This window comes from Excalfactoria chinensis, chromosome 5 (assembly GCF_039878825.1).
Source record: "Excalfactoria chinensis isolate bCotChi1 chromosome 5, bCotChi1.hap2, whole genome shotgun sequence".
NCBI lineage: Eukaryota > Metazoa > Chordata > Aves > Galliformes > Phasianidae > Excalfactoria > Excalfactoria chinensis.
In genome coordinates, this window is record NC_092829.1 from 30,795,304 (window position 1) to 30,848,087 (window position 52,784).

The 52,784-nt window shown below is 46.0% G+C and overlaps 1 protein-coding gene and 1 long non-coding RNA gene across 2 annotated transcripts; one reads left to right on the forward strand and one right to left on the reverse strand.

Moving 5' to 3' along the window:
* Nucleotides 1-13,603: 13,603 nt before the first annotated feature.
* On the forward strand, nucleotides 13,604-40,077 carry TTC9 (tetratricopeptide repeat domain 9). The gene is made up of 3 exons (XM_072339321.1): nucleotides 13,604-13,979; nucleotides 35,569-35,751; nucleotides 39,987-40,077. Exons 1-3 carry the CDS (start codon nucleotides 13,619-13,621, stop codon nucleotides 40,064-40,066), a joined length of 624 nt encoding a protein of 207 aa, XP_072195422.1. The 5' UTR covers nucleotides 13,604-13,618; the 3' UTR covers nucleotides 40,067-40,077.
* LOC140253620 (uncharacterized) lies at nucleotides 37,911-38,393 on the reverse strand. The gene is made up of 2 exons (XR_011903917.1): nucleotides 38,275-38,393; nucleotides 37,911-38,003 (listed from the first exon to the last, which is right to left on the reverse strand). It is a non-coding gene; the product is annotated as an uncharacterized lncRNA (long non-coding RNA).
* Nucleotides 40,078-52,784: the final 12,707 nt, after the last annotated feature.

Genomic DNA, 52,784 nt, shown 5'->3' on the forward strand with positions numbered 1-52,784 from the left:
CAAACACAAACCTGCTCTTATACCAAAGCTTCATCTGTATAACTGAAAATACCACAGCACCTCTCTGCTTCACACCCTGCATTAGTCTGTAGGGATGTAGCAGCTTAGAGAATAAACTGTGATAGCTGTGCGTCTAGCAAAGAATTGGTCATGTTTTTCTGTCAGTGCAATGGAAAGAGGTAGAGCAGGAATGTTTTACAGATTAACAAGCAACAGATCTTAAGTGGTCGTCTCCCCTGCCCCCCTTTCTCCAGTGTTTTAAATATCTCCTCTGCTGAAGAAGAAAAAGTCAAGATGGCAGAGCAGGAGACGCTCAAGTACAGCTGATCTACTGGAGTGAAGCCAAAGAAGCAAAGCTGGGCATGTGTTCTTGTAGTACTTAGCACAGTGGGGCACCACTGGGATGCTAAAGCTATCATGATCCAGTGATAAATAATGATAATAGGAACATCGGGAGATGAATACAGACCTGTTAAACGCCCTACAAATCTGTCCAAAATTAACATTTACCAGCAGAAATACAGCACATGACTGACCCTCATAGTTTGGTTCAGTGCCATGAAGTGTAGACTGTCATCTGAAGGAACAGAAGGTAGAGCAGGGCAATGAACACCTCCATCAATAGGGCTGTTTCTCCAGGACAGCTTTCCCCAGTGCAGAACAGACCTGCAGCAAAGTGTTTTGTTCACATATTGGACACTGCATCTAATAGCACAGTGAAGCCCATTCCTAACATAGTCAGCCTGGGCTCTGTACTGAAAAAGGACATCATGAGCCTTACCAATCTCTACTGCCTTCTTCACCCAGCCCCATAACATACTGTTAACTCTTGTTTGCTGTCCATCTCTTTATCAAATCTCTCAATCACGTTAAATGACTTTTCTCTTCCCAAGTTATAACAGGATTTAGATTTAAGGGAGGTTCAGCTAGATGAGTAGCTTTCTCTTTGTAAACCCTTATCAGGGGTGTGGTGAAAGAAACGTCCTTCAAACTCAAAGCTCTGTGTAGGCTGGAATATCCTTTCTATGCGCATTATCCAGCTATACAACTCAATATGGTCATTATTACCTAAAAGGAAAAGGTGAGTAGGGAGAAACATTGCATGGGTTATGACTTACTAGCATTTGTGAGGAAACCTGGTCTTCATTCTAGGCAGAGAAAACGTTTTTTTCTTTCTGTATCAGACAAGTATCAAGGATACAGAAGCTGCAGCCTGAATTGCTGTACTGCTCATGGGTTTCTACTTTCTGATCCACAGTGGCTTTTATGGCAGATCAAATGTCTCTTGTGTCTTTGAACATTTACAAAAGTGGACATGGAAAGCTGCAGTCATCACACACTTCTGTCTGTATGATTCTTATTTGTTAAAATTCATATGTCTGCCTATCCTCCATAGTCATTACTTATCAGATTTAACAGTATATTCTAAAATCTCTTTCCATCCGTCTACACAATATATTGAAGTTTGTCAACTCTTGCTCACACTCCAGAGATCTCAGGCCTCTCAAATTAGGACACATTGTCTTTTGCATTTGTGAATACTATTTTTCTGAAGCCCAACTACCTTCCGCCCCCAGTGGAGTGGAAGTGACTACAGAGGGCACTTGTTTTCTAAATACTAATTGTATCATCTCCCATACCAATCTTCAGTGCTTGCCTTTTGTCTCAGTGACACGCAGAGTCTAGTCCTTTCCAGGAGCTGCTTTCCTCATTTCTGTAACCCTGAAACCTCAGCTGGTTGGGCAGATAAGCCCTGGATTTATCAGCCCAAGGCTACATCAGAATATCACCTCCCAAATACAATTTAAAATTCATGTGTGATGCTACAAAGACATTGCAGCTTATTCAGTCAGTCTACACAAGTCAACTATTTCATAAAATACTTGTGATATAAAAGTGACCTGCTCTCTTTCAATCCGTAGAAAACTGTGTGTCATAATGAGATCCGATTTGTAACGTGAGCACAACACTAAGTGATTGTATCAATTTCTGTATCCTTAATGCGGCTCAAATATCTCATTTCGGCATCCATCATAACTTTAGAACCCTCTTAATGCATACGGTAAATAGTCAGAAGCAAGTTTGCCCATGCCTGTCATCTCTTCATCCCCTCACTCACTAGTAAAACGCTAAAAACACATTATATATTTATAAGGTAGCTTTATACATTGGTTTTGGACAGTATTCCCAGCGTCCCTATACCAGATTCATCTGAGAATCCTCATCCCAGTAGGTGGTGCTACGGGATATGTAAGAGGGGTTGGGTCTGTTGGGAAAACTGGGAGCTAGGGGAGAGAGGTGGGGAAATTAATTTGGTTAAGATCCATAGAGGTCTTGATAAGAGGCTGGGTTTCAACCTTGTGCCTCTGTCACCCGACCTAGATTGCATTGCCTTATATACATAGATATGTATATATACACACACGTATATGAGTTACCTCAGCAACAGCGCTTAAGCAGAAAGAAAAATAATCAAGAAACTAAACTAATTAAATGAGTTAGCAAGTAAACAACCAGAAGACAGTTGCACCACATCCCATGACTCCCAGCAGACTGGCTCAATTCCCACCACCCCCAAAGCCCCGCAGTACAAAATGAGTGATGCTGCTAATAAGGTCAAGCATAGCTTATTCTTCTAACTGCTCTACATTTTTCAGTACTGGTGTTTCTCTATTGTGATGGCAACACTTAAATAATTCTACAGCTTCCAAGAGAGAGACAACAGCCCACGAGAGATTTTTCTTGCCTGATTCTCTCATGCAAGCAGTCCTTGATTGAAAACCAGTGGATTATGAATGAAATCTGGACACTGAAGTTATTACTTATGCAGATCCTGCCCATCCCATGCACCTAAATAATACGTATTTCCATGTATTGCAGAAACTCCTGAAGTCACTAAAATGACTTTCCTCTTCATTTTACAGCTTTGGAACCGTGTAGCTGAAACACACACAAACAGCTGCAACTGTAGAAATCACAACCTTTCAGTAGGCACCACCAGACCGAGAATCAAAAATGAATGTCAGTTTCCAAGTCATACCTTTGCTAACAACATCTTGACTCATTGCCACAATGGCAAGTCCTAACAAGTATTTTATGGTATGAGCCTGTGTTTCTTCCCATCTGATTTCATTACTCTCCAAGGTATCAAAAGAGATTATTACAGGAGTCGACTTAAGAGCTACCAGGGCTCCTAGTATTGATCTTTTTTTCTTTCTTTTTTTCTTCCTGAGATCTTCTAGAATTTCCAGTGTCTGGATGCTGGAAAATAGTCTTGTTCTGCCCATCGTTAAACAAGGCTGACATAAATACCAGAGTGACTCCAGACTACTTAGATTGACCCTGATCCCAGTAGAATCAGGGGCTAGTGGACAGGAGATGCAGTCAGAGAAGCAAACAGAGGCACGATCAATACCAGTCAGCTTGGTTTGTTGCAAAATAAATCTCACCAGGCAAAACTGGCTGAGAAATGAGATCGGTCACATTTACCACATGTGTACGGCACGGCATTTGTGTTTGTCCTTTAAGAAATTCTAACTTGAAAAAAATCAGCATGCAAAAATCAGAACGGTCCAGGTCTGGTGAGACAAAAAAATTGTTTCATTTATCAAATGCAAAAAATGATAGTAGATGACAGAGTCTTCACACAGAGGGCGTTCTGATGTCCTTCCATAATCTGTTATTTAGACAGTGTCATTCACCTCCATGGGAATGTATTTCCCTGGAAAAACTCAAGATGCCCTGAAAATGTTATTAAACTTAAAAGGAAATATTTGAACAAGTCGGTTATGGTGAGTATAATACCTGATTTTGAAGCGAGGCTTATCAGGCAGAACTGGGGAGTAAAGAAATTACAGGTGACAACAGAGTTTAGTTCCAGTGTCCGCACTTAGGTATTTAAGAAAGAGTTCAGTAAAGAGCCATGGAACTGATGAGTAATTTAGGAAACCTCTGTTTTCAGCAAAGGATTAGAGTAACTTGGTCTATTCAGCTTAACCAAGAACAGACCACAGTAAATGGACAAACAGCTGTCAAGACAAAAGATTTCTTTTGGTTACAGTAGCCGCCTGTGCAATCTAGCAAGCAAAAATTACATCAAGATCTGATGATTAGAAACTGAAAGAAGACAGACTTGGTAAGACAAAATAATGACGGTAATCAGCCCCTGGAATAAACCATCAAAAACCTTGGAAGATTTTAAGTCAGGACCCAATGTCTTCATAAATAAATTTCAGAGCTTGAATAAAAATAAGAAACTGTAATCACAGACCACCAGTTAAGACTGCATTACCTGTTTTACAGAGGAGATTAGAACAGATGACTGCAATAGCTCATTCTTGCTTTCAAAACTGTGAATATGAAATGTGGTACAATAAGGAATATTACTGCTTGCAAACAGTTCTGGTTGTGTGCTGAAAAATGACAAATCCAAAACACTCGTTGCTTACTGTTGGCTTGTTGTTGTTTCTGTGACACCACTTGCCTTTTGATTTGACAAGTGCCCTACAAATCTGCATTATAAATATTAAGGAGGTTGTATGAGCAAGTTTATAACCTATATTTATGTTGATATTTTCATTTTGGAGGAAAAGTGTTGATTTTCTTTCTGTTCCGTCAATATATATTTGGCTAATATAAGTTATGGGAATAATGAGAAAAAGACAAGGTCACATTTTGATATCAGGCCCCTCCTTGGCTTACCTTCTGGTTTCAGATGAATTCCTCATACACTGCATCTGACCTCGGCACAACGAAAACCTAGAAAGCTGCAGACTTGGCAGATTTGCTGACAAGCTCCAAGAAAATCTGTCCCATATGCCCACATACTTCACTGTCATGTGCAGAGCCCTCTGAATTTACGCAAGAAGGGTTTTGCAAGTCCATCTTTGTGGAAGTTGCGTCTTCCTGACTTTAGCTAGAGCAGATGAAGCCACAGTAATGAACAATCAGGCTGCACACTACTCTATTCTCTGCATGGGTTCGGGACCAGATGTGGTGGAACTAAAGGACTGCTATTACTGAGCTTTTGTTATTCTGCTACTGCAGAACAAACGCAGTAGAAAAGATGAGGTATTCTGTACTTCCATTTGCATGTATTCACACTTTCCAAAAAGGCAATCAAAGTTCTTCCAGGCTATTTGTCTGAAATGCTGTTTGCGCCCATTTAGAAAAATGATTTTCTCCTTAACCACCTCTCTCTACTGTGTCCATCTTGGCACATTTGGCTACTCATTTGGGAATAGTATGTTCCTTTTTTTTTTTGGTAGTGATCTGTGCCTTTGGACTCTTGACTACAATCCACCTCTGGTACAGACTGAAAAACCATCAATCATTGTGTGTAATTTCACAGATTTACCTGAAGAACGCAGTGAGTCAGGTCTCTGAAATCCTGCTCCCTGCTCCTACCAGAGGGATTCCTATTCAAAGCTTGGTGCTTTTTATTTTCATTTTTTAAATTTATTTTTTTAATTCATTTAGGATTAAATCGGCATCTCCAGAGGACAGTTGTCTGGTTACCAAATGCTCCCAGACAGATCAAAGGGTTTTGCATGTTTTGCCTCTTTATGACTCAACAGGGATTTTTCCACTGTCACTCAGGTTTGCTTCCTCACACCGGTGCTGCTGTGGCCCTGCTTTAGCAGTGATGTTTTTCACACGGGTTCCAGCCATCAGCTCAGCTTCCCAGAAGTTTCACCAGCCCCATCTTCAACCATCCATTGCTTCCTCCCTGAAGTGCAAAAGTACTGTTTTACTGTAGCACTTTTACCTCCTCATCCAAGACACCTCTTTCCTTTAGCTTTTCCTTTTTCCACGCTATCTTTGTTCTTTCTTATTCTCACTGCCACTGATTTCAAAGTTCCTTCCGTGAGGTATCTGCTGCTCTTGACACCATTGATTTTCTGTTTTCAAAATCCTTGTAGAAATTATATTTGCTCCTTTCCCAGACTAGTATTTAACTGCTGTTTGTCTCCATACCATCCAGTGTTTTAAATAAACATTGGATTGGAAAAAAAATTACTTTCATCTTCCACTTCCAACATACATCAGGACTGTATCTCTGGTTTAAGTAGGAGTCACACATAGTACAATACTCACATATGACATTATGAAGCAGGAGACGTAGTTGATGTATGAAGACAGGAAGCTCGTAGCTGCAGTCCAAGACAAAGGAATTTCCAGCTTGAGATACTCACGGCAGCAACTTCCCATGTCCCTCTGACAGCATGTGCTGTACTATGCAGTGAGTTTCATACTCTGATTTTCCAATGCGAGTGTAGGGTAAGGAAAGAGGATCATGAATGTCGCTTAAAACTGTCCTCTTTTTCTTGAGAAATTTGGAAATGCTGCATAGAAGCTACCTTGCTTTACCTGGCTTATTCTGACCAATAGGCACAGGGCAGACAGGAACAAGGTCAAATCTCAAAACATGAGAGAGAATTCAAAAGCCAAGAGCGCAGCCAAAATCTCCTCAACAATAGAAAGGCGCCTTTTCCTGAGCTGCCAGGACATTGCTGCTCCAGGCTAAGGCATTATAGTGACAGCTGGGCTCAGACAAGCTGGCCCTTAAAGGCTGCTCTTCAGGCTCTCCGCAGGGTGATACAAACTAATATCAGCTGTGCTCAACAGCTTACAGGAAAATAAATACCTTTAAAATCAGTATTACAGTGTGTTGCAGGAATCACCATACAAATGCTAACTTTCAGCATTGAAATCCTCAGCAAGCTTCGATTAAGCAGTGATAGTGCTAATCTCTACATGTCTACACTCGGAACCTCATATTTGCAGCATCACATGGCTCTTCTGAATGAGTCTGAAAGCTTTGCATAGACCCAGGCTCACTAGAACTTCTCTCTGCAGGATGAAGCAATGATGTTTCTTCACTTAAGGCTCATTTAAGCTTCCACTGCACTGCACACAGCATTATACCGATACCAAACTGTACTGGCCACCTTCCATCAATGCAGCGTCCTGGGAGATGGATCTGGCCTGGAAAGCTGCTTGGGTTGCAACAAAAGAACAAAGCTGAGAACCCCACAATGTGAACTGCAGGCCTGGAGTAACACACAGATGGTAAGCCTGCAACCATGCTGTCTGGGGCTTTGCGCTCACCAGAGCTCACAAATTTATTTCTAGCAAATCTGGGATTGTGTGTCCTCAAGAAAACCCCACATGCTGCTGAAGGATGATGAATGTTGGGGATACAGCAAGAAGCATTCCTTTTTTTAGAGCCTGTCTCCCTGTTTCTGCTTCCTCGTGAGCAGATCAGCTTTCCACGTGCAAAACAGCCTTAAAGATCTCCAGTTTACACTGTAGCTTGCACTCGAGCACTTCTGTAGACATAGGAATCTCTGTGTTCAGCCATGGATCTGTCTCTGGGACAAAAGGATCCATCTGCTCAGCTGTACACTGCAGCACACTCAGCATGTTCGGATAGCAAGAACAGCAAACAGACTAAATACATCCAACTGGAGAAGTAAATGGGAATGCATTTGCACTGAAATTTGACCCAGAACCTGAAGCCGAAATTCCAAACTCAGTAGCAGCACAAGAGCATTAAAGATCAGGGGAGTGAAACACCTTCATCTCACCTCTTCCAAAGATAGTACAGCCGGCTGAATGGCAGGACCTCCTCCTGCACCAGAGGAGCGGCTAAGTGCTCACTTAGCAGAGAGCACCATTTACTGCATTGCTGACCGCACACCCTGAGTCAGCCTGTGTTTCCTCGGGGCCGCTCGCTTGGACACTACCACAGTTTGCAGAGGCATGTGAGAACAGGCAGGAGAAGCACACAGCCCTTCCTGCTGCCATCACTGCAGCCAGCTGTGTTCTGATGTCCTGTCCAGAGAACAGCACTCTGCTCACAGCCAGGCACAACAAAGTGGCCAATTACTGTACCTCCACCTTGACAGAGAGCAATTAAAACCAGATGCAACACTGAGAGCACTCACGGAAGCCCTGGTTTTTAAAGGTTTAGCCAAACCAGGAACTTTCCAGACACCTGTGCTTGTTGTGAGATCTTAACTCCTTCACATGTTGATGGGATGGGTCTCAGGGAGGCAGCTGCTCTCCCAGCAGGTCTGCTTGCTCTGTGAAATGAGCGCTCACAGCTTTCCTCCTGCAGTTCAGCTGTAAGGTGGGTAAGCTGTAAGCGATTAGAAGCATGAATGTCCCCATGTGATCCTACTCTTCATTTTTAATCTCATAAACAGTGATAGGGTTGATAAACAGTGATAGTGATGAGAGGGATGTTTCTTTAAGCTTAGGTGTAGTTGGATGCACACTTGCTCCTGCCTACCTGTTACTGTGGAAGAATGCAGCTGAATGAGAGTTACAGCCCAGTGGTTCTGGGGTTAGTTATGTTAGTAATTGGTGAGTTAGGAAAAATGCACACTTGTCCTGGAAAGTGGTCTGGAAGTGGGCTGCCTGATCCTGCAGGTGTAAGCAGGGTGTATAACCAGAGCTGCATGTCTCTTCTGAGCACCAGCCATTCAGGATACATGGAGTGTCAGTGAATTTTGGGATGCTTTTAAAGTTGTTAGTAATCCATGATCCAGTCATACTTGCAGGCAATTTGGCTTGATTCATACTCAGCTGACTTCCTCCTCACTCCTGTACAGATTTGAAGTCGAGTGTCCTGCGATACACCTCATCCAGTGCCATGGTCCTTACCAGCCTTGAGCTGCCTGCCTTTCACCTGGGCAGTCCCTTATGTCCCATTAATACTGCACAATGTGCAGTGCAGCAGTGGTCCAGGAATGAGAGTTGAGTGACTTCACCTTCAGAAAGTGCCTGAGCAGGTGCCCTGCCAGCAACAGCAGGAGTGCGATGCACAGAGATACAGCCCTTGATGCTGTGGTATAACATGGAGCAGTCCTGCTCATCTTCCCAGGGCAGCAACAGCTGGGCTAGCAGAGAGACGGGCTGCTTCCTTCCATAGGGTCTCAGGAAACCTTTGTTCTGAGCTCAGATCTAGGTCACTGCTAATTCAAAAACCCCTCACTGTGCTTTTCTGTATGGTGTAGATGTACCTTTGGAACTAGGACAGTCTTGGATGCTGGTAGATAAGGTAAAGGAAAAATGAGGGACGAAAGATACGGGAATGCCTGCTTTGTAATTCTCAGTACTTGCCTGCTAGGGAAGATGTATTTTTTTTTTCCCACAAATCTACTCCTTTTGCACACAAGAGAGGAACAAACCTCACTACCCTCCAGTTCGGTCTGAGCACAGTGCAGGAGCTCTCGCAGAGCTCCAGGGATGGCCCAACAGATTGTAACTGCAGCCTGCAGGTGACCTGTCACCATAGATGCTAAGAGATTAAAAGGGTTTCTCAAATTTCATGGCAACATTCTCTTCCCTTCTGGTGCAACCCAACAGTTCTACAAATCAGAGAACTCGTTCTTAATTAAAGTGCAAAAAAAAAAGCCACTTGAAATGATGACATGGGTTTGATCTGGCCCCCAGAGCCAAGGCTCTCAGGCAGCACTGTGCCATCATCTTCATGAAAACAGAGGAATCCGGTATGTTAAAAGCAGTCTGCAGCACCCATCCTCACTCTGAGCAGCCGTTCTGCTTTACCATCTACCTCTTAATGTTCTTCCTCAGCAAAGATTTCTGTGACAAAGATGCTGCTCATCCACACGCCTAACGAATGGCTTGTCACAAATACGCTCTTGTTTGCCTGCAAACATCTCTGTTGGCTGTTCTTCCTTGGTGCCAGGAACCTTCTCTCCAGCAGGCAGGAGGCAGGGACGGGTGTCCAGTCGCACACATGGCCCAGGCTGCATGGAAACATGCACGAGGGACACGACGAGCGAAGCACTTTGTGTCTGAGGAACACTTGTAAACAAAGGAGCTCCAGTGCTAAAAGAAATCAACTGCACCAAACGACACGGAGAGATCAAAGGAATATGCACTGAGGTGGCAACCCTTCCTTGCATATGATTTTATTTCCCTTATCTCTTCTTTAGATGTAACTACATGTGACAATCTCCCAAGCAAAGAATTTCAGAGGCTTCTCTGCCTTTGTTTTCCCAGGTCTTTCAGAAGCTCCATCTCTTCTTTTCCCCATAGGTAGACTAAACGCTGTGCTGCAGAGCTTTACATACGATTTGGAAATAAATAATGGATGATTGACTAAGCTGGTGACAGACTTTAGCAGCAGCAGCTGTGCGTGCTGGAGGCTGAGGGCAGCCTGGGTATTCTCTTTCCAGCTGAATGGCAGCAGGCAGGAGGAATCTCTTCCCCCATTCACAAGGACTCAGCACCATTTTCATCACGACCTGGTTTGGGTTCATCTGGGGAGTTGCAAGGCTTCTGGTTTGCCTCCCGAGCTGTCCATAAAGACTTGGTGGGACAACTCTCACACCACCACCAGTCCTATCAAAGTCAGTGCATGGACAAGGAGTGTTCCTGTTCGTTGCAGGGGGAGTTGGGCTAGATAGCCTTTAAGGGTCCCTTCCAACTCAAACGATTCTATGATTCTATTCTATGATTTTGTGAATTAGATGTGAGACCTCATAGCGGCCCTAAAAGTTGTAACTGGTAAAAATCTAACCAACACCAGAAATGATACAGCAAATATACACCCAGCTAGAACAGCGCAGCCATAAAGACAGGTGCTCTGCCTGCTTAGCTCATACTCTGTTCTTTACAGCACTGTCCGGAAATGTGAGGAATCTGCCCTATGTCTGTCTGTCAATTAATCACCCACTTGGGCAGAGACAAACCACTGCAGCCGGGAGAAGGTCGGAGGATCTCGTGGCTCTGTGCCCAGCATCTTTCTCTATATTTATGGTTTCACCCAGCAGCGCATCTCCCCACTGCAAATGGGACCACACCAAGACAATTCTTTTCAGGTAGGCTATGAGCAGGAAATTATGGTTTAGTGACTCACAGATCCTAAAATACCACTATGAGGCATGTGGCTGCTGCAGAATAATAACAATAATAAAGCAATGCGAGCGTACACATTCTGAATGCGTGAGGAAATCCTCCACGTGTGGAGGAGGAGAGACAGACACACCCAGGCAGCTGCCGGCTCTGCTGCACCTAGGGGCAAGCAGACAGACACACAGACAGACAGTCAGCACACCCCAACCAGCACAGAATGAGAGAGATAAGCACTGTGCTGCTGCGGACAAAACCTCACCAGCAGGCACAGGAGCTGACACTGACCAACGCCGTGACCTCATCCCATGGCACACAGCTGAATGGCACGAACCAGCCTTGCTTTATTTATCTGAATGCACGCCTCACTTCTCAGCACAGCACACCTATGTGGTACACAGACCTGCTCTTTCTGGTGCTGTCAGGTTTTCAGGGTGCCAATAGAGGTGCTGATCATCCCCAAGAGTGGCCAGCGTGGTGCCCCCAGACTGATGCTGCAATGTTTCTCAAGCATCTTACTGTAGCCAGCGCATTGCTCAGCTCCTCTCCAGGAGGACAGGGCCGATGGGCTACTCTGACCTTTGCCACCTGACCTACACAAACCTGACCACAGCTTTACATCATCTGCATGGGAGATCCAGTTGGACAACAAACAGCAAACAGTGGGACACTGCTGCTACCACCTACTTTGGGATTTATGCAGTTGTGACTTCCCTCTTCACAGTCGCTGCAATCTGGCAGGAAGAGAGGTTGGACATTTCTGGAAGAATGGCAGGATGGAAAACTCATCTGGGTGCTTAAGCAGCACTCAGGACTAAGCCTCAGCGCAGTACGCCCAGTACAGTCCATACTAATTAGAGCACTTGCTTTCACTATTATTCTGTGACCTCCTCCATCCCCACATGCACCCATAATGGCATAATGAGCGCTGCCAGAATTTGATGTAGGAGAAACTTCAGCTTTGCACAGCTTGCCTCAGTCACCCACTGAAGAGCTGTTAACAAAGGAGGAAATCTCAAAGATTTCCTTAAAGACTAAGGCACAGGAAGGAAGAGAAGGCAGGGTCCCCTATGTCTCAGAGCCCCGGGACCGTGCATGTTCATGGGCTCAAGCAAACCAACCCCAGGTCCCAGCCATGCAGCTGCACCCTGCTAAAAGCCCACTCCCTCCCCACTTGTGCACCGCTCAGTGCCTGCGACATTCCCTTCTTCCCCCTGGCAATGTCAGATCTCCAGTGCAGGTGACACACAGTGTCCTTGTGATTCTCCTGAGCGGGAATCAATATTGGTAAGATGAAACCCCTGGAGCTCTGTAAACTTACCTTGAGCAATGTGACGAGCAGGAGGACAAAGCGTTGCCCAGCAGGAACGTTCCTTCCTTCATTTTTAGGTCCCACACATCGATTCTATTCTGACTGTTACTGCCCTCCTTGCCTCGCTGGACTTCCCAACTTCCAGACCATGCACGCTTGGAGCACAAGTGTCTGTCTTATCTTGTGTTTGGCACAGGGTACCTGAGATCACTGAGCATCTGTTTGCAGGACACGAGGCTTTACGGAGACTGATCTGCTGGGTCACCTGGGAATCAGAGCACGTGAAATCAGCTAATCGCGGCTGAGTATCTTAGCTCTAATTATCAGCATAATGCTTTTACCACAGGTACGGTGCCACCCGCTTCTCTGTGATGCTCCCCAACATGTCCGCACTCAAAGCTGAAGCCATGGCCGTGGTGAGGCCCGGAGGCCTGGCAGCAGCCCCACAGCACCAGGCCCCAAGCACTGCCCGGCTCAGGAGGAGTCGCCCAGCCACTGGCTGCACACCCACCCCCAGCACGGAGCAGTTTCCTGTTATCTCACAGGGAGAACTGGGCCTCCATTTTGAAGCTTCCTTGCGGTTGCAGAGCTTGAGCACACCGCCCCACGCCTGCACCTCCTACATGGGAGGGTTACATGGGTGATGAAAACGCCTCTCTGTGTTTTCATCCATCTTCTGCTTTTACAGCATGAAGTGTGACCCACAAAGCACCCTGGAGCCACGGTGCACCCACAGGACATGGAGCCGTACAGCGCTCAGCCCACCTGAGCCGTGCGCGCCTGGTGCTGACGGCGATGGATGCTCTCGCTGTGTGTGGGGGGGGCACTCCCACAGATCCCCCAAACCCAGCAGTGTCCTCAATGGGCGTACACCCATCTGTCAAAAAAATGCAAAAACCCGACTCGGGAAAATTTAAGCCCCCCCGAGGGGCGGGTGCCGGGGACTGGGTGAGCCGCCGGGCCACGGCTTCTGTGCCCTCATGAAGAAGGCGCAGCCACCTGCTGCCCGACGCCACGCAGCGAAGTGAGGGCTCACGCCCCGAGGGCGGCGGGACGGGAACAGCGAGGGCGGTGGGGATGGGGATGGGGATGAGAAGGGGACGGGAGGGCGAGGCGGCCCCCGGGCTGCAGAGGGGCGCCGAGGCGAAAAGACCGGGGGCCGCGGTGAGGCCCCAAGCCGCGCGGGGCTCTCCGGGGGGCGGCGGTGCCCGCTGCGGGCGGCCGGAGGCGGGGACGGGCGGGGGCGGGCGCCCCGCGGGCGCGGGGAGGAGGAGGAGGAGCGGCGGCCGCCGGAGGATGGGAGCGAGCGGCGGAGCCGGGCAGCGGCGCGGGGGCACGGGCGGCGGCGCGGCGGCGGCGGCGGCGGGCGCCGCGGCATCGCCCGCGTAGGGCGGCGCGGGAGGCGGCGGCGCCGCGGCCATGGAGAGGGCGAGCCCGGCGGCGGGGAAGCTGAACGCCGGCGGCCGCGGGGCGGGCGATGGGCACGGCCCCGCGGGGGGCAGCCAGCCGCGGGCGGCGGCGGCGGCGGGCGGCGCGGAGCCGGGCGAGCTGATCGGGCGGGCGCTGGATTTCAAGAGCGAAGGGGCGCAGTGCTACAAGGACAAGAAATTCCGGGAGGCCATCGGCAAGTACCACCGCGCCCTGCTGGAGCTCAAGGCGCTGCTGCTGAGCCAGGAGCCGGGCGGGCAGCGCCCTGCCAACGCCGCCGCGGGCGGGCTGAGCGAGGAGCAGCGGCAGGCGGTGGAGGCCATCGAGGTCGACTGCTACAACAGCCTGGCAGGTCAGCTGGCAGCGGGGCGCCGGGACCCCCGGCCGCGCGTCCCTTCCCCCGCGTCGCTCCCCGGCCCCGCCGCGCTTTTAGAGCGAGTTCGGCACCCGGGCGCTGCTTGCGGCACCCCCCCTTCCTCTCCCGGCCCTCCCCGAGCTGCCGCAGGCCCCAGCGGTGGGAAAGCGGCGCCCGGAGCGCGGAACCGCGCCGCTGCCCCGCGGCCGCGGGCGTCCTCCGGTCCGGTCCCCTGCCGCAACGTAAAGCCGGTCTTGTAAGCGGCGGCACGGCGGGGAGCCTCCCTCACCGCGACCGAGGCGAAGCAGGGGAAGGGGTCGGGTGCTGCTGCGCTAGCTCCGAATAGCGCCGGGTATCAAAGGCGTTTTCTGGCCCCTTTGCTATAAAAGTTGAAGGCAAATATAGCGCTGGCTTTTCGCTAGGCGCCAGTCGCAGCTGCGGCCAGCAGACGTGGGCTCATCCCTCCCATCTGCTCGGGAGAGGTGCTGCGGGAAGATGGAGGGGAGGGCCGGGGATCGGCGCACTTTGAGGTCTCGTTCTGAAGTCCCCGCTGAGGAGCTGCACTCGAGCACGCGCTGCGGGATCAGGGGTCATTTCTGCTCCCAGGAAACACATGGATGTTTTCTGTCCAAGCCCAAAAGCATCCCTAAAACAAAAACTTGCGGCCACGTACGTAGAGGGTAGGGAAGGTTTGTAACCTCAACGAGGTGCACAAAATGACAAACCTGATAAAGCTGTGCTGTTCTCAGGAGGATGAAGGGTCACTCACAACCCTTTATATCCTTGGGGAGAAAATGGTGAAAATCAGGACACTGTTGTGTCAGCTGTCACCGCCGCCTGCCTCCTGGCTTTCTAGACACTTGGCCAGCTTTGGTTCCTGTTGTCCAGGGCTAAAAAAAAAGAGGCAGAATAAAGCAAACAGGGTTTGAAACATCGAGCCAGAACCTTCTCCTGCCTTATCCACGCCAATCTGTTACACTTGGTGTGCCTTTTGGGATGTAGTGGAAGGCACGGTTTAGCCCCCATTTATCACCTTCATAGATATTCCTCCTTCAAAAGCCTGTCAAAATCACGGGGAGGAAGAGGCAGGTGAGATTCCAGAGTGATAGCATAATTGCACAGCTGTCATTTTGCCTCTCGCAGAATTCCTGTCCACGGGTTTATTAAAACCCATTGTATGTGGCAGGGCTTGTTGAGATTAGTGGAGTTAGTTATACAGAGCCCGTCGTACTACAAGCAATTCCGCACAGAGCGTTTGTGGGTTTGCAGATGTGCTCCCAGGAACATCTCTGCCCGCTGTCAGTGCCGAGGCACAGCGGGGACACGGCAGAAGGGCTGGCTGGGCTTACCCACCGCCCTGGCACTTTGCTGCACTCCCAAGTTCTGCTCGCTGGAGATGTGCACAGTGCCTGCAGGGTCCTCCTGCACCGCGGTCGTTGTCCATTTATTTGCTGCTTCTGGTTTCTGCAGGGAATTTTTTTCGGTGCTGTTTGTATTTGATTCTGTCAGCGGTTAGCAGCCTGACGTGAGAAACCTGCTCCATCTTTAGCCTAGATTTGAACAGATTTTACCTAAATTTAACTGGTGTGAACACAAGAAGAGTTGACAACAGTTAACCCTGGAGGTGCAGGCAGTGCTTCCCCTGGAGTAATGTGGCATCAGGTCAGGGTGCCCTTTTGCTCACAGCATTATTTGTTTTCAGTAGATGGACGGCAAAGAGTGGAGAGCAGAGAGGGAATTTGTCCTGGAGACACTGAGCGGGTGTGTTGCACTGCCTGAAGGAAGTGCCCCTGTTGGAGGGGGCAGCGTGCAGCTGAACAAACTGCAGCGCTGCTCCTCCCGGCACAGCCCCTGAGCTCCCACTTAGCAGGAGGATCTGTGAATTAGTGTCTGAAGGGAAGGAGAGGGGTGGGAGGGAGCTCCTCCAGAACTGTCATAACAGTTAGTACACCTTCCTAATAGAAACCTCACGAGGTGCAGCAGCGGGGCTGTGTGCTGTAAGGGAGTGGTGCAGTAGGAGCCAGCAGATCCGCTGCACAGTGTGCTCTGGCACCAGTGTCTGATGTTGGAGTTATTGGATGCGGAGAAGAGAGGAGATGCAGGGCGCCCTGCTTCTGAGCACTGACTGGGTGCCTCGAGCCGTTTTAAATAAATAAATCTGCATTGCATAGTGCAGAGAGCATAACAGCCGTGCATGTTAATTCTAGAGAAGGCACTTTTTCACTTAGCTCTGATTTGTACCCGATAGCATTAGCAGCTGTCATCTGAGTGTCCTTATTATCGAGTTCCTTCAGCACCTCTGCTTGCTCTCCATGCTCAGCAGTTAGGAAGCCCACTTGGGTTTTGCACTGTTTTCACGCGGCCGGCACACATTCACCTGTCAGAGATGTTTTGCATGGTAAGTATAGATGTGCACACCTAATTGCTTACTTAGAGCCAGACAGAGGAGCACATCAGCTATGGTTATAATGCACTTAGCCAAATAAGGGGGTAAGAAATACACACCCAGAGGGGATTTGGGACAGTCGGATGGGTGAAGGCTGTGCCCACAAACAGTACGATTGGGGTTGGTTTGTATTTTAATCCGAGTGATTACGTAAGAGCACGTGGGCCAACGGTGAACTGTTGTCTGTGCATTTATTGCTTTGCAGAATGTGAAGTCACTGATTCACGTAGAGCACCTTCAACAGGCAGTTCTCATACTGCAGGGCAGGGCGGCTCATTCTCACCTTTAATCAGAACCCCGCAATATTTGGTGTCTTTTCTCAAGTTTCTGCTTCCAAAGCCATGTGGCACCCCCAAACCTAAGCTATTTAAGCCCATCGCACAGGATTCCAGAGCCTGCTGGTCTGTAAATTCCTGTGTTTTTTGTAAATTGCTGGCCTAGGATTTTCATGCTGGCCATCGGTAGTGCTGCTCGCATTTCCTTCACCAAGCTATGAGCTGGGCTGCAGGGCCAGCCTCAGGAGCTTCACCTGAAAGAGACTCACCCCTCATTTGCACAACCCAGCTGAGAGCCCTTCGTTTTGGCCTGCGTCTGTCTGGTAAACATTACTGGACATAAGGGCAGCAGCATGGTCAGGGCTCCCAGTAATCACTGCGGTAGGCAAAGAAAAATCCTACCAGCAGTGCACTGCCTCGCAGAATGAATGCAGGGCTGTGAGGCAAACAGTCATTTCTTTATGACTCAGTGACGGTCTCTGACCTTGAGGAAGTCACTTGACCTCCTTTTGCTTCTCTCAGCCCATTTGAAAAATAAAGAACAGGAGCCACAATCCAGTCCTGGTGGTGCATTCAACCGAGTTTTCCCAAGTCAGTGGTTTGTATTCTTTGAAAATAAAAATGAATGTAGGAACAATGCCTGCAGAAAAACAAGCTGGCCAAATACCACTCACGTCCCGGTCTCCTTTCCACTCATATAACATCTTGTGTGTAGTCGAAGCTAAAATGCCTTTTGAACCACAGGTAGGTAGGGAGCATCTACCTGCTACAAATGCAACCGCTATCCCCATCGAATGCAAAAAGAATTTATTCCAGCAATACTGCCCAAAGGTTTCAAAGGATCTGCCCAAAAGGATCTCTGCAGAGAGGTGTTAAGTCCCAGTCCTTCCAAAGCAGCAAAATGCACAGAGTAAGCATGGTTTTAAGCTTTATCGTGAGGGCGCATTGCAGTGTGATAAGCAAACCTGTGTTGGTTTTCCCAAGCATGCAGAAACACTGGAGCTAATCTTGGCAGGAAAAGCAGAACCAGAGACAGAATGGAGGACGAGGAGTGATGCTGGGAGATGTGAATGTTCCATTCTGCCTCTCTGCACTGACCAGTTGTATTAGCCTCACCAAACTTTCATTCTTTGAACTTCAGTGTATACATCTGCATTGATGACCTCTTGGGAGTGCTGGAATGCTTTGCGAATTACATGAATGTCAATTAAATGTAACGTGCTCATCTCCATTGAAGTACGCTTATTTTAGTAAAGGAGTCCTGCCAAGAGGGCACAGGTACCTGCAGACTGTTACAAAGCATAGCCATCCAAGCTGCATCTCAGCCTGGACAGCAAGTACAGCCTTGAGAGAGTAGTCCCTCTGAGACAAGGGGCCTTAATCCAAGTGAAAGTACTACTATGTATGAGAAAAGATGCTCTGCACTGACCACTCACTAAGTCTCCTCAAAAGGAACCTCTACTAAAAATCCACCCCAGTATGTAGCAACTAACAAGTACAGACTCTACCAGGGCACATTGCTGTGGGTGTTAAAGCAGCCTTGGATTGTTGCTTGATGTGAAGTCTTTTTTTTACATGCTGCATCAACAACAACAAAAAAGCTTGGTAAGGATGCCATGCAGTGGGAAAAAGAGAGAGCAGCAAATGTGGCTGCATTTTCACTGAGGTGGGAGTTTCCTGACACTTTTAGTTTAGATGCATCTGCCCAACCAGAGCGATGGGAACGGCTGCTGTACAGGCCTGGCGCAGTCCTTGTTCCACATAGGTGCAGTCAAAGCAGAGAATGAATACAAGTGACTGTGAGGCATTTTAGTGATACACCCAAACCCCAACCTGTATTTAAATAAGTGGGATTTTAAGCCATTGCCATGAATTATTCTATACAAATCCTGTGTATTTACCTATTCGCTTTTACTTTGGAGAACAAAATTCTCCCTGCTCAGGCACTGTGAGGGTGAGATGGGAAATGCTCTCAAATTTCAATATGTCTGACAGCACCTCTCTTGCTGAGGCAGGAGATGTGTTTTTCTCTCTATACATCACTCTTCTTTCCAAGCTTTTTCAAAACTTGAGGCTGTGGTGGTGGCAGGTGTTCTTGTAGCTGCTTCTACCAGTTGCCTTGTCCCTGCCGATCTCATCACAACGTGCTGCTAAGGTACAGAGCCCTTTGCCAGGCTGCCCTGAGGAGCTGCAGTTCTGGTGAGCTGAGCTGTGTCCAAGGCTAACTACAGCTCACCAAAGGAGGTAAAGCAGGAGGCATCAAAAAATGACAGAGCTTTTTCTGGAACACAGAGCAGTGGTTAATTTGTTTACCTAAAGACTGCAGATTGTTCTCCTTGAGGTGTGTGTTGGTATGCTTTCTGTGAGGTCTGTAGTAGCACCTCCTCCCAGCTTTACTCCATCCTCTTCTGAAGTGCTGTCCTGGAGTCCCACAGTGAGTCGCAGTGAGTCACAGCCTCTTCCTCCTCCCCACATTTCTGTCAGCGATGCTCTGGAGATGGTTCAGGTGGTTCAACAAAGCCACATGTGAAAACCAAAGCTGGTTCTCAACCTATTGCTAAATACATCCACGAGCTCCATGGTTACCTTCTTTTCTGGGAGCTGGGCCACCTTTCCATGGTTCAGCAGGTGGAGCATCCTTCTTTTCCTCCTGTTAGTTGAGCTCAGACCCAGAAACTTCAAACCCAACTCCAGACTTGCTTCTCCAGTCGTTCTTCTAGAAACGCCTATCAGTTCAGCAGCACGTCCCCATCAGTGTCCTGTGAGCAGAATGACCGATGCTCCAAGTAAGGAGGGCCATCAGGGGATCTCATATTAGGATTTTAAGATGAGCTCTAACGCACACCCAATAAAAGAGATTGCTTTAAGGAAAGAAATAGCAAAAGAAAATGGTAAAAATAAAATTGGAGGTCTAAGTGTTGCCAGGTCCCACTTTCTTCCTGACACTGTGCCATCATACAGAAAATAGCATGCAAAAGAAGAAACAAAACTTAAGAAAGAGGAACTACATGACAAGATTTGGGGAAAATTTACTGGATGTTTATTTTCTTCTGTGTTCTCTAACCTCACAGGTGAGAAAAGGTGATATAGAAAGAATATATCTGTATATTATAGAATATATAAAATGTATCTGTATATTAATCTTGATTTCAGCTTACCTGGATAACCTTACCAGTGACTAAAACTGAGGGTTAAAAAATGTTTTGAAGAAGAGTCAATATTAACTATCATTAACTAAGAAGTTGTTACTAACAGCCGCTCAGGAGTCTGTCTCCTTTTGTTCATTTCTGCACTGCATCTTGGATGGAAAACAGTAAACACAAGACATTGATAGATGAATGCAGGTAAATCTTGTGGTGGCTTGGAGCGTTTCTGTTCCTTTTTTCTTTAACAAGGACAGTAGAATCCGTGCAGTTTCTGGAAGCTTCGCTGGAATTGCTGGAGGTAGCTTCAGCTGGGACAGGCTCACATGAGGTGGGGAGGAGGTAGGAAGGCATGTGGCTGGCCCTGCTCCTGTACACCTGCCCAGACGGCTGTGCTGTGCTCAGCAGCTCAGGAAGGTGGGGTTGGAGCAGAGAGGTCCCACCTGAGCATAACCATTCTGAGATTAGGACCGTGCTGGAAATCACCCTGAGACAATTCATGGAGTGAATTAGGCACAGTCACGTTTTCTCTCTACAATAACCCATGGCAGAAGGGACAGCTGGGAGCAATGATTTTATCTGTCATAGCTTGACGTGCCAGAGCTCATCTGTTATTATCCATAGGCAACAGCTAATGTCATGGTCTGTACTTCAAAATCCACTCCATTCTCCTCACTCTGAAATTCTTGACACACCATCACCCCGAGGCTTATAGGCTGGATAGCACCATCTGCTTCTCCTTGGCTTTGTCCCATGTACCCAGTTTTCCCATCGTGTCTCTCAGCTCAGGAGTCGGGGCTGTTCATGCAATCAGTGCCCTTCCTACTTGTGTCCTTCTGCTCGCCCTCCTGGTTACAACTTTTTGACCCCACAGGCAAAGTTCTGTCCCTTTCCAGGACCTGTCCCCATTTTGCCAGTGAGGCTCCCTTGTCCTTTTTGTTCACAGGTTCTGCCCCACAGCGTCTTGATGCACTTGATTCCTCAAAGCTGATTTTACTTGTGGTATATTAGTTCAGACCAGACCTTTTCTCCTTTCCTGGCTCTCTTTAAAACCCATCTCTGCTGCAACACCTTCTCCAGTACATCCATTTTCAACAGGTAAAACCTCAGCCTTGCTAAAGCAAGTACTTTTTCTCACCACTGCTCTGCATTCTCTTTCTTACTTTTAACAGGAGCACTGTCTGTTGCGTTTCCTTGCTGCCAGTTTAGGGGGCTGTCATGAAGATTGTTCTGCATCAATGACAGCAGCACCTCCTTTCATATCGGAGTGGCAGCAGCAAAACTCTGCTAATCTAGCCGTCGATCTAGTTTCCTAGGAGCTGCTGGAAAGGAGCAGCTGGGTCAGCCAGCAAAGAGCCACCAAACTAGTTTTCATCAGATTTTGATTCTGAAGCTCCCGTGATGCCCTGATTACAATTGTGAATTTTCATGCCCCTGGTGTTAAGCTGGCCTGGCCACATCAGGGTCTAAATGGTTCATTTCCTACTTGAGGAAATTCAAGTGAGGTATCTACCTTGCCAAAAGCCTTGTTCTGTAAAGCAAGAAGGATGAAGGCCCTCTTGGTGGAACCTAATCATGCAGTGGTTGAGATTCGCTACCTGCCTCATGCATCTTTAAGGCTTATTTTGATGGGCACGGCCTGATTTCAGCTCATCTCAGCTCGATACATTTATCTTAGGTCCAGCTTGTAAGACTGTTTTCAACTCAGGGCAGCGGAACTGTTTGCTGCTACCTGAAGCAGATGGAGGGGAAAGCAGAAAATAAGTGCTAGTATATCCTTGTCCTGCACACTCCCCAGTCTGGTGTGTGGGAGAAGAAATTTACTCCTGAAAGCAAATTCAAGGCAGAGGAGGTGTCTGGACTTGAAAATTTATGTTAGACCCTTAACACTTCCTTTGGCTATTCCTGGGCTGGTGTGACTAACCAACTTCTACCTCCAGTGTGCTGTGCTATCCCTACAGTCACCATGTAACCCACTAATTCACCCTGACAGGAAAAGCATCTTCATGAAATACAGAACAATCTTTCAGCCAACTACAAAGAAGCTGTGAGAATTAGCATTCCTCTCCCCCACTCCTGCTTCCAGAGAGGGAGTGGACAGAAAGCCCAATGTTTCTTTCATTCTTTGAGTTAATAGGTGGGCTCCTTGCAATAGCTGTAGTCTCTCAAACATGAGCTACTCGGGGAGGCCATCAGTTAATATTGCAAAAGCAGAATTGTGAGGAAAGGAGTCTGTTATTGTAGGATAATTGCCATAAGTCAGCACTAGTTATACCTATTGCTCCGCCACAGCAACTTTTTTTGGTCACTTATTTCCAGATGAATAAATGAGATCCTCCATCCCATGCCTCTAGCGATGATTCTCTCATCAAACAGCACGGTGCAGAGTTAAGCCTCAACAACTTCTTCAGTCACCATATTTTTTTTAATGCTAGCATAATTCAAATCCCAGATTACTACCCTCTTAAATGATTTGCAGTGATTAATTGCTCAAGACGCAGTAGTGCATTCATGTTGCAAAGAAACCAGAGCAGCATAAGATCCTCACCTATACTGGAAGCACAAAGAAAATACACTCCTTTTCCTTTATGCGTTCCCTGTCTGTTGTGATGGGGGCTCAGACTGTGGCAGATCAGGAGCTTTGCTCACAGGGTGGAGGGTAAATTAAATTAATAGATGAATATAAAGTAAATTTTTAAACTCAGGGCTGATTAAATTGAAGCACGGTGCCAGAAGGTATCATGGAGTTAAAGAACCGAATAAGGTTGGAAAAGAAGGCTGAGACACAGAACTAATCAGAACATGTGATGCTGTATTAGATAGGCGAAAAACTGTAAAGCAAATATTACATTTTCATGCTTGATAACCACTGCTAACTGGTTTGGATTTATGAATAAACCTCTGAGATTTTAATTTCCCTTTCCATGTCTGTGTCACATAAATGACTCAGTTGTCCTGTGACCAGCAAGCACATTCACATCCTTTTCCTCTTGGGCTGTTTCCACCTCACAAGCTCACAAATTCAAGCAGAAATTCTTGCCTTAAGTCCAAAGAGCACGATTTTAAGTTTTGCATTACCAGTCTCCATCCCAAATAAATTTAACACCATCCACCGGGTCACGTAGGTCTTTTTATACAACATCCTCATCCTTTCTACTGTACTTTCTGACTTCACAGTGTGAGTAGAGCACTCCTACAAAAGCACTAAGGCTCAATAATGAAATGACTTCCTGAGACATTCCACTAGCAGTCTCTATTAGCAGACATATACGCATGTGAGCAGAACCCACTTCAACTTGGTCAGCCATCATATAGTTCTCAGTATATCCTCATATCCCCTAGTATAAGCAAAAGGGTTCATAGTCAAGACAGAGAACTGGCTTACTGGACTGGCCTTGTGCAGTGATTCCTGCATTGCTGGTGTCTGAAAAGAAGCCCCTTACTTGGGGTGAAAGCTCCACTCCATACAGTTCTGATCAGACACACTCTCTACCTACTCTGTTCTTCCACTGCCAGCCGTGCGCTGCTCAGACATGGATTACGAAGAACTTGGGAACAATCTGGGATCTTTACCTGAAGCACTTTGCTACAACTTATATTAAAGAGCAGGCATCTGATTAGAACACCAGCCAGTGCTCCTGCACAGTTCAGACCCTGGCTTTCTCAGGCAAATAATGCGCTGAATCATCACTCTAGTCTTTAGTTTATTTGTTTTCAGCCTGATTTCCAAAGGAAATGAGTTATAAGCAGGCATGTTTGCTGTGGTTGGCCTGTCAGGCCCCCTCAATAACTTTCCAACCTGTCGCCTATCCGGATTTGATGGAGTGGCAGTTATCTCAAATGCAGTACGTTTACATACAGTACAAACAGAGGGCAGGGAAGAGATGAGGGGATGCTAGAGGCCCAACCACACAGAGGTGAAGCTTCACCTCAGCTTGCAGTGGCAGGCAGAGCCCAGCCAGGTGGCACAGCCCGACAGAGCCAGCTGTGCTCACAAACCACTTTTCTTTGTACATTTGTTCCATGCAATTTTAAGGAAAATAAAGTTTTCAGAGCTTTGATTTTTACCTCTCGCTCTTCAGTTTGTTAGAAAACAGTTGACATGGGTGTCCTCTGCCTCTGATTGTGTCCGTTCTTGTTCTCTCCATCCCTCCCACAGAGGCCATAAAGGCTGCTTTCTGTTTCAGAACCTCATTAAAATGCAAAGGCTTTGGGCTACGCATGTGATTGGGCTGTTATTTTAATGAAGGAAATGTTCCTCCCCATTCAACCTCTCCTTGCCAGTAAGGTTTCTCAGCTAGGGATCAAATTAAAAAAGGAAGGCAAAAAAAGCATTTCAGTCTCTATCAATTGTACAAAGTCTGATCCAAAAGTAATGCCTCCTATTTTATTATGTTCGCCTGTGATGTCAGAGGTGGATGCTGGTGGTATGGCAGTAGAGGTCGAACCCACCCTCTGGTATTCCATTACATGTTGTTGCTGTGTGACAGATGGCAGCAGAGGGGCAGTCTGACAAAATAGCAACTGACATGGAAGCACAGATAAAGCAAAGGTGTGTCAGCAAGTTCCCCCGTGCGGAAAAAAAATGGCACCCACTGACATTCATTGACGCTTTCTGAACATTTATGGAAACCAAACAGTGAATGTGAGCACTGGTGCGTTTCAGCAGTGGCGACAGCAAAAGATAAGACACGTTCCGGATGGCCATTCACAGCTGTCACACCATGAAGTTAAGAGTGTCTCAATCAGCTCATCTACACGAATTGGCAGATTATGGTCAGGGAACTGTGTACAGAGCTGAATGCTTCAGTGCATTGGAAATGATGCTGAAAGCACTGGAATATTGCAAGGTTTGCACCAGGTGGATCCCACAAACTCTCACATGGGAACAGAAACATTTTCCTAGCCGTGATGCCATCATAGCAGCTGTGAAACAATGGGTCACTCCAGTGATGCAGATTTTATGAGCACAGCATGCAGGTTCTTGACCATCGCTAGCAAAAATTCATAGGTAACAGCAGTGACTACGTTGAAAAATAGTGTTTCATAGCTAAGAATTTAGTTTATCAGTGTTATTGTGCTCTCTGTATCAGTTGTAGTTTCCATGGAAATAATTAGGAGGCATTACTTCCAGAGTGGGCTGCATACATGGTCTGAAGACAAAAAGGCAGTGGCCTCAGACAACCTGCTTCCCAGCCCTTCCTTAGCAGATTCTGCAGTTGTCTGTTTCCCCATGTCCTGGGAGGTAAGGTGAGCTGTGTTTCAGCACCGCAGGGCACAGCACACAGGTGTTGTGCAGCCGCATTTCCCAGCCCTGCTATGGCACAGGATGGAGCATTAGCTCTCAGCCCAAATTAAACATGCCACAGTAAGCTGAGCCTGAGGCAGTTGCGGCGTGCGCAATTGTCAGCAACCTCATTTGAGAACCTTCGAGCTGTACCAGCTGCATTTCACACCCCTGCTGTCAGCTGTTTATTCAGCAAACCACACCTAGCAAAGGAGGCTTTCCCATGCAGCAAAGGCGGCACCTTGAGATCTATCAGTCCCTCCATAGATCCTCCATACTTAAAGAAATACCCTCCTTGCCTCAGCGGGGTTTACAAAAGCCATCTTTCTACTAAGGTCTTAATTTCATTACGTAGTAGTTCTTGTAGTTTACTCTGTTAACAGTCATAAAACATTTGATTGCACATTTTAGAGCCGGACAGCTGTTGAACTCCGGGCACTCACCAGATGGTTGTCACCATCTGATATTGCTGATATCTGATAAAATCGTGTGTACTTTTCCCTTGTGAAAACAAGCCAAGAGACCAGATTCCTCCAGTGGGAGGCAATATCAACAGAAGGCCAAAGGAGGAAAGGATATGAAGTGAAGACCACACAGCAGTTGCGAGAGTAAAGCAATGCAAGGTGAAATACGTGGAAAAACAAACAGAGAAGGAGTGGTGAAATAAATAGCAACTCAAACAGCAGAACTGAAGGTCAAACATATCTAAACTCATGTTGACTGGACTAGACTGTACTAGATGAGTCCTGATTCTAAAAGATACAGACAGGTCAAGGATTACTAGATAAATGTAAAGTCAGAGCGAAGGAAACCTCCAGGGAATTTAACCTGGCAGATCAACAATAAATGCCTTGGCAAAAACAAACAAGGGATTCCCATCGCTCCTCATGTGGCTGCAGGAGGAGGAAGTACTTACAGAGATTACAGAATGAAGTGATCTAGGCGTTAAAAGCTGACTGAAGCTCTTGTCTAGGTATCAAAAGCTGATTGAAGTTCTTGTCCCACCAGTGGTTTTCTAGGATCTTGCTCCTACATCTCCTGGCTGGGAAAATCAAAGGCACAGAGATTAGAAGATGCAATATGAAGACGATCTCTGTTTTGGTTGAATAAAGATTTGCTGATTGACAGCTGGGTATAGATTCTGAGTGCTTCAGAAAGCACTTCTTGTTCACCTGACGTCTAGGTTTTAACTACTACCAGCTAAGAATTTTCTGTAAATCATTGGTGTTAATTTGAAGGAGCAGTAACTACAGGAACAGGTAGGTCGAAATACTCTTCTCAAAACAGAAGCTATGAGGATCACATGAAAAGCTGTCAAAAGTTGGCCTTTTGGAGGAAAACTACTGTATTGTACACTGGATCTGTGACAAAACAAAACAAAAACCAAAAAGCCACAAATTACCACAAATTTGCCTTAAAGTAACTTAAGAATCATTTTGAAACAGTGAACACTTCTGAGGCGTTCTTGAAAATTCAGAAAGTCTGAGATATAAGAACTCTAACCCAAAGCACATCAAAGGCAGAAGTCATTCACACCTGCTGTTACTAAGTGCTTATGTAGTCAGAATTCTAGCTTGGAGGGTGCCACAGCAACCTCCTTCCATAGAACCTTCTGAATGAGTGGGCTGTCACTGGGAGAACCAAGTTTGTGCTCCAAGTGTGACAGCACAATCAGTAACCAGATTGCAGACAGAAATCCAGACTCAAGCATGGTGCAAGGTTACAGGTAATGCTTGTTCCAGGTAACTTTTATACAAACTGCTCTTACATGCTTTCAAAGCTAAGATCCTTCACAACTTCTCTGAGCAGTCTATTACAGCGTTTATCTTCCCAGTCAGAATCTTTCCTGGTAAAATTTAAGCTCTCTTCTTACTTCATGAATACAAGAACTGATTGTACCGTGGTTACAACCTGCTTCACATGTCAGGGCTTCTTTGTCTTTATACATGTGAACACTGTAAGGCTGCTTTCCTTCACTGTCTACTTTAAAGCCTGTACTCCGTCTTTTCTGTACCAGTTGTTATTGCTGGTGTCCCCCTGCAGTTTATATCCACATTTTCTTGCAAGATTGTTATTCAGAATTAGACATATTACTCATGTTTCTTGCAAACGTCCTTTTACACGTGTTGGTGTGCATTTTTTCCCTCATTAATGGTATTGCCTTGTTGACTGATGTGATGTGGGTCACCCCCTAGATCAGTTTCTGCAGAACTGTCCTTCAGACAGCTGGTTTCCCCCATACCACTGCATGGTGTTTTGTTTCCTGCCTAATTTTAGCACCTTTCACCAGCCCCTTCCAGATTGCATCCTGTTTTTGTTTTGACACTGCTCCAGTCTGGGGGTGCTTTGGTCTTCTAGCCCTGTCTTCCGATACACCCCAGCATCTCATCACATCTTGCTGTTACCTGAAAATTCACAAGGCGCTCTGCAGTCTGTCATTTAGATCTTTATTGAAAATAACAAATACTGTTGGATCTAGGATAGATCAGTGCAGAACCTTACTTAATATTGCCTTCCTCTTCAATAACAAAGTTAAGTCTATTCATTTAGACCGCTCTCCTTCAATCTGCTTGAGAAAACGTCACTAGAATTTGTCATTTGACTAGTATAAAAGCCAAGATATGTAACATCCACTGTTTTTCCTTTATCTTCAAGATTGATTGCCCTATCACAGACTGAAATTAAACTGATTTGTTCTGACAGCTCACATTAGCTGTTACTTATCTCACTGTTATCAGCTCTGTGCTTTCCAAACCCCTAGAAGGGATGGCGGTAGGTGGAGTCCTAGGGCGGGCTGCTAGCCACAAAAATCCAGATGCACCAGACTCAGCAGCTCCTTTGAGAGCTGCTAGATGCCTCTTAGTGCTTATGATGGTGGAAACATCAGCATTCTTTAATCACTAAGGTCTCTCTTCTGGATTGTAGTGGTCCTTGTTCTGGTCCTTCTCCTGGAAGAGGTAGGAAGTACTCAGGAGCAGCAGAGAACTAAAGAAGACCATGCTTTGCAATGAAAGGAAAACATGGTCTAGAAAGCAGAAAGGGAAGGAACAATTGGCACCTGTCTATGAGTTGAGAGTCAGGTGCTAAGAAGAGGAAGGCAGCTTGGAAGAGGTGACACTTTGGGCTCTCCAAACATTTGTTGATCTACAGCTCATTTAGCATGAATCCCTCTCTACAGAGAGAAACAGCCTGTCATACAGCTTGGATTTTAATTATCCACACATTTTCTTGCAAGCAGAAACATACGGGTATATTTAGGGCTTTGTGGTACCTGGAGATGAATAAATGAGAACCATAGGCTGGAAAGTCGTACTGTCATTCTCATATTCCCTCCTCACCCCATTAAGAGTGTTCAGAAACTAGGAGTCAGCTGATCAGATTATTGCCAGACATTATCAAGCTGTCTATAATTAGTTTCTTATTGGTGAGAAGCCAGAAAATCCTCTTTGTTTGCAAGCTTGGACTATAGAGAAAAGAGAAATATTTAATGGAAGAGATTGTCTGGAAACCGTAGATTCTAATTAGCATCTCAGCCCTGTAGTGAAACCGTATGCATCATTTCTCTGAAAAAGATGCTGCTAAATATCCTCTTTGGAGGAACTCTGGGTTGCATTCTCGAACAGCACAGCACACATGGGCTTGGTGCAGATATGGATGCTTAATAACCTGCTCTGTTCTCTCAGCATAGGTTTCGTACGTTCCCTCACATACATCTTCTTTCAGTGCCAGTCAGGATCAAAAGTTTAAGCACAGGTTAGAGATTGGGCTGTGCCATCCACATGTTACTTCTGCAGCTTCACCTTCCAGATCACTTACTTTGATTTCAGAGAAGTTTAGGTCAGAGTAGTCCAACAATCCAGACCGGTCTAGATCTTAGTGGCCTGCATGCTGAAATCACAGTAGCTCCATTCCAAGGTTACTGTCAATCTCAGATAACCCTTTACATTTCCAGCATTGTCCTACAAAAGACATGTTATCCAATATTAGAATTTAGTTGCAATCTAAATTACTAGCACATGGCTGAAATTTTTAATGTCATTTAGTAACAGTATCCTCTTTAATTCCTCCAGTGGACACAATACAGCCCATGTACTTTTATGAACAATGGTTACACAGACCACTATGCACAAAGATGGATACATCCCTCAGTGGCATGAATAGAAGGTTGCTGAGTATTCCAAAACATTCTTGTTTCTTTTTTGCTCTGATTTTTCTCTAGTTATATTCCAATACTCTTTCTTCCTAAACACAAATCAAACCAAGACTTATCACTGTCATTTTTTTCTTAGGAAGAGCACCCCCATGAAAGCTGCCAAGCCTTCTCAAGTAAGAGAAGTATTATGAGACTCTCATAGTCTTCCGTATTCGAGTTCTATATGCAATAGGCAGACAAAACCTGTTCAACGGTACATGCAAGATCTTAATCATGTCAGAATAAAACCCTGAAGTGATTATATCAAAGCATCAATTGCACGTTGTCTAAAAGAGAACAAGAATATGTTCCATCTCTCTGTGATTTAAACAGATTTTAAGTGAGTTGTTGGCTGCTATACTTAGGGTGAGATCATGTCAGAAAGTAAAACATTTTGCAGAGTTTAATCATGGTTATTTCTGGGAATGACACTGTGAGTTTGTGAAATACACATCGAGTTTGTAGTGGTTGGAGTACCTAGCACTTGCTAAGAAGTAATAATCCACACTTAGGCTGTTAAACTCCAGTGGTAGAATCAAGAATAAATGCAGTAAAGAAGAAATATTCTTGTCAGGCTTGAGCAGTAATGGGTTTATTTAGCTCTCTGCCCTGCAGCCAGCCCGATGGATACAAGCCGGTTTGGTTTTTTGGTTCGTTTTGAACCAGCAGATGTTGCAGAACAATTGTTTGTCCTGCTTCCTTCATCAAAAACTCATCCCAAGTGAACAAAATGCGCTCACTGGGGGTTTTTTTGTTTGTTTGTTGTCTTTTGGAAGACAAATCTTGGTTTTTAGTCTAAGGAGTGGAAAACAAGTTATTTGGATTCAGACTCTCGTGTGGGTGTCTGAGAATGGTTCAGTCACAGGGCAAACTATTAGCTCTTGCGTAGGACACCTGCTCTTGTCTCTAGGGGATATTTGCAAAGGCCAGCTTTCAGGCATTGCAGATCAGTATTCCTCAGCAAGGACAGTGAACAGAAAAAGATGATTCAGAGAAAGAATGCAAAGGTGGGTAATTTGGCTGCTAGAGGACCCGCTGCCATGGAGGGAGACTAGTCACCTGTGCTTGAATTACAGCTATGTACATGCTCCTCCTGGTACTCAGGCTAGGTTGTTCTGTGCCTTTATGCCCTCAGCACCTTGTCCCAAACTTAGTGTCTCCACTTCTGCACCCAGCCTTTGCCTCCTCAGCAGAATTCACTTACTCACTCATACACCCCTTTCTGCACCCCAGCAGTTTTTCACCTCACAGCTCTCAGCCCCTGTCTCCTTGCCTCGCCAGCATCAGTCTCTGTCTTTATCATAAGACAGTTTATCTATGCTTTATCTCCAGTTTCTGCAATTCTTTCTTCTCATTACCAGAGAGCCAATAAGAGATGTCTCCTATTCTCTTAAGTTCCCGAATCCCTACTGTGCCCTAAAGTGGATTGTGTCCAATTTAGACAAAATATTAAAAAATGTGGGTACCAAAATCTAAGGCACCTCTACCTGACTACAATACAACCAGACTCTATTGGTTTTATTTTCAGAAGGTTATTGGTTGCCCAGCTCCATAATACCCCAGGGATAACAGAAGGCACCTGCTTGACACAAATGATATCTGCCAGATTTAGATTGCAAAGCCAAATGATGAGAGGACATGAGACAAATCCAAAGAGACAGTCAGCAGAGACCTTTAACAAGGGGAAAATAAGATGTGTTTCTCTAATCTGCTTTTCAAAAATACCTGAACAGTTTTGGCTGACATTTTCCAAAAGCAGACGTTACATATGGAATATTTTAGAATAAAAACTTACAAGAGCAACAAAGTTATAAGCAGGTGATTCTCATCTATGATGGAAGCAAAGCAAACTAAAGCAACGGTATCAGCTTACCTGGGTGACAGCAAGCTGCAGACAGGGCTGGACTTTGAGAAACATGAATTGAAAGCAGAGACATTCCTGAAGGGCCAAATCATCTTCATTCCCTGGAAAAGGTGCAAATTCCTGTTTTGAGTAACACAACACATTGAACTGAAGGAGAGTGCCACAGGGTAGGGATCTGATAATGGTCTGCACAGTAATTTGGCTTACTTTTCCATAACATGGATAGGTTTTGAGCCTTGCCTGAAGTAGGAATTTGGTCACTGGGATAAAACTGGCTGGGAGAATGTTCTGGCATGCACACTTACCCTTGGCAAAACTTTCCAGGTATACAAGGCTTTTCATATTGTTGTTCAAAATCTCCATGTTAAAACCCATACATCTCACTTGCAGACTTAGTACTTGGGTCAGCCAAAATTAGAAGCCAAAAGTTGGGGCCAAATGGAGCTATTTGCATAACCTGCAGTGGTTTGCAAGTAGGAGAGGTTTCTCTGATGACATGTTAACCAACAGCATTTTCAGTTGGACTTCACTTTGAGGGCTCAGAGAACAGCTATAAAGTGATGAAAACTGAGAAAAGCTTTGTTTGGTTTTGTTTTACCAAGCAACTCCAGACTCTTCTTTATGCAGGCTATTAAAGAGAAGATGGAATGGATTTATCAGTTTCAGTGCATTGATGATAGGAGCAAACACAAGCTGTTCAGGGTAGCAGACAAAGGTGTAACAAAAATCAGTTGCTAAGAGTTGATGCTAGACAACCCCCTGCCATGGACAGGGATGTCACCCACCAGCTCAGGCTGCCCGGGATCCCATCCAACCTGGCCTTGCGCACCTCCAGGGGTGGAACAGCACAGCTTCTCTGAGCAACCTGTTCCAGTGCTTCAGCACACTCTGAGGGGAAAAAAAATTCCTCGTAATATCTCATCTAAAACTCCTTATTTCAATCTAAAATAGCTGCTCCCTGTCCTATCACTATCAGGCCATGTACAAGTCAGTCTCCCTCCCACTTATAAGCTGTCTTCAAGTACTGGAACATCATAACGAGGTCTCTCTGCAACCTTCTCCAGGCTGAACAATCCCAACTGCCTCAGCCTTTGTAGGAGAGGTGCTCCATGACTGTATTTGTGGCCCTTCTCTGGACTCAATCCAACAGCTCCACACCTCTCTTGTGTAGAGGCCCCACACCTGGACATAGTACTCCAACTGGGGCCTCATAAAGACAGAACAGAGGGGGATTACCTCCTCCCTTACCCAATGGTGACTATACTGTTAGCCTTCTGGGCTGCAAGCACATTCTGCTGGCTTGCATCACGTTTTTCATCCATCAGAGCCCCTAAGTCCTTCCCCATGGGGCTGCTCTCAAGGAGTTCTTCTCCCAGACCCACACTGAGGGGAAATGAAACATCCTAATTTCTGAGCTGTGAGTTCAACTGATGCTGCTTTACAGTGATGAGACCCACAGAAACTGAGTGACTACAACTGTAGGTTTGCATCTGCCCGTGCAGGGCGCCTTTTGAATTGCCAGATTGCTATTAGAGATGATGCTGTGTGGGGCCAAGCCCATTCACTTTCAAGAAAGCAGAAGGAACCAGATAAACCTGTCTTGATGCAGTCTGTGAGGGAGCTCTGTTTCTCAGAAGGATTCACTGGGGGGCCTATTAAGAACAGAGAAGGAGAGCAAAGATGTGTTTTTATGTGGTAAACAAACACTTCTAGCCAGAAATGCACATGTCTGTTTAGGAAAATGACATTTTCAAAACAATTCTCCCCTGACTGAATGATGCAGGAATACAACGGTGCCATGTCTCTTCTGTTTTTGAAAGCCGAATTACTAACAGACTCAATATTTGCATTGAATCACAATCCATTAAGGTCATTCCAGTGCACAAGAGCTAAAAGCACGCACCTCTAAATATTTATAAGTGAGCTTCTCCCTCCAGGTTCATTTACAACAGCCACTTCCAACGTTGGTGCTCCAAATGGCCATCTCCTGCAGCATAACTGTTTCCTGCACATCCATCTGCTCATTTTGTTCCGATAAACACGCATCTCTCCTGCTAGCCATGTGGTAATGACTTTTCCCAGCCATATGCATAGTTACTAACACTGCCTTGCAGAATCTTTACTGTGAACATGAGCCACAGAAAAAACCCAGCTAGATCTCTGGAAGTACCTTTCAGCTTATCAATTAGCAGGATTCGGGATAGTTTTCTTTTAAACTAACCCACAAAGCAAGTCCAATACAGAATTACTGAGTTAATATGCATTGCCCATCTGCCTGTCATCTTCAGAGTAACTTCTATGACGATAGCTGGAAATACCAAGTAGTAAACAAACGGCCTGAAATCCCCCATCTAGTTGCTCTGCAAGGCAGTTTCCCAGGACGTGAAAGATTGGATCACTGTGCAGAAAGCTGCTGCCACTGCTGTACGTGCTACCTGGGCAGCAGCCTAACAAAGCTATCCAGTTTCCAGGGCTGTGAAGCCAGCAGTAAATTTACACTCTTTTTTTTCTTTTTTAATAGCTTAACATAAATAAATAAATAAAGGAAAACGGAGCACAGTCATTTCAAGCTCCATTAGAAACAGAGTGAGAAAAATCAACGTTTGACAAATAGGAAGGGACAAATTCTGGATGAGGAAATGCTACCAAGCTTTTAGAGATGTATGGGTTTTTCTTTCTTAACTGGCAATCATTAGGGAGCAGTCAGATGCCTTTCTAATACCTATGCACTTCCACATCAGGGGCTACTAAAATACATTGAAAGTCCATCACTAAAGCAAATGGGACAAAGATCTAATGAGTAAATAACATGCCACTCAGCCAAACAGACCAGCAGTGGGACAAGTTTAGCACTCCTTGCTCAGTGCATCTTTATCATAGATTCTCTACAGGCAAAAGGCTGTTTATAATCATTTCCAGTTATCTGTTTAAACTTCTAACATATACTTGGGTTAGAAGTGCATTCCATCCACACTAACTGATGATGGGCTTAGACTAATCTAGGCTGCAAAGAATCTCTGGAGATCATCTAAGCCACTCTCCTGTCCATGGAATGTGAAGTGAGTTACAGAGAAGGTGCAGGGCTTACTTAAGGGGTGCAGCAGAAGGGAGATACAGAACTGAGTCATTTTCCTGATCCAGCATTGAATTACCTCAGTCACTATTACTACACAAAAAATGAAGTCTGGCCATTTGTTGGTGCCATGTGAACAGTGATACCTTGGATTTCCAGGAGCAGTGAGTCTCCTTGCCAGCGAGGCACTGAGTAACACCACCTGTTAGGGGAAATTTCTCCCCATGCCCTGGCACTTGACAGTGCCAGCCTCTGAACTGATCCTTGCAGCAGCATCCTGCCTTCCTTCCCCTTCTCTCCTCCCCAGATCATGTCATTCCCAAACTTGCCTTGGGTAGTAGCACCAGAAGAGCTCATGGACAGAACAGCTTTCTTCATTTCCTGTAGATCTGTGCCCTGTTCTCATTGGTGGTCCCCAAGACCATCTTAATGCCCAGTAAGCCAAAAGAAGCCAAGCCCAGAGTGAGCGCTACAGTAAGCCCAGAGTGGCAATCAGCATGCCATCTGTAAAGCGTGTGCCAGGGATCTCCCTCTAGTTGTGGGGAACTCGCTGTGGGGATTTTCCTCAGCTCCCTGACATTTCTACATCAGTTGCCCTTCAGCACTGACACACACACACCCTCAGTAGGCTGTTTCCTCACTGTTGTTTACTTTTCCTTCAGGAAGCCAGGAGAACTGACCTCTGGTGCTGAACCTTTTGTTACAGTGCTTAGCAAAAAGCACGCAGCCCAGCACATTTTTTCCTTCCATTATAATTCCAGGTGCCCTTGCTTCACTAACAGCACATTCCAACAGAGCAGGGCTCCTTGTTGCTTCCTACAGAAAAAAAACTATATAGGACCACCTGCATAAAAGACATTACATTATAAATTCTTGGACCATTAAGACCAATATCTAACCTAATTTAGTTCCTTTTGCTCCTTCTTATCAGATAATTATTTCTTGACCTCCCTTTCTGTACTGTTCCAAGCCCTGTTCCTCAGCTGAGGAATGATTCTGCTCCAGGCTAAGCCAGTCACTGCCACAAGATCACATGGAGCTCTGGCTCCAGGAGGATGTTTATGTTTTCACTCTCCCCCTAAGCCCCCAGAACAAACAATCTAATCTGTCTGAAATTGCAGAAATAGAAACGTTGGTATTTAAATGGTGAACAATTGGATTTGGCAAACAATGTGTACGACTGCACCCTTTCTGAATCACAAGTCTGAGTCACTGCCCTCACCTAGGCTACTCTGTTTGCCTGTGCAGATTGCAGGAGCAGAAATACAGCCTAATGCTCTCTTCTCTCTCTCCCCATGCCCTGCAGCCTGCCTGCTCCAGGCCGAGCTGGTGAACTATGAGCGCGTCAAGGAGTACTGCCTGAAGGTGCTGCAGAAAGAAGGCGAGAACTTCAAGGCACTCTACCGGTCGGGAGTTGCATTTTACCACCTGGGTGACTACAACAAGGCACTCTACTACTTGAAAGAGGCAAGATCCCGCCAGCCGACAGGTATAGGAAGGCGCAATGTGACTTTACATTGAGATCCTTTGCATTTCTTTTCACAAGACTTGGTCCCTATCTGACTGTATTGATTTCCACAGGGATGGGCACGACTCATTGTATCCTTAGCCTTGCTTCAAGGATTCTCCCCTTGGGCAGCAAGTTTGCACTGAGTGTCTAAAGATGTTAGCCGTGGGCTACTGCAGAGGCTGCAGCACAGGCTGGAAGGTACCAGTGCTACTGGAATGCCATCTTTATGCAGAAGGGATCCTACCTGCTTCCCTCCTTGCCTTATTTTTAGAGAAGGAAACAGGATGGGGAAGAATTCATCCCAACCAAAACATGTCTTGAATACAAGAACACACTTTTTCAGTTTAGCAGACCCAGAAGACTACTTGCAGTCCCAGCAGCCATGCCTCCCGGCATCTCTGTAGAGGAGCAGCATTTTTGTCTGTTCAGGCAGACATTAACTCTAAAAGCATTCATTGGGATGCTTCAGCTTGGGCCATGAGGTCAGTCTCGTGCCTGTTCAAGTATCTGCCGTCCACATGCCCAAAACCAAAATAATAATTTGAGAAACAAACTCATTATTTACCCAAACAGCCTAAGCTAGTTGGACCAGCCATCCGTATGCCAACCTACCTGAAATCAGAAGGGGGCAGATGGCCACAGTGCAGAGATGGTGCTTTTATTTTTCCTGATAAGGGGATAAAACACTTGTTCAAACCATTTCCATGAAAAGACGTGGAGGAAAATTAAAGGACCCCAGGAAAGTCAAACAGAAGCCATGTGCAAGGGAAACTCTGGAGAGCAGCTTTTCCACTCACACCTGTGAGCAGAGAGTGAAAGCTGAGTGTGGAACAGGAGTGAGTACAGTGGTGCTGGTATGCCTTGGGCTAGAGGAAGCAACAGAGGTAGTGAGAGGTGGCCGCGTGCAGTGTCCTGGTCCTGCTGGGCTCTTGCAGTGACAGTGTCCTGAAGGAGCACTGGGATCCCACTCCTGTACAGGCACCCAGTTCCATCTGCCATGCCTGTCCCCAGGCTCTGGGCAGCCTGACAGCACAGCTGCACACCCCACACTACTGAGCAAATGTGCTTAAGAGCTCAGTTTAGCCTATTTACAGCGTGCCCTTCTGCTTTCAGCCCATGCCAGAACTAGGGAATAGGGAAGCCTGCGTAAAGAAGAACATAGGAAAATAAGACATTATCTTAACCTTGAGGTTCTGATAAGGCTCAGATGTGAAAAAGTCTTTCTAGCTGAACCACTTTTTAAAATCTGAATTGTTGTTCTTTTTTCCCCTCTCAGGAATACTATTTATTTGGTCTCCCTCATTCCTTCTTGAAGTAAAAACTAATGTATTCAACAGCAACAGCTCCAAATACCACTGTTTGCTGCAGACATACCAGAAACTGTCCCCAAAGATCCTTAATGTATACAAAAAACAGTTCTGGCCTTCAGCTCTGCATCAGACTCTTCCCTTTTACCCTCAGACTATCTGAGGCCGTTGTTGCACTGTTTTATTTATGATTGTTGAGAACTTGCAGGGTATTCAAGGAGAAAGAAGTGAATACATACGGTAAGAAAGGATGTGGCTGCTAGAGCAGTAGAAGCAGGTGATGCATCAAGAAACGTTATTGCATGACCTGGAATAACTCAGTGTCTCCATCTGCAAAACGTGATCATTTCTTCTGTGCGAAGTTTCACCAAGCTTGCTGGTAAAGCACTTGGTTATCATTACAGCCCCCTATTTTTTTCTTTACCCCCCCCCCCTTCCCTTCTCTCTCTAATAGGACAGTTTTTGGCACAAATCATTGACAGCCTCTTCAGCAGGGGAATTTTAAATGGCAAAGAGGAATTAGTGAGCAGAGGGTTTTACATGTTTGCCAGTATAGCAATCCCTTATAGGTGTTCACTATCCCTTGGGTTTGTCCTGATTTCTTATGCTACCTCCAAAGAAAAAGGAAAAAATACAAAAGCAGATTATATAAATAATATGAGATAACTATAAATAATATGAGATAACTGTATAACACTTCTTACTAAGAAATTGCTTTGAAAGAGTGAAGAAAGCCTCTGTTAAGCTGTGCAGAGCACTCTTTCATAAACTGGTGCCCAGAAGCTGTACATCACAAAGTTAAACTTTGATATAACAGACATGGCATACACCTTACCTTCAAGCTGTGCCCAGCTTCTTCCCGCCCACCTGTTCACACCATAAAGGTGACCACTGACCAGGGATGCAAAAGGACCACAGATTGGCCTAGGAATAGCAGACACCCATAGTTAGTCTGTCAGCCCTACAATGCTCAGGTCAGAGGGCCTGTGCACCAGGCCAGCTTCCCATGCTACCAGAAGTAGTTGGCTTTAATACTCTGGACTCTGGTCCTGCCCCAGAAGCACACAACCAGCCCTGAAGCTATAGGGAGAAGCAACACAGCAAAAAGGCTGATGGCACAGCCTGAGAGCCAAGAGAGCCACTCCTACTGCAGCATCACCATCTTTCAATGTAAGCCTGACCAGGCTGCCCTTACCTGTTACTTACAGGTCAGTACTTCCTCACTGAAGAAGCACCAGAACCTTCTGCTCGTTAACACATAGTTTTGAAATACCCCTACATACAGGGTGAGAGTAGCACAGTATTTAAAGGAAAAGAAAAGGCTCCATTTTTTTTTTCCACAAGCAAAGAGCTACTCATTACTCCTCTCCAGTAAGGCAGTAGCCCTCAAAGGAGAAACAAAACACATCTCTACCAGCCAGCAATTTTTTTTTAGCTATCTTGCAATTAGATTTGCTCCCACCCCCTGTCACCTGCATCTTATTTTGCCCCTGGCTCTCTATGTGTGTTGCAATCTCCCAGGTGAGTGAGGCTGTGCTGTCAGTACCTACCTACCTCCCTTACCCTTAAGCCAAAGGTACCTGGCAGCCTGCTGTTACTACTCATTGCTGAGACTCACCACCACCTGTGCCAGGCACAGAATCCTGCAGGCTCAGGCAGGTGTGAGTTCCTAATGTGCCTTCACCTGTGCTAGGCTGGCCTCTGTGCAGCCCAATAGAGAGGATGGTTACCTGTGTAACCATCAGGTGCTAGGAGGGCAGAGCAGGCAGAGTGAAGGGAGGCCAAACACTCAGGGTTACTCCCTCAGCTGAATTGCTCCACTTCTGGAGGCTGCGCAACTGAAACTACTTCTGCATTTTTTAAAGGGCTGCTTTAAAATCGGTTGGGCTGCTGCTCCTTACCTAACACCAGTGACAGCAGAACTCCTTGCTTCACTGAGGTTCCCTGAAAGGGACAAGTAACTAAATCACTGAATTCTATCCTCTGAACTGACTTGGGTGATGCTGATGAGCCAGCAGAAGGCTTTGCCCAGAGCCCCACCTCACCAGAGGTGGCTTGGAAGGTCACAACAGCATTGCTGCAACATGTAGAGAGCTCTGTTTAAAGAGAAGCTGAACCATCTCCCATGGCCTTCACTTGAGCTGAGGGGCACAGCAGAGGTGCCACCCTCTCAATTATAAAGGAAACTTTGCACCCACAACTCCTTTAGTGGGTGCAGTACACTTACTAGCAACTGTTATTGTACCAGTAACGTGCTTATCTCTTTGGAAGCTCAAGCACTTCTCCTTTCCCAGCTGGCACAGGGCATGTTGCTGTTCAGATGAAGAAGAGATGAGATTGTTCTTTCACTGTAGGCAGAGTGGATGAAAGCTGGCCCTGGTTGGCCTTCTGAGTACAGCTGTGAGCAAAGGACCGTTTTTAAATTAATACATAAGTGAAAACAGTTATTCTTTATGCTTGCTTGCTTTTGATATCACACACCATTTGCTACTATGCAGATGCCAGGCTCTTGTAATAGTAAATCAACATGACTGGAGACAGGAGTGACCTTGGTTGCAGAAGCATGAGGTCTTTTGGAGACATGCCTGTGGAAATCAACCTGTGCCTTGAGTGAACGGCAAAACTTGTGTGCTGCATGCACTGTGCTAGCGCAACAAAATACTGTGAGGAAAAAGATGGCTTACCACTTGCACAGGGATCCCACAGCTCTCTACACAGATAAAACAGTGTTTCTATGCCTGTTTGGCTAGAGGGTTTGGTTCAAAGCCCGTTCCCACTGGAGCTGTTCCTCAGGCAGTGCCGGAGCCCAGGAATGGAAGATGCAGCACAGATAAGAGCTGTGGTGCGTCTGTCTTTCACAGGAAGTAGTAACCGCTGTACATGTATGTGTGTGCTCTTTCCCTGCAGATACCAATGTCATACGATATATCCAGCTGACAGAGATGAAGCTCAGCAGATGTTCCCAGAGAGAGAAAGAAGCCTTGTGAAGAAGAAGCCGCTTCAGCTGAAGTGCCCAAAGGGGAACATTTCCTTCCCAGAAGCCCATTTGGTGGATTTTCTTGTTTGCTCTGCCTCATCCCCATCTCCTCATCCACCCACTCTCCCTTGCTCTTCATTGAATCTTGGTTTTGAGAAAAGAGACTTAGACGCTGGGTATGGCTGCAGCAATTACCATTGCCAACCACAGTAATACCCCTTCCCCATGGCAGGAGAGCACAATGGCTACAGCCAGCCTTGTTCCAAGACAGTGTCACACACCTGGAGGAGACAATGTGGGGGGACCTCTCTGGTCCCGAGCTGACTGCTACTACCTGTAGGGAAGCAATCCCCAGACAACTCCTTTCTGACCAGACAAGCTGGAGACAAACAGTTTCTACTCTGAGTGATCGATGGAGCTTAGAAGAGCTAAGAAACCAAGAGACCGCTGGTGATTTCACAGGGGACAGCAAATGCCTTTTTACCATCAGCTCCCCCTGCCTGCTTCTCCAGTGTGTGCTATCAGTCTCCATTGAGAGCTCACATGCTCCCAATCCAATTCCAGTGAAACTGTTTCTAAACATCCTCTAAATGAAAGCACAGAGCACCCTACAATACCCCCAAAGCTGTCCCAGTGCCAGAGGAGAAGGTTGTGGGGTACCACAGAAGGCTGTATAGACTGTAAGCGTGGTGTACAGTATGAGGGAAAAACTGTGAAATAATTCATTAAAGGCAAATAAAAATTATTAATAGGCAACAAGTCCAGGCATTCCTTTTAGAAGGGACTTGTGGGTTTCCCGTATCCAGACAGGCAACATCATCTGGTGGGGTTTGTGTGGGGTGGGGGACAGGGACGTCTCCATTCATGTACCAGCTCTGCCAATGCCTTGCTGTGTGGTCTTGGGCAAGTCACTCAGCCTCTCTGTGCCTCGGTTTCCCCATCTGTACACTGGGGATAATAATACTTCCCTACCTCGCAGGGGTGTTGTGAGGATTTACTAGTTCATGTTTGTAAGTATAGTGATGTACAGTGCTAAGTATTACTAGTACATTGGATTGAGGTCTTGATTCTCCCACCTTGTGTTGGTGCTTCCTGTGTCCTCTTTCATTCTTTTTTAGCAGAACATGGTGCCAACAAACAGGGCAGGACCAACAGCTTTGGAAGCCATTTCAGCTGCCCAGAGGGTCTTTTAGACCTGCTGTGGCAGTATGATCACTTCTGTGAGTTCAGTCTCCTTGGCTCAAGGGTTCTTTTCTGGAACTGCCAGCAATGGGATCATTAAGTGCCACACACACATCTCCAATGGGGCTGCCCTACTGCACTGGCCACAGGAAATCTCTCCCAGCTACAGGCTGAACACGTGCTCTCATCCTGTGATGGCCAGTGCAGCATGTGTGCCCCAAGATGTAGATGAAATGTGCAAACTCAAACACAGAAAGCAGAAATCTGAACACACCAAGTTCTGTTGAGTGCTGCGTGCTCTGGTCCTATTGGATGTGGTATTTGCAGACAGTGGACTAATCTCACATTCCAGCAGCAATATCTTGCAACAGTTTTTTTACAGCCAAAACTTGAAACAGTTGCTAGAGAAAACCAAGGGAAAAGGCAAATCTGTATCATTGTCTCTGAAAAAAAAACGAAGCTGTGTTCTTTAGTTCAAGGATACATCAGGCCCACACTGGGGGTGGGGAAGAGACAGTCTTAGAATGACGTCTAAGTCTCTGAGATAAGATGGACCTACGTCAGTTGTGTGAAACATATTACCTGGGATGGCACCAGAAGTTCATATTTCTCAAGTGGGTGACAGAAAGCAGCTGCTTCCCAAAATCAGGAATGCTGTGTGCAGCAACTGTGAAGGAAAGGGCTTGTGTACTTGGGACAGCACCACCACCCTCTTTAGATAGCCTACGGCTCATACATCTCTGCCAGAAATAGCAAGCGCCTCTGCCCACTGCTACCCATGTCTAAGCAGCTGCTGCTAGGACAACCATTGGTTTAAAGACAGAGGACAAATGAGCGACATTCTGAAAACTGTTGATAACTAGAAAAAGAAGTTTAGGCAGAATTGTGCTTGGGTGCCTATTTTACATGGTACTGCGTAAAACAGGAAGAGAAAAAGATTCTGCCGTTCAGATACGTGCAGTTCTCCATATCCTATGTACATTATGGTGTACGGCAAATGCAAATAGAGGTGACTCCCCTGTACTTCATATTGCTCCTGACAGTTCACCCCACAGCTGCATGTTGCCCTTTACTAGGATTGAAACAAGGATTCACCCTGCAGGCCACGCACAAGGAGAGGACACCACCTACACAGCCTCTGCCCCAGGAGAGTGCGGGCGAGCAGAGGCAGGCTTCTCACTCGTGACCTTAATATAAAAGGAAAGCCATTTTCCACTCATTGAAGATGTAGGCCCATGGCCCCGTTTCTACTGTGACACAAAGCCTGTGAGAAAGATGCACAGAAGTCCGTGTGGAGTTTCTGTGCATGGGAAGGAAAGAGAGCAGCAATGTCACCAAAGCCACAGAGCTCCTCCCCACTGCAGCCAGCTCTGCCTTGCAATATCAAACAATCCAGTACAGTTTGCAGTCTAACTGGAAAGATGTGCAGAAATATCACTACCTCTGCGTGTGTCTGCATGTGTCAGGGGAGTGGGGAAGAGCCCTGAAGAATTCCTAAAAGGCTTTGTCTCCTGCAGAAAGAGAAGGCATATTTGAGTTCCAGAACACTAAGGGGTTCTTCAGCTCTAGCAGAGCAAGGCCGTGAAAGACTATGAGCAAGCTGAGCTCCTGACAACTGCTGAATTTAAGAATACCCAAGGAGAAAGCTGTGGTTTTGTCCAAGAACTGTTCATCAGGAAACAGAAGAGTGAAAGAAAAATTGGATGTTAAGGGGAGAAGCTACTATCAAGCCCCCAAAACAGAGGGCTCCGCGTGTCCAACAAAATCTTCAGAGCCCATAGCTATATTTTTTCCAACAAGCAGTACTCGCCAGCTGCTGAGGTATCTGCAGGGGCCACCAAATCCCTCCCCAGTTACCCACTCACTGCTGTCAGCAGTTGGTTACACCTTGAAAGGACACTCTCTGTTGGAGCTGGTCGTGTCCACTACAGATCAGTGGTGTTTTAATATTGAGCAGTCAAACAGCAATGTGAGAATACAAATCCTGAAAGCCAAAATAAGCAAACAAGGCTCATTCAGGTGGTATAGGCATAGATCTTCAATATAAAATACACAGGGGAATGAACACAGGCCCCTCCAAGTATCCAGCACAGTTTAAATGCCTCCAGTGTAATTGGAAGTCCATTCGCCCATTACATATGAAAACAGCAGGAATAAAATGACATGGCAGGTACCTGGCACAGCAGGAGGAAGGCTGAGAGCAAGCAAGAACTGGGGTTGAAATGAGGGAGAGCTGAGCCAATTGTGAGATGCAAACTACAAGCCAAATACGGGTTCATGGGCAGAATGAGGATTAAAGCAGGAAAAATATGACCAAAGGCTTAGCCACATTATTTGCAGTTAATAACAAGACTTAGTTTTAATTGGCAGGATACGCAACAGGAAAAAGGACAGTCGGATTAGAGTTGATTTTCCAGCTGAACGGGGGCAGCAGAGAGGGAGGCTTCCTTCCTCCAGCACAGTTCCTTTGTGAAAGTGTGAGGCGATGACAAACACATGCTGGCTGCAGAATTTTTCCAAACACGTGTCAGTCCCTGCAGCTGGACAAAGTGACATGGGCAGAGCAGAAGTCTTTGTTTGATTTAAGAATGATTGGTTTTCAGAACTGACGGGTAGGCAGAGGTCTGGCTATTCGTGCTTGCTGAAAAACACAGGAGCCCATAAGTTGAAGATGGCGTTGAGCACAGAGCAACTCCCTTAGCAGCGCATCTCCATTTCACTTTCCAAGAATTTCATCTGTGTGAATGTTTTCCCCACAATTCAGCCCAGCAGACTAACAAGCAGCTGTGTTCTTGTGGTGGTTCACGTGGGATCTTCGGGGGCTTCGTCTGCCTTGTTTTCTTTATCCTTCCTTCATGTTCAGTCCCTTGATTGTACCCTCACCTTTTCTATTTGCAGGGGAAGGAGAAGGGAAGGTGGAGAAGGAAAGTGGCAGGGTATGTGTGGCAAAGGGAGAACCACACCAAATACACACAGGACCGGTATACCCCTCTTCTCTGCTTGCTTGCTCATCTTTGCTCATGCACCCTGAAGCACACCTGTGTTCCTCCTGAGTTTCATGCTCCACAAAGCAGTTGAGAGGCTTGGGCAGGGGCTATTTAAATAAGGAAGCACAGTGGTATGCCACCCAGATGGGATGCTTGGGAGGGTGCAGTTAATTAACAGGTTTCTCAATTCTATGTAAGGATTTGCATAACTAATTAGCAGGACTTTGTATTGCTGCAACTGGTATGAGATTTCCAGAGGTTGTTTAGAGTAGTTCTTATAAGCTCCTCAGGTGCTAAATGCTGCAGGCTATGCTACCACATCAACAGCCTCCCTGCTGCCTCGGTGAAGGTGATGAAAAGACAGGACGCCTTCCTCAGCTACAGCTTAGGGAAGGTAAATTCATAGATACCAGATAAGAACGTAAGAGGAAACCTGTGTCGACATATGACTCTGAGGCAGTTAGCAGCCTGTGAGGTGGAAAGGGGTGTAAGTGGTCTCATGGAGGTAGGGAGAGGATAAGATTCCTTTTTGTTTCCCAGGGACAGATTTTCTATTGTCATAACAAAGGGCCAGCTCAAAATCATTCAGCCTGGAAAGCTGTGCCTATAGCAACTATGGTTATGGTGGGGAATCAGAAGATGAATAAACTGTACTGGCCAGGAAATTGTCTTGTTACCCCAACTTCATGCCCACTCCACTTTCCTTTATCCTATGGAAAACATCTGTTGTGCTACAAGGACAGATAAGGGGACAAGGGGGAGGAGAGGAAATAAGGCGGGATGGAAAGAAACACAATGTACCTCTCTATCAATTTTCCTTGCAAAACTGTGTAGCAACAAATACACTGAATAGACTCCAAACCTTGTTCACTTGCTGATGCAGGAATGGGATAAAAAGTTGACCCGTTCACCAGAAAGGGGGTAGAGGAGACTGCCCTTCCAAATTTTCCCCTGTGCTCTGCAATGAGCAGCATGAGCCTGGGCTTGCTTCTGCCAAGCACTGCTTCTCCTGCCCCACAGCCTCCCTCACAACTTCTTGCCAGCCCTACAGCCTCCAGTCTTCCCCACTCACTGTAGCTACATCACAGTACAAGCTTGAGGGCAGATAGATTTTGGCAGAATGACTGGTCATGTTAGTTGGGGAAAAACGCTGTAGCTGCAAGCCCAGTGTGCTGCACTATCCAGCCATAGCAGGGGAGAACAAAGCTGCCTTGCCAGGCTGGCGTCACAGGCCCTACCCACAGCTTTTCTCCTTCCTTCATTGCCAGCCCAGTTTTATAAATAGCCGTGGCTCTGCAATAACTAACTTGTACAAGTTTTTCTTCCTTCCAGAGGGCTCCCCTCCTCTCCTTTTGCCTGCTGGGGTGTGTGGGCCTCTGCCAGCTAGTAGCTGCCTCTGGCAACTGCCCATCACTGGTGAGGAAATAACACACAGCAGAGCCAGCTGGAACTGGGGAGAGAATTAAGGAAGGAGAAGGTGAACTTGGCTGGGGCTGTGGAGCCAATATAATCCTCATAACAATTGTGCCACCCAATCTCCCCTGACTTCCTGTGTTTAGGCTGTTGTCACACATGGCCCTCACGAGAGCTCCTCGTTGCCCACCGTGGCCTACAGGAGCCATGGCAGATAAGCTCAGAGGAAGGGTGAGTCACCACTGTGCTCTCCTTGTTACGCTGTTTTCTCCTTAGAGCTGGGCTAACAGAAGCATCTGAGCATATGTTCTCTCGTCTATTGTCAGATCGACAAATCAAAACTGTGATTCATGTGAAACCATACATTTTCTGTATTAGACCCCAGCTTAGCTCAGTGCTGTAACAGGCTTGGTACTGACTGCAGTGAAATGCTGACATCCAACATGCAAACTCTGAGCACTGAAGACGGCAGAGAAGCTTCATATAAAGAACTCTGCCAAGAAAAGAAAAAAAACCTTTTAAAGTAAAGGAAGAAGACCTAGTTGCTTGTAACTGGAGCTAGATTTAAGACAAAATCATCCTGACCAGCAGTGTCTCTTCCATCATTTCTGGAGGCATTTCCCAGTCTATGTGAGTATGACTGTGCACGTGCAGGGGCACAAAGTGACCATAGGCTGCAGTCTTGAGGGCAGAGCAGTGCAGGCAGAGCTGTCCATCCCATCCCACTATGCTTAGTGTTGGTTAGGTGTTCCCTGTCCAAGCTGAACCAGCCTGACAGCCAGAAATGTGACTCCAGGGTCAAGGAGGGATTTCTTGGAGACACAACAGGGAATAAAACAGAAGAGAATGAGAAAATAGGGAAGCAGAATATAGTAGAAAAATGAAAAGATTGTGCTGGTAGCAAGACTCCTCAGCCATAACAAGTAGGACTTGAGCATCTGTGTGATGAGATCCCACCATAGCTGTGACCTTAAGACAGACAGAGAAAAATGAGACATACATCTTCCTGAAGACACGTGTAGGAAACCTCAGGCAGTGGCTGTCTGCCAGACCTCTAAATGCTGATCCTTTTCTTCTGCCTTTATACTGCTTTCCATATGGTGGACCAAGAGACAGACCAACTTGCCTTGCCTTAATGTTCTTTCACTGGGGTAGGGGGACATGGATAAGGTTGTCATTTTAAAATCTGTATTGCCTGGAAGTGGTAACCCACCTTCATTGTTTGCTTTGGTGACAGACTTGTTTTGGGACCTGAAACAAATAGTGTCTTTTAAGGCTGACATACAGGGAATGTGACTTCCCTGATGATTTCAGATTGCAGCCCTTCTGCAGAACTGTCCATAAGCAGGCTGCTGTTCCAATTTGTTGGGGGAATTTTTTAGCTGCCGATGCTTCTGTTTCAGCAGTGACTCAAACTCAAATGCAGACTCCCCCTGTTCATCTCCTGCAGCAGCATCTTCAGCTCTTCTTCTAGACAGAACCTGCTGCCGTGCTTGTGATACTAAATTAAAATGTATCTTATTGGCCACTAGGAAAAGTACATATTCAGATTACCCAGAATGAAACAGATGGACTAAGCATTCCTTTGATTTTGCTTAGCAAAGACAGCTGGAGGATTTACAGTTGGGAACACGAGGATATTCACTTCCTTTAAACAACAACGGGTGGTTTGTAACCAGCCTGGCTACCAGGGGTATTCTTGGTCAGTGATGACAACCCAGAGAAGCAGCTTAGCACACCAAGGAGGAGGCTCAGGCTGAAGAGACTGTGGCAGCAACTCCCTGAAAAGGGCTGACAGAGCTATGCTCTGCAGCATTCCTCCTCTTCACACAGGAGCAATGCTGGGCTACAGCAAATCTTTTGGCATCAGATAAAACCCAGCTGTCTCATATTGCCTCCTACAAACTTCTGCTTTGAAAAATGGCCACGTGTAAATGGCATATTCCCTCAGTCAGAGCTGCCCTCCTGCATCTCGCTAGGGCTGAATTAGATCCAACTAACAGCTTGCTGACTTCAGTAGGTTATCTCTGAGGCTTGGCTGCCTGCTGGAAAGCTCTGAGCACTGACACAGGGAGAGCTCATAAGCTCGTTCCTGAAATAAGCCCTGCAAGCCAAGATGCACAACCTTTCACAGGGTCCTTCACTTCTCTGGTGAAATCTAGCTGCCCTGCCAGGATGCTCACCAAAATGCAGGCGTGGGCAGTGCCTGAGCAGAACAAATGGAGTCATCCAGAGGCCTGACCCTGACACCAGCTCTGCAGGCTGGAGAAAGCAGTGTGGCCCAGACTGGCATATCCCCATTGCTGGCACTCAGCTGCATCTCTTTCAGCCCTCAGTGCCTTGACGCTAAGGCTGCACCATCATCCTGGGTAGGGGTGTGTTCCTGTTTCTAGATGCCTTTTAAAACCTAAGTAATAAGGGCTACAAGCATTCCAAAAAAACTGTAAAAAGCCATTAGTTTTCTAAGCTATTGAGATTCAGAAGGACTCACTTCATCACTTTTTGTGTCAGGAAGTGCTGCCTGTTCATGTGTCACACAGGCTTGGGCTTTTATATAAGTAGTTACCTAGTCAGTGACTCCCTATACTTGTCCCCAGCCCAGCAAGATGGAAGGGAAACATGCCTTGGATAGAGCCAAAGCAACATGTCCCAGCAGCACCCCAACCTGAGGCTTTCACTTCAACCTGTAGAGCTTAAGCTGCTCTCCAGCAAACATAATGCTGTTGGTCTGGGAGATTGGTCTCCTGATATCAGCTTGGCAACGTGGAAGAGCTAGCAGTCACTCCACAAAGTCTACCATCATCTCAATAGGGAAAATGAATAAGAGGTGTCTCTGTTGTATTCGTTTCCTCAAGGAATAAAAGTAACATTTTACTTTTGTCATCTTTGTTTGCTGTGTTGGGCTGCTATGGCACAGGAGTCGAGTTTCACTTCACCTTGTGTGGCTTCTGGAAAATGACTGCAATATGAAAGAAAAGGAAAACCTGTACATGATAAGAGGGTCTGGATCTGCAGGTTACAGAAAACTGTGCAGCTTGACTCTAATCCTCCAATTTATAGCATACAGAGCAGAATTCAAATCAACAGAAAAATGAGGTGCCCTACGGTGCTGTTAGCAAGGATTCTCATTATCAAATGAGCTAGGTTTTATTTCTGATGATAATTTTCTTCTCAAGAAATAGATCTTCTAAGATACGTGCTGTCCTTAAGAGATCTCTCTTCCTTGCAGTGGTCTGGGACAGCAGTTTCCTACTCCCACTGTTATTTGTCGAGAGAGTGATGTGGAGCTAGAGAGATCCTAGATTTTTACATCTCTGTGATCCAACGTCAGATGGAATTAGTTAACCAATAAAGGAGAGCTGTCTAATAAAAGATGGAATCTCTCCTTTCACTCATCACCAGTGTAAACATAGATTCCCTTCAGGAATGTCAGAGCTCTATTAATGATGAGCCAGTCAAGCCGTATCACCTCATACCATAAAGCTGAAGTGATGCTAACTCTGAAAATGGGCCTGGAAAAGATCCTCAAGAGAGCACCTACACCACCCCATTGCCTTAAGGCAATTAGGTCAGACTAAGTTAAACGGCTCCCAAGATGTGTTTGCCTAACCTGTTCTTAAAAGCCTCCTATGACAGAATGCCACAGCCTACATAGATGCAAAGATAAGAAACTTTTTACTAAAGCTTAAACTAAGTCTCCTTTGCAGTGATTTCATCCAATTAATTTTTGATTTAGCTACAGCAGGCTTGAAAAATTTATTCTTTTTCTTTGCAGAAATCTCTGATCTTTGCAAAAGCCTCTTCTCTAGAACTGATCTTTCAGCTTTTATCAACATTTCTTCAGCTGAGTGGGTTTCTCTGTTCCCCTGGCTTACCTTCGGATTACTTCCAGGTGGTTTCCATCTCTATTTGAGTGCAGTGCTGGAAACAGGGCAGTCCTCCAGGTGTAGCCTCCCAGCACAAGAGGGAGTGGAAACACTATTTCAGAAGTCCTATGTGTGACAGGCCTACTTATTGATTCTAATAAGAAGTTTTGCATTCCTTGCAGTAGCAGGACAATTTTGACTCACATTCAAGTCTCATCCCAGACTGCTCTGCTCATTCCCACTTTAATTTCAAATATAACACTCCTTACCGAGTTGCATCCTGTTTGAGAAACAATTAAGTGTCATGAAATGAGGAATCACAGTTCTTTATCCACACAGTGAATAGATCTGCATCTCTCTGGTCTTAAAAGGGCACATGTAGTGAAATTTTAAGACACAAATTACCAGCTTTGGGGCAGGGGGAGATCAGTAAAACTGTTCCATTTTTGTAGTGTTGCTAACAAGATCTTCAGGGCTTTGCAGTCCTTTAGCATTTAAGAAAAACACCACTTTACAGCTGAGAGTCACAGCCTGTTGGGAACATTGCTCAAAAGAAACTCCTTCTGTTCTTTTAGATGACCCTACAGAGTCAAGCACATTCAGATCATCCAGAGCAAGCAGGATTAAAAACACCTGAGCAAGATGTGAGCATTTAAGAACTATGGCACAAAAATTCAGACCTATCATGTTGTTCTTCATGCCCCATAAGTTCTTCTCCCAACATCCCACAAAAAGAGACATTTCTTTCAGAAAGCTTCTAGGCAAGGATCACAGGCAGTGCAGCCCATAGATTTCATCTAACATTGCTGAATATCATATATATATCAATATGCTGAATTCAGCCAATAGAAAAGACAGCATTGAACTGAATCTGACTGGGACGCCTGTGGAAAGAGCAGACTCAAATCTGTAGCCACTTGGTTACACTGAACTGTGCTGTAGAACACCAGTCAAACCCCCTAATCACTGCAAGCACCATGACTGGGTTTATGTTTAAATGCATTAACTACTGAAACAAAATCACTGCTTGTAGGACAAATAAATCTCTGCCTTTTCAGTGCTATCCGGAATGCAATAAAGCCTGCAACGTATGTTGCTGTGTGAGATCTTCAAGCAAGAGCCCCTCTGAAGATTGGGTGAAGCAGCCACAAATGGGCATGCAGCATCCATCTCATTGTACAGTGTCTTGCATGTGCCCAGAGATTAAACTGCACCAACATTCACCACTCTTGACGGGAAAAGTGAGCCAAAGGCATCTTAAAAATATCAGGTATCTGTGGAAATCCCGAGGGAATTTAGCCTGAAAATGTGGTCCAGATCCAGACAAATGCTGGCATCTCCCTGTGGTGTTTAAAGAAATAATGCTGATTAAAGCAGTTGAGGATTTGGCTCAGGACTACATTGCTGAAAAGCGGCTCATAGGAGAAGAAATGTTGTGCAGAGCAGTAGAAGCTGGATTTCTCCTACATCTGTTCCCCACGTTACCTGGTCCTGTTACAGAGCAGCACACTGAGCCTCATTTCTGCAAGCACTGAACTAACCCCATCTCACACTGCTGCTTATGGAAGAATTTAGCAAGTAATGTTTCAAGCACACTTCTGAAGGGACTCTCTGAGCATAAAGTATTGTTGCTGCTGCTGTTAAAAACAAGAACACAATCTGCCGCTGAATAATTCATTTGATGCGAGAAAAGCCAGTGAGTTGTTGAACAAAAAGGCTGTACAATGAGACATAATTGCAAAGTGCTTATGGGGAGCAGGATGCAGCTGGAGCACTCAGGTTGGCTGGCGGCAGCATGCTGCAGCCAAGAATGAATGCATGCTGGGGTGCCTACCTCATGTTCAGAACTGTTGTAGCATTTTGCCTTTAGCCTCTGAGATCTCAAAGCACAAACAGACTGGTTACAAACTACAACACTCTTGTAGGTTTCCAGTTCTGTTTTACATATGAATGAAGTTAAAGTCCAAAACCTACTGCCCACAGTGGCAGAGTGAATCACACACAGCACGGAGACAAAACCTCCAGTCCAGGCCCTCTGGTTTCTGCTCTAGGAACCAGCAACCTTTTGGCTTACCCTCCCTCCTCACTGCTTGCAGGATGTTGTTGCACACTGAGCTCCTTCACTTTCCTTCTCCATGTCTTACAACCACAGGCTTGGAGGCATCAACTCAGGTAAAAAAGGAGGATTCAGTATCCTCAGCCTTTTGGGTACCTTGTAAAGTACCCAGAATACCTTTGGCCTTCCTTGTAAGCCTCTTCTTCATCACATCACACAAAAAGTCTCCCTCTGCTCTGGCTAGGGAAGAAAACCCATTCACGTATCTAATACTATGTACTTTCTTCATGCATCGTCAGTCACTAGCTTGAAAATGGATAGAAGGCCTCAAAAACTGCTGCATGACTGTACAGTCATGTATGGATACAGAGCTGTGGTGCCCCAATTCTCATGTGAGGATCGTGGAAATTATCAGTGTACCACCACAAAACAGAAATCAAAACAAAAATTAAAACAAACTGAGACTCCTTTTAACTTACTAGTCACCTCAAATTAACTGGAAGACACACTCTCCAAATATCACTGATGGATTCAAGTCTGACTCGGGGGATGGAAATGCAGAAGTCCTTCCCGCATCCCTGTGAATTCTGACCAATGAGCCTGGAAGGTATGAATGGCTCTGAGCCAGAAAGAGAAAATGGAACACGAGAAGAGGCTCCATCATGCATTTTCTTTATAATAGCCAAAATATCCCTCTGTTCTTTCTCATATATCATAGAGAGAGCACAACTGGAGTGTGAAAAACCATTTAATGGATTTAGTAATAGTATTGATCTTCTGTCATTTAAAAAGGGACCAGGAGCTTAATCAGATCTGCAGTAGTGTCTCATTATTTACTTTGCCAAAGGAAAGGATTAGATATCAGAGAAAGGAAAGGCCTTCAGCAGGCAAGGTTTGCTCTGCAGGATGAAAATCCATCCATTTACTCTTACCCATGTCTGCCTTTAAAAGGGAAAGATTCCAAACATCTCTCCATGAGATTCTGCCTGGAGGAGCTAATGCAGCAGCAATAAACAGAGGTAGACTCAGCAATGCAGCAAACCTGCTCTTTGCTTTTCAGCCTCCTTATTTAGCACTGTAATCTAGTCACCTAAGCTTGAACACTAGAAATTTTATTGCAGATAACAGTCAGAGGCTGACTGAACAAGTTTTCGCTGTCCGAGTTGCCTTTCTCCTAAGAACCCAAGTGATGTGTAATTACAAGCTGAACACATCTGACTAGCA

What these genes read in the sequence shown, in the direction of transcription:
- TTC9 (XM_072339321.1), top strand. Translation starts at nt 13,619, where the DNA reads ATGGAGAGGGCGAGCCCGGCGGCGGGGAAGCTGAACGCCGGCGGCCGC. An exon ending in CTGCTACAACAGCCTGGCAG is followed by an intron (nt 13,980 to 35,568) that starts GTCAGCTGGCAG and finishes CATGCCCTGCAG; the next exon opens with CCTGCCTGCTCCAGGCCGAG. An exon ending in AAGATCCCGCCAGCCGACAG is followed by an intron (nt 35,752 to 39,986) that starts GTATAGGAAGGC and finishes CTTTCCCTGCAG; the next exon opens with ATACCAATGTCATACGATAT.